This window comes from Equus caballus, chromosome 22, assembly GCF_041296265.1.
Source record: "Equus caballus isolate H_3958 breed thoroughbred chromosome 22, TB-T2T, whole genome shotgun sequence".
Classification (NCBI taxonomy): Eukaryota; Metazoa; Chordata; class Mammalia; order Perissodactyla; family Equidae; genus Equus; species Equus caballus.
The window spans coordinates 45,087,020-45,142,159 of NC_091705.1; the positions used below are offsets into that span (position 1 = coordinate 45,087,020).

A 55,140-nucleotide genomic window follows, 5' to 3' on the forward strand; every position below is an offset into this window, starting at 1 on the left:
GCGGGTCTGGATCTGCTCTGACGCGACTTTGTGCAGGTGCCGCCCCGGCATGTGAGCCCCGGGCTTCCTCCCAGAAACCTCACATCCTAAGTTCTGAGAAGTGTCTGAAGACACGCTTTCGGGACCAGGCTCAAGGCAGGTTGAACCACCTCCTGGGGTCAGCTGACCTCCCCTGGGGTCAGCCAGGTGGAAACTGCACTCGGAGTCGGAGGCCCTCATTCTGATCCTTTGTCTGCCACTGACAGGCTGCTTGACCCTGGGACCCTGAGCAAATCATCCTGCTTCCATCCCTCTGAGCCTCAGTTTCCCCATCTGTAAAATGAGCCAGATGGTTGGCTTTCAAACTTTTGTGTATGTAGGTGCACGTCCGTATGTACGTGCGGTACTCATGCACCCCTCTCCCTGCAAAACGTCTTGAGAGGAGCTGGATGTGCGCTTTGCAGACTGCCCCTTCTTACTTGTGAGAGGAAACCCGGGAAGTGACTGGCCGAGGGAAGTGCAACTTCGCAGCCAACTCAGCGTTCCTGGCCCGTCGGAAGCTGGTGTTCTCACCTCCAAAATAGCCAGGCCGACGAGATGGCGCTCCCACAGCCCTCCCTTGCTCGCTCATGCCTGGCACACGCGAAGGGCACAGTAGTGGGTTGAATGGTGGCCCCGAAAAAGGTATGTCCACCTGGGAACTGTGAACGTAAACTTACTTGGGAAAAGGGTCTTTGTGGGTGTAATTAAGGGTCTTGAAATGAAACCATCCTGGATTAGCCTGGGCCCCAAATCCGCTGACAAGTGTCCTGAGAAGAGAAGGGAAGGGAGAGGACGCACACAGGAGGAGGCCACGTGAAGACAGAGGCGGAGACTGGAGTGATGTGGCCACAAGCCCAGGACACTTGGGGCCACCAGAAGATGGAAGAGGCAAGAAACGGATCCTGCTGTGGACTTCCAGCCTCCAGAACGGAGAGAAGAAATTTGTGTTGTTTTAAGCGGCCCAGGGCACAGGGACACTCTTCCAGCAGACACGGGAAACTTGTGCAGACGTCACAAACAGCCGTGATGATCATTATTACTCCACCTGTCGCCCAACCAAAATTCACATCCCCATGTGGACTGAGGGCAGCCCACTTAGGTTGTGTGCAGATTCCGTGTGGCTGTAGATGCACGACAGAGAGCAACTTCTTGCATTTATGGTCATCTTCTCCCTGAGGCCTTCAGGGTGCCACACCCCTGGAGGGTGTGATGCCCTCTTTTCTCCCTCCCTCACTGCCTGATTTTTGAGGAACCTTCTCTGACATACTGCAATCTGACTTGGCCAATTTCCTTGCTGCAATCAGCAAGGGCCAGACTTTGTCATGGCTGTCCTGACTTCCCGGAGGCTGCACCTCCCCCACAGACCCTTTGGAAAGACGACAGGTGCAGGTGGACACACGGGCAGAACACTTGGGTGCCTTGTCCTGGGGGAAGCAGTTTCTTCAGATTCCAAGAAACTCTCAGTCCTGAGGACTTCCCTAGGGATAGCCTCCAGTTCCCATAGACAGAGAAATTGGAGGGTACAGGAGAATATTTAGTGTCTTTTGAGGGGAATTTGGCTAAAAGTGAGTCCTTAAGGGAGACGCCAGTGAGGAAGAAAGCATTTCTTCTAGAACGGGACAGAGCAGGGCATGAACCACCCCCCCCCCCCCCACCGTGCACTAGCTGTTGACCACTGTGCAAGTTACATCACCTCTCCGAGCCTCGCTCTTGCTCATCCGCAAGAGGGGGTGGTAATGTCCTGACAACACAGGTCAAGGAGACAAAGCTGGCGTTCCACGGCACTCTGTGTGTTGGTGCCCCCAGGGTGGCACACCCCATCGCTCTGGGCATGAAGCGAAGGCACCCCAAGTTAGTGCATCCTAGGACACGCCTACTCTGTGACCTGCTAGGGGTGCCTCCTGGGACCGCCTTTGGGGGAGTTTGGGGGACAATCACCCAGACCAGTCTCTGCCTCTCCTGGAGGGCCCTGCTGCTTTCCAGTCCCGAGAACCACTTGGCGGAGCCCGTCTCCATCCTGCTGACCGCCAGAGCCCGATGGGGTCCCCGTGGTTCTTGAAACTTAGCACATCAGAAGCTGAAGTTTCCAAGGTGGGCCGCCACTGGCCCTTGTCTCCCCAACACCCAACGCCAAATCCTCTGCTTTACATCCGCAATTTGGTTTCCTGCCTCCAGGCCTCCCTGGTCCTGCGCGGGGTCAGTTGCAAAGGAGATTGTGCGCACAAGTCCCTCCCTGCTTGCTGAGGGCCTGGCACACAGGAAGGTTGCTTCTGGCCTGGTGACAGCTCTCCGCCGCTGTCCACACCAGGCTGGGACACAGCGAGAACGGACCTCTGAAGCTGACTGCAGACACACAGCTCCCCGGCCAGGTGTGAGTGTTCCTGGCCTCATTCACGGGGGGACACTAGGGCCCCCAGAGCCGCCTCCCAAAGCTGCACAGCCAGGAGTGGACAGAGTGGAGTGTGGATGCAGGGCAGTGTCATTTCTGAGCCGGCCTCTGTTCCACTTGGCCACACGGAGCCCTTCCTGGCGCGCTTCCGGCAGGGTGGGGCTGGGCAGAGGCAAGTGAGGATCTCCCACAGGCACAGAAAATGCCGTCAGCAAGATACATGCTGTTTTAGTGCTATATTTTTTAAAAATCAAAATTAGAGCAAAACAATCCACGCTGTACAAAATTTGAAAATGTCAACACAGAGTGACCGCGGCCTTGCTCTCCGGCCCTGAATCCACCCGGGGTGACAAAAGTTCTTCCCAAAAGCACACGGCTTGAATTTTCAAACCCACAGCTTCATGTGTGTGCTGCTTCCCTCTTGGCCCCTAATTTTTATTATGTAAACATCTCAGCATGCAGAAAAGGTGAAAGGATGTAGCCAATAAAACCTGTGGTGTATCCTTTTTATCTCTTGCTCTGGACCACAAGCAGCTGGAGGGCCGGGCAGCCCAGGTGACCGCTGAGTGCAAGGGGACACACACTCTGTAGGAGGGCCACACCCCAGGCCCACCCCCGCCCTGTTACATCAGATTTGCCCTTCAGCAGGACCCCTGGGTGTCCGTGGGCACGGTTAGGCTTAGAAGTGCTGGCGTGACCCAGGCTTTGCGGCCAGATGGTCATGAGTTCAGATCCTCGTCCCGGCACTTTTGGGCTGTTCATTTTGATGGTGATTATGAAGTGCTGGGGGTTCTGCTAAGTCCTTCGCAGACATAGTCCCATTGCTCTTCCTAACAACCCAGAGGTCTCAACCAGCAATTTGTCCCCTAGGGGGTCACTGGGCAATGTCTGGAGATGTTTTGATTGTCACAACTGGGAGGGGGTGCAGGTAGAGACCAGGGATGCGGCTAAACGCCCTAAATGTAGGACAGTCCCACAGCAAAGAATTATCCAGCCGCAAGGGCAGCAGCGCTGAGTCTGAGAACCCTGCCCGGGGAGCCAGTCACCACCATTAGCTCCATTTTGCATCAAAGGAAACTGAGCCTTAATGGGGGAGGCTCCCAAAGCCAACTCCCAAGGGGTGTGTGGTGGGTCCGCTCCAGCCCCTGGGCAGGGTGACTGCATCAACGGAATAGCTCATTCCGTCAGCTAATTGTTTACAAAGCATCTCCTCTGGGCTTCGTGCTGGAATCACATACACAGGTGCTCGCACGCAGTCGACATTTAACAAGTGCTGCTGCTGATCATAGGGAAGCACATGATATTTGCTGGGCACTCAGGAAACCTGTGGCGGCGGTTATCCGTGAGGCTCCAGCGACGTCATGCCAGCTCCCGTGTCGTTCCCATTTTGTGTTTTCGTCTGGACCCAGGGAAGTCCCGTGGGCAATTTGCTGGTGTTCTCTTGCTCCCTGACTCCAAGTTCCAGGTCTTGGTGCAGAGCTGGGCTGCCCCAGGGGGTCTCCAGATCCCTGGGGCTCACGGCTTGGGCAGCACCCCAATATGGCCCCTCTGGGGAGCAGCTGCTTGCGAACCTCTACCTGCGGGCCATGAGATGGGATGGATGGAGCCCAGTCCCTGTGACTTCGGCTCCCAGTGACACACCTGGTGGGTTGGCAATATTCAGGACACACTTATGCTAAGAAGAGATTCATGTTTATCTGAAATTCAAATTGAACCTGGTGTCCTGCTTTTTATCTGCAACCCTACTTCCTGGACCACTTCCCCTCCTCTCCCCTCTCTCTACTTTATTATTTATGCAAACTTTCTATTAGGGTGTAAAATATACGTACAGAAAAGGGCACAAATGAGTGATCAGATGCTTGCATGTTCAGTGTGAACACACCGGGTAACCCGCATCCAGATCGAGAAAGAGAATGTGACCCTGGAAGCTCCCTCGTGCCCCTCCGGCCCCGACTCCCCCACCCAAGGGGGGCCACTGTCCTTATCTCCTTCTCCGCACATTGGCGTTCCTGCTTTTGAGCCGTCTGTGCACGGAAGTACACAGTGTGTTCTTGTGGTCTGGCTTCTTTCTCTCGACACTGTGTATGGAGATGCATCCGTGTGGCTGGTGCCTCATCTGTTCTCAGAGATCTGGAATATTCCGCCATTGGATATGCCACCATTTGTTTCCCCATCCCCTGTTGATGGGCATTAGGTTGTTTCTAGTCTGGAGCTGTTACAAACCAAGCTGCTAAGAACATTCTTGCCCCTGCTTTAACTTTCGCCCTGGCCCTTACATTGGCGGTGATCACGTCAGCAGCTAACCGCTCTGATTGCCATCTCCCCCATGAGCCCGGAAGCCCCACGGGGCCCAGGCTGTCCTGTTCTCCCTGGTACCCCAGCCCCTAGCACACTGCTGCACACCGTAGGTGCTTAGGATGCCTTTGGGGTTCAAAGCACCCCAGCCCCCTCTCTCCCTCGGCATCCTGGTGCAGGGCTCTCCCGGGAGCCCCGCCCATCCAGGGTGAACTCTGGGGCACAGAACGGGGATTTGCATACATTTTGACTGAGGACCATGGAACAGCCATGCAAATGTCAGGGAAATGGGCCCCTCAGGCTCTGGGAGAGGCGAGGAGGAGGGGTGTGCCTGGAGCAGAGGCCTGCTCTCCCCCTGCAGCCGCCTGCTGGCTGGGGTCCCACCTGCAGGAGATGTTTTACTTGTAGTCACCAAGGGCCACTGGCTCTCCCCAGGCAGTCCCAGTGGGAATGCTCCTGGGCTGCCTGAATGCCTCCAGCCACCCCGAGTCCAAGGGCTCCATGCCAGATGATTAAGGAGGATAAGGGGTCCCAACCTGGCTGGCTCCTCAGACCTCTGCCATCACAGTCCTGTAAAGATAGCCTGCTTCCAGCTATTTTGGGTCCTGGAAAGCCACCGGGACCATCCTGAGGGAGGGCAAGAGGGAACCCAGAGCAGCTGAGAGGGGAGATGGAGGCAAATCCAGCTGCAGACGGCATTTTCCGGGAAATGGAAATGTTTCTAAAAATTGCAAATTAGCAGCCAATACAGAAGAATAATGGGGAATGTTCACTTGAAAATGTGTCCCCACCTCTCCCTCTTGCCCACCCTCTGAGAAACTTGCCCATTTTCGTTGCCTGCCTGGCCCAGAAGGCACTTGATCTTGTGGCCCTGGGAGGACTTGATCCCTTCTGGGAGCCTAGTTGCTGGAGGAGGGTCTTTCCCCTCCAATTATCTTAGTCTCTCAAAGTCTCTCTTTTTCTCCATTAAAATATAATGTGAGAAGCAAATTCAAGGGCGTTTTTGTAAACGGAGTGCTGTAACCAGGCCACAACCGCTCAGCTGTGCTCCGTTTTGCATGGCCCTTCCTGCCTCACCTGAGTTTAATATGCAGCTGTCGTGTGGCCTGGAAGAATCAGGAGGAACAACCAGTCTGTCAACGCAGACGTCATCCGGCTGCCGCCCCTGCCTTGCGAGGCACGAGCTGGCAGCAGCAGTTTTCCAAGGGGTTCTCTGCTTTGCTGGCCGGGCGTGCAGAGGCTGTGGTATCCACCTCCTGGGTTCGCCTTCTTCGTTCTAGTGAGCCTCAGTTTCCCCATCTGTAAAATGGGGGTGGTGACCCAGCTCACAGTGGCTGTGTGGATTCCAGCAGGTTTTCCCCGGGGCGGGTTGAGCGCAGAGCTGGGTTAAAGGAGCTGATGTCCCGGCTGCACCCTCGGCTTGGCAGCCCTCCTGCACACCGTTTGGGTTGTTTTATTATTATTTTGCTCTCCCGAAGAGCAATGCAATCCTGCAGCCACGACCTCCTTTCCTTCCTTCCTTCCTTCCTTCCCCTCCCTCCCTCCCTCTTCTGCCTTCTCTCCTCGGTTAGGTTCTCTGAAGCCAAGTAGGATGAGTGTTTTTGGCAGGCCGGGCTTCAAGGCCAAGCAGCCTCATCAGGGCCGGGCGAGAGTGAGGACAAATGCTCAGTGGGGGTGGGGGTGGGGGGGGTGCTCTCTGGGGGAGGGGTGGGGTCTGGGGATCCCTGAAACCGCTCCTCTGACATCTGCCAGACCCTAGCCTGCCCCGCCCCCATCTGTACACGGAGCCTCTTTGCATATGCAAAGGAGCTGCTCAGCCTCCCAGGGCCCCACGCGGCAGCACCATTCCTGCCACCTGCTCTGGAAGGGAGGCTGCAGCCACTGGGGTCCTTCCAGGGGGCTGGGTTAGGGGCCCCCCATCAAGGGCAGGAGGGGAGCCGCACCCCCTGGAGAGGTGGAGAGAGATGTGCTGGCTTTCCCTCCCTCCCTGTCTCTCTCCCTCCCTCCTTCCTTCCTCCCCTTCTCTCTCATTTCTCTCCCTCTCCATCCTCCTCCCTCCCCCCTCCAATCCCTTTCCCATCCCCCCTCCTCATCTCCAGGGCAGTCCCAGCTGGCCAGGCACCCAGTGCAGGGTTTGGAGTGGCTGTCATTTAGCTCTTCTGACCCTGGAGTCTGACCTGCAGGTGGGGCGAGCTGGTTACGGGGACTCACATTTCTGGGCTGATCTCACTCACCATTTCCTTTAACAAATGAGTCAGAGGCAGCAGGGCTGCCAGTGAAGATGGGGCTGCGAAGACGGGGCTGTGCGGGCCACACGGCAGGGTCTCCGCTCCATCTCCAGAGGGATGCTTGCGTGGCGGGTGGATGGGGGGTGGGCTCCGGGCATTCTCGGGCCGCTGCACTGAAGCTGTCTGTCCAGGATTCTGAGGCAGGAAGAGCCCCCCATCAGGAGTCTGCCTTCCTAGCTAGAGGCCCTGGACCAGACATGCCCGTTCCCAGCAGCCCGCAGAGGTGGGACTGCTGCCAGCATCATGGGACACCCAGCCTGGGGGGCTTGGGAGTGGGGGCTGGTTCCTGAGGGCCAGTGATGCATTTTATGCTGACCCCCGAGCCCTGTGTGGAGGCATCTGGGATCAGCTGGGGTCTTGCACTCCTGGATAGTTCTCGCTGAATCTGAAAGTGTGGACTCGCCCGAGAGCCTGGGTTTACTGGGACAACCCTGATTTCAACGTTTGTCTCTGTCTAGGAGGTTCCCCACCCTGTGTTTGGGGAGATGCAGCCCTCTGCCTGTAGGACAAGAAGGAGGTTTGCTTATCGAATTCATTTTTACCCGGTAGCCCGCAAGTCCCCATGTGGCAAGATCTCTTAGGTGTCCCCCAACATCCTTTCTCCCCACAGTAACAGACCCCCCATTGTGAGCAGAGGGCTGCCTGGAACAATCTTCCTGGTGGTTTGATGTGGTCACGTGATGGGCGAAGACCCAGGGAAGGTGCTTTTGGAGGCGAGGGGTGGGCTGAGCTGGGGCTAAGCCATCCTGGACCATGTGGACAGGGTACCTCCTCAGGCAAGGGGAGCAGTGGCTGGGTGGGAATTTAGAAGGGTCAGCAATAGGCTTGGGAGGGTGTGGGAGGCCTTTCCCAAAGCTGTCTTTGAAACATCGTGTTTTCCTCTCCCGGAAAGCCTGCTAGTTGCATTTTTCCCCTTATGAGTAAATTAGATTGGGCTAGAAAGTCTTCACTAAGGCTGCAGGGTCTCAGGACCCTTCTAAGTTATGGCTCTGTCACTCTCATGGTCAAAATTGTTGCTTGAGCTCCAGCCATCACTTCTTTCCAGCCAGAAGGCAGAAGGAAGGAGCAGAGATGGGAGTCCCCTGCTCCTTTTAAGGACATTTTTCACACCCCTGTGTCACATGGCCACACCTCACTGCAAGGGAAATGTAATCTTTGTCCTGGGTGGACGTGCAGCTGGCCATAAAGTGTGGATCCTATAACTGAGGTGAAAGAAGAGAAGGGATATTGGGGGACAAGCGACAGCCTCTGCTTGGACTCGGATCCCTGACGCTGGGTGGGAGCTTGAGGTAACAGCATCGTTCCATTTAAGCCGATTGGCTGTGTGGCCTTGAACAAGCCACGTAACCTCTGGGCCTCTTTTTGCTCGTCTTCAAAATAACTAAAGTGGGATAAAATGGGCTGTGGTGTCTCTTCCAGCAGAATCCTTCTCTGGGTCTGAGAATTGTCTCATTTTTAGGCAAAGACTATGTCAGGATATGCACAGAAAGTGCAGACACTGCCAGGAGTGGTCAGCCTGACCAGGCTTCGGGTCTTGAGGGGCCGTGGAACCGTCCTCACCTGCCGAGAGCTGGGTACCCCGCCTGGCCAGACTCAGGTGCAGGTTTTGGACCAAAGGCCTTTAAAGCACCCAGCACACCATTTGCCGACGCCAGCTCCACCAGCAAATTATTAACTTTTTGTCAACAAAATCAAATAGGAATTGCGTTTGTTCCCCATTGCCGCCGTAGCAATGGCCACGAACTGAGTGGCTCAAACCACAGAAACGTGCTCTCTCACGGTTCTGGAGGTCAGAAGTCCGGTCAGGCCCCCCCGGGCTAAAGTCCGGGTGTCGGTGGGACTGGGTACCTCCTGGAGACTCGCCGGGGGAGCCCCTTTCCTGCTCATTTGGGCTGGGCGCAGAATTCAGTTCCACGTGGCTGCAGGACTGAAACGTTCGGAGGGTGATATTCTGCCCACCGCAGGAATGACTCCCTGGGTGAATATTAGGCAACATTTGGGTTTGTTTCTAGAAACAGAATCCTTGTTTAGGAATTATGCTCCAAGCTGAGTTAGGTCTGAATGTTTTAAGTTGCCAGTGTAGATCGAGCAGCTCAGCTGGGCAGCAAGGGATCCCGGGGGGAGCCACGGACCACAGCGCCAATCCCCCACTGCCCCAGTGGGAACCCTCCCAGTTGTCCTGGATGCGGCCCTGTTACTTCAGGCCTCGGGGGTCCCTGACTCCCTGGCTTGCTCCTGCCTGTCCACCCAGCTCGCCAAGGCCAGCAGCTCACTCTTTCTGACACACCTTCTGAGACACCTTCCCTCGCACCCAACACACCCCCTTAAATGTGTCCCCAAGGCAGTTTGTCTCACTCTGGTCCCCATCCCACCAGTGGACAGCTTGGGATCTGGGGTTAATAACCAAATGACCAAGGTGGTCCTCCACTGAGGCGTGGAGCCGAGGGGTGCCCACATCAGCACCCCAGCTCTGAAGGTGGCTGGGGAAGCAGGTCACAGGGGTTGAGCACATGCGTTCCAGAGTCACACTGCCTGGGTTCAAATCTTGGCTCCACCTTTGAGCTGTGTGGCCCGGGGCATGTTTCTTAACCTCTGTGTCACGCTTGCCTCTTTTGTAAAAGGTGAAAAATGATGGCAAGTCCCCCAAGGGATGATTGTGAAGATTAAAAGAGAGAATCAGTGCAAACCGCTTGTACCAGGGAGAGCCTGAACAGACCGCGGGCTCTGGGTCCTCTCATTGCTGTCAGCACTCGGGGCCCTGCGCTCACACTCCAGCTGTGGGCTCGGGGGCATCCTGCCTAAGCCGTGGGCTCCATTCAGGCCACATGTGTGTGCAGCGGTGGGGATGGGAGGTGGGGGGCAGGGAGGGGGGCACTGGTTTCTCCTAGGTTTGCACTTCCTGTGAAGACAAGTTCTGAAAAGCAGCAACCTCGACTCTCTTCTCTTCGGACTCTCTCTCCCTTTCTCAGTCCCTGTGAGATGACGCTGCCCTGGAGTTCACCGCCCTCGTAGCCCTGTGGGTGCCTGGTGGTGCGTGGCTCAATTTGAATTTCTAGAGCTGCTTCTGAATGGCAGATGCCGTCCCGTGTTATCCCTGGTAATCCTCACCCCGCTGCTGCTGTGCCGGGATTATCCACGGTCCACCAGCAGTAATAATAGCAGAAAACACCCGCTTGGCACTTACTGAGTCCCAGGGTCTGTACCAAGCAGATTTCTCTGTATTGCCTCATTTCACGATCTCAAAAGTCCAAGAGGTGGCCTGTCTTACAGAGAGGGAAACTGAGGCACAGAGAGGTTAAGTAACCCACCTCTCAGATGAGGAAATGAAGGTCAGAGGCGGGGACTAGTTTGGCATCTTTCACAAATGGGACGTGGTAGCCAGAATCTGAGGCCGGGTTGGTCTCACTCACAGGCCACGCTCTTTCTTCTGTCATCCTGTTAAACAGTTCCAGGTCTTTAATTTCACCCCAAACACCAGCTTCCTCACTGACACGGCACTGAACACGTTTGGAGGAGGGGAGAGATGAGGAGAAATGCCATTTCTCCCAGCGGAGGCTCCGTTACCACCTCGTTTGCAGAGAGAAACTTCGGGGAAAGATGAGGCGTCTGCCCGTCTAAACCAGCTTTAGGAAGCCCCCTGCCGCGAGTTGTGCTACTTAGAAATATTGCTCATTATTAGGCTGCTTTCACCATTTGGTGAGGAATTGAATCTCCCATCAAGGAAATGAATTGCTATCAGTTTAAAGGAAGCGTCTTGGATTTCCCCTTCTTTCTAAATAAAGCCTGGGCGAGACAGAGGGGACACACAGTAGTGACAGGCTCATTTTGTGCGTGTGCTTGTAAAATTCTGGGACATTTGCAAATGAGGACAAACGTGATAATATGGATGTGAACTTAACCTCTCTGTAAACACGCCCCTTTTTAATTCACTTTTAAGATCAAACAGGGGTGAAGGGGAGCACTTGTCTGGTGACAGACAAGAACTGTGTACAACAACTGGGGCCTGCCTGGTGGCACAGTGGTTAAGATTGCATATTCCGCTTCAGAGGCCCCGGGTTCACTGGTTTGGATCCTGGGTGTGGACGTGGTACTGCTTGTCTGTGGCAGGCGTCCCACATATAAAGTAGAGGAAGGTGGGCACGGACGTTAATTCAGGGCTGGTCTTCCTCAGCTAAAAGAGGAAGATTGGCAGGGAATGTTAGCTCAGGGCCAATCTCCCTCAAGAAAAAAAAAAAGAAATATGTACAACTGAAATTTCACAATGATGTAAACTAATATGAACTCAATTTAAAAAAAAAAGGTGAAATAAATTTTTAAAAACCCTGCTATAGTAAATGGAAAACACTGTCACTTGCTCAAAACAGTAATCACCATCACCGTTATTATTAGTGACATTTTGAGCATTTACTCTGTGGCAGGAACTACCGGAATGCTTTACGAACTGTGTGACACCCTCATCCTCATGGATGTCACTCTGTGAGGATGTTACTGTAGGTACCATTATTCCCATTTTCCGGATGAGGAAGCTGAGAGGAAATCCTTCTTTCAGTGCGTTAACAATAGGAGCGTCAGATGAAGACAGGAAACTTACGTTAGTCCGTCTTTTTAATGCACCTGACGTGCCCTCTCCTCCTCCTGCGGTCCCTTATCTCACCTAGCTTCTATTCACCCTTAGAAGTTTAGGCAGTAGGTCCAGCATCACCCCCCACCCCGACCCCCGGCCTAGGCCGGTGAACACCTCTTTTCTCCCCACCATTGTAGCTCTGAAGCCCCCACCATGTGCGTGTCCACAGGCACCCTTCTCCATGACCAGACGGAGCACCTCCACGGCTGGACTGAACGCCACCCGCTCCGCCTCCCCAGAGTGGGGCACGCACTGGCGCTCAGGGAACACTTGTTGGATAAGTGAATGAGTGAACAAATGATGCACACGCAGAAAGCACAGTCAGATTCCAAGTCCAGGGCGGCCTGAGCTTCCCCGCCCACGGGAGCCGGGAGGGAGGAGGGGCCCCTGTCTTTGGTTTTAGTAGTGACGTGTTTGTGTCAAGGAGCCGCTGTCCCGAGAGACTCTCCTCCTCTATGAAACAGGGCCCACAGCAGGAAGGGGGCACCGCGCTCGGGGGGCTGCTGCAGGAATTAAATGAGTTAACACCGTAGAAGATCAGAAGAGTGTCTGGCACAGAGCAAACACTCAAAAATGTGAATAACAGCAATAATAATATCACTTACCGGCATGATATATATTATCCATTCATCTATGTATCATTGCTACTATGACAAGCGACATTGGTTTTCCATTTACTGTAGTGTTCTGAAATTTTATTTAAAAATAAATGTATTTGATTTTTAAAAGTGAGTTGGAAATAAGTAAACAGCAGTGCAGTGGGACCCAGATATGGCCCAGATTCTGAGTGATACGAACGACCATGAACACAGGCGGCAGGGAACTCAATTAGGGGCGGCTTCTGTAACAGAACCGTGGTCACCTGGAGACTGGCACCCCTCCGCACGGGGCCTGGGGTGGGGGCACGAGTGTAGACGCCGAGGCTCTCTGGAGGAGATTGAAGAGGCTTTCTCGAGGACGCCGGTGCACTGCCAGTCCTGGTTCCGCATCTTGCCTGCTCTGTGCGTGCAGCTTCCAGCCAGACCCGGGCTGGTATTTTTAGCACACGGGCACCCTGCACAGCCCTGTCCACTCTGCCCAAATTTAGAAATCTCAAGAGGTCTTTGCACTTCCACGTCCTCGGTAGGAGCTGTGAATGAAAAGGCCCCCAGTGGCCAGTCTAGCCAGAGCCAACCCTGAGGTTTGCAGGACTGTCCGCTGACCGGTAGGGAAGCCCAAGACTTACTGAGCAGTGAGAAAAAGCAAGCTGCAGAATCACGTGTACGGGTCTCCTTCTACAAAAGCCAAGCAAACCTCTTCACACGCGAGCGTCCGGGCCTGCAGAGCCGGGGCAGGGGCGTGGGAGGGCCGCGACAGGCTGCTCACAATGCTAATGGGGGTCAGGGCGGGTTAGGGGGTGGGGTTGAAGGCTGGGGAGATGAGTAGCTCCGCCCTGATCAAAGCTTTATATTTACTGTTTAAAACAAGGGTGTATTACTTCTGAAATTTGAAAACCTTGAGCACTAAAACGTTTAAATATATCTCAAGATCGAAAAGCCTCAAATCGAACGCTTATATGGGATTTCACGTAGCCAAGCCCTTCTGAGGTTGTGTATAGGGGACCCTCCCTGTGTCTGACAACCGGACCCCAACCCCATCTCTTCCCTAATGCCGCTCAGATGTTCCTGGGGACGCTGTTGCTCTCCACTCTGGTCCTCTGGATGCTGACTCCTCCTCCAACCCCAGGGAGGGGCGTGGCCAGGGCTGGCCAATCGGAGCACTCCATGCCCCTGGTTTGTCAGGCTGGGTTTGGCCACCAGCAGGGAGGTGACTGTGGACATTGTGGGAAATGGAGAGCCCAGGAGCCTGACGAGCTGCTGCGGAAGCTTCCGTCACAAGAACCGATTCACTCCCTGTTGGCTGAGCTGGTGTGAGGTTCATCTGAGCCGGGAATGGATCTCTGCAGGCAGAGGAGGCAGCCCATCGACAGACCACAAAAACTGACGGCTGAATTGTCAGGAATTTTGCATATGGGTTGTTAAACACAGCCAACACTAAAATTAAATTATATAAACTTAAATGAATTATATTTTTAAAAAGGTGAGAAGTGCTCAGAACATATCACTGCCTCATGATTTCACTACGCTTTGCTGTTATCCGTGCTTTGGGGTTACCTGCCCCTATTGCCTCTGTGCAGCGAAAACGCTGTTCGGTGGCGTGCATTGTGGTCTCCTCCCAGCTCCACACACACTGAATCCTGCTGGCTCTTTGAAACCGGCCACGGTGGGAAGATCTATGCCATGGAAACCGGCAAATGCTGTAAATCGGGCTCCCCCCCAAAGCTGTTGTTAAACATTTACGAGCACGCCTCTGAAAGGAGGCCTGGGAACACACGCAGGGGTGCGTCTGCTCCTCAGGAACCCCAAGTAACGGGGAGGAGAGAGCAGAAGCGTCTTCAGGGCAAGAAGCACACTCTCTCTCTCCTGGTTCCCCAGCATCTAGCAGGGCATTCAAGTATTGTGCACTGATTGACTCCAGGAAAGCAGGGTCCAAGAAGTCAAGGGCTTTGCCTGAGGTCGCCTAGAGGTGGGCTAGGGACCTGAGCACAGCTTTTATTTTACTGCAGATCCTGTGGCCCATGTTGGGGCCAGCTCTTTTGGCAGTGGTCTCTGACAGCTCCCTGACTTCAAGGCCTGTGGGTAGCTGGGCCAAGACGCTCCGCCGCCTGCAGTGAAGGAGAGGCTGCCCCTCCAGCGCTCCTGAGGTTCAAGGCCTCTGTTTCCAGCATGAATTTCTTAGCAGCTTGCAACTTTGCAAGATGATTCTGGCAAGTGCATGGGCACAGCACTTAAAAACACGGGGTCCCAAGTCGAGGTAAGTGTGCCTTTTCAAAATACATGAAACAAAAAGTGAAAGGATAAACAGACAAATCCACAATTATAGTTGAAGACCTCAATACTCTTCTCTAAGTAATTGAGAGAACAAATAGAAAGTTAGGAAGGATATAAACAACCTGGACAGCATTATCGACGACTTAACTGACATTTTGGAACACTCCACCCAACAACAGGATACACGTTTTTCTCAAGTCCCATGGAACATTCCCCAAGACAGACCATACTCTGGGCAGTAAAACAAACCCTAACAAATTTAAGAGAAATGATATCAGACAAAGTCCCTTTTCTGACCAAAATGTAATACATCTAGAAATCACTAACAGAAAGGTACCTGGAAAATTCCCAAATATTTGAAAGTTAAACACACTTCTAAATAACCCACTGGTCAAAGTGGAAATCTCAAGGGAAGGTAGAAAATATTTTGAACTAAGTAAAAATAAAAATACAACATCTCAAGATGTGTAAAATGCAACTAAAGCAGAGCTAAAAGGGAATTTACAACATCAAGTGCTCATGTCAGAAAATAAGAAAGGTCTCATATAAATTACCCAAGCTTCTACCTTAAGAAACTAGAAAAAGAATGGCAAATTTAACCTGAAACAATGAAATTATAAAGATAAGAGCAGAAAACAATGAAATTAAAATCAGGAAAATGAGAGAGAAAACTAGTGAAACAAAAAGCTGGTTATTTGAAAAGATCAACAAAACTGATAAACTTCTAGCCAGACTGACTATGACATAAAAAGAGAAGACAAAAATTAACAGTATTAGAAATGAAAGAGGGAGCATTGCTAGAGACTCTATGGACGTGAAAAGGATAATAAAAGAATACTACGAACAACTTTATGTTCTAAAATTAGACAACTTAGATGAAATGGATAAATGCCTGAAGGACATGAGCCACTCGAGAATGAACAGTTAATCTGAAGAATCCCACGGTTATTAAAGACGTGGAGTTCACAGTTGAAACCTTTCTGACAAAAAAACCCTCCAGATCAGGTGGCTTCACCGGTAAATATTACCATTCAAGGAAGAAATAATCCTAATTCTACACAAACTCTTAGAAAAAACAAGAGGTGGGACGCTTCACAACTCATTTTATGAGGCTAGCATTACCCTAATACCGAAGACATTACAAGAAAAGAAAACACAGACCAGTATTCTGGTGAACACAAATGAAAGAAACCTCAATAAAATATTGTCAAATCAAATCCAGCAAAATATAAAAAGGATAATACATGTTGACGAAGGGAGGTTTATCCTGGAATGCAAGGCTGGTTCAACACCAGAAAACCAGTCAATGTAATCCATCACATCAGCAGATACAGAAAAAGCGTATAATCATCTTAATTAATGTAGAAAAAGCATTTGACAAAATTCAACATCCATTCATGATGAATTCTCAGCAAACTGGTAATAGAAAGAAATGCCCTCAATGCAATAAAGCGTATCTACAAAAAACCTACAGCTAACATCACACTAGATGCCAAAGGACTCAATGCTCTTCCCCTAAACTGGGAACAAGGCAAAGATGTCCACTCTCCACTCCTATTCAATATCACACTGGAGGCCCCAGCTAGTGCAACGTGTCAAGAAAATCAAAACGTACAGATTGAAGAGGAAAAAAATAAAGTTGTCTCTATTTGCAGACAGCACGATTGTCTACATAGAAAACACCAAGGAATCTACAAACTACTGGAACTAGTAATGAGGGAGTTGAGCAAGCACGCGGGATACAAGGTCACTACACAAAACTCCACTGTGTTTCTCTACACTGGCAGTGAACAACAGGAAATCAAAATTTTAGAAACAGTACAATTTACTGTAGTACGAAAAAAAATCCCATAAAAACTTTGGTAAAAAACCAACATCTGTGCAAGATCTATGTGCTGAAAACTACAAAACGATGAAGGGAATCAAAGAAGTTGTAAGTAAATGGAGAGATACACCGTATTCACGGATGGAAGACTCAGTATTGTTAAAATGATAAATTCTTCCCCAAACTGATCTGAAAATTCATCCCCGACCCCAAGGACTCGCATTTCCGGTGTTGATGCTGACAGTGAAGCTACAGTAACCGAGACAGCGTGGGGCTGAGGAAACCCTGCATCACGGAACAGAACGGAGTCCAGAAATGCATCCCCGCATGTGTGGCCAATTTACTTTCAACACAACTTCAAAGGGAATGGATGGACAGAGAATAGTTTTTCCAATAAATGGTCCTGGAACAACTGGCCTTCTGTATGCGAAAAAATGAACCGCAAACCACACCTGCAGCACAAGCAAAATTTGACTCAAAATGGATCACAGATTTAAATGCAAAACAGAAAATTGTAAAACTTCTACAAGTCAACCTAGGAAAAGAACTGGGTGACCTTGAATTATGCAAAGATTTCTTAGATATGACAAGAAAAAAATGATTCATTAAAGAAAAGATAAATTAGGCTTCATCAAAACTTTAAAAAAAATCTGTTCTTTGGAAGACACTGTTAAGAGAATGAAAAGAGAAGATAGAGTGGGAGAAAATCTTTGCAAAACGTATGTCTGATAAAGAACTTGTGTTCAGAATATATGAAAATTTCTCAAACAACCCAATTTAAAAAATACTTAAAAGATTTGACCAGACATTTCACCAAAGAAAATATGCGGGTGGCAAATAAGCCCATGGAAAGATTTTCAAAATCACTAGCTATTAGTGAAATGCAAATTAAAACTACAATGAGCTATCACTACGTACCTTCTAGGATGGCTAAAAACAAACTCTGACAATGCCAAGGGATGGTGAGAGGTAGGGCAAGTGGGATGCTCATTCCTGGCTGGCGGGAGTGGAGACTGCTACAGCCACTTTGGGAAATGGTTTGGTAGTTTCTTATAAAGTTAAACACACATCTATCTTATGACCCAAAAATCTCACCTTAAGAGAAATGAAAACGTATTTTGCACAAAACCTGTATACAAGTTTATGACAGCTTTATTCATAATCCTCCCAAAGTGGGAACAACTCCAACGTCCTTGAATGGGAAGACAGAAAAACAAATTGTGGAATATCCGTACAATGGAATATTACTTTACGATGAAAAGAAATGAACAAGTGATCTATGAAACAGCAGGAATGAGTCTCAAAGTCATTACGCTGAATGAAAGAAGCCAGACTCAGATCCATACGTACGTAGAGTGTGGTTCCATCTGTAGGACCCTCTGGAAATGACAACCACGGGGACCTAAAGACGTCAGTGGTTGCTAGGGGCCAGGAGCAGGGTGGCAGTGCTGGCTACAAAGAATGGCAATGAGATTTGGGGGATGATGGAGACGCTCTGTGTCTTGATTGTGGGGATGGCTACACGACCATTCATTTGTCAAAACGTGTAGAATTGGACACTCAAAAGCAGGAATTTTACTGTAAGTTACACCTCAAAAAAATTAAAAATATGTAAGAAAAAGAAAAAAGATGCGTTGTTGGAAAATAGCACTAAGAAGAAGTCTAATACCTGTTTCACTTAGATAAGAAGCTGTGATTAGTAATTTCCATTTGGCCAACATTTGAAGACCCCACATTCCCATGACCAACGTCTGGTTCTTCACGGAAGTTTTTAAAACAAAATTTTATAAAAATATGAGCAAGTATCTATCTGTATGCACCCATCCACGCTGAGATACCTACCCATCATAATAAACGGGAAGAACCAGCTGTTCTGATTCTGAAATGGGTCTATGTCACTCCAAGTGGCTATCACCCTGACGTAGGACACAACAAGTTTGCAAGGTCAGGCAGATGCATTTTCAAACTGCGAATTAACCCTGTCCGTGCTCTACGTGACACGTCCACCGTCAGCCTGAATAGCACTTCCTGCACAGCGGGCAGATCCGAATCTTCTCGCTGCCCCTCCTTCCCTCGGGTTATGCTCTCCCACTGTAAATCAGCTGTCGCGTTCACTCCCAGTTCACCTGAGTATGGGATCTCAGTGCCAAACCAGGGAGGGGGCCCAGCAAATTCCGGAACACAGGTCACATGTCGCTTCCAGAGGCTCTGCTTCTTCCATTCCCTCTGAACAAAAAGGCCCCCAGAGAGATGCTGAGTCGCTCTTTCCGGTAGAACCACCAGGATGAAATGCTTAGGGCCTGGCTGCTGAAAGCATCTTCGGTTTTTCCAACATCTGTGAAAGGCAGGAAGAAACCCAGCCTGGAGAGCGGGTGGTCCCCAGAACAGGTTTTGCAACAACACTGGCTGTGGAACTGCAGAGTCTGGGGTGCCCCCCATGGGCCTGCAGGCTCCAGTCCAGAAATCTGCTTTTCACAAGCCGCCTAGATCATCATAACGCCCAGAGAGACTTCTGAACCGTCACTGTTGAGGGCCTCAGAGAAGCTGGAATTCCCCCCCGGGATGAGGGGATGGGAGGAAGGTCAGGTGCATGGTAGGGCGGGACGTTCGCAGAGCCAGGCTGCAGGAGGAATCGTGCTGGCCGGGGCAGATGGAGTGACCAGGTGGCTGGCACAGTGAGAAGTGTGCGCCCAAGTGACAGAACCTGGGTGCTCTGCACAGGCTGCCACGGGAGCAGGAAGCACCCCCAGGGGACTGGGCTGTCGCCGGTGGACACGTAGAAATGCCGCCCACCGGCTGTGGCTGCAGGTTGGACCATCCCTCTGTCCACACCGCCTGACAGCAGGTCTAGCAACCAGGTCCTGTCACTGCAGACTTTCCGCCCCACGCTCCCCTCCTCCGGCAACGGCCCCGCACCTCAGCCGGCAGCTGCCAAGCACGAGTGCTGTCCGCACAACTTCTTAAAAATTACTTACATTGAGTTTTGGCGCTTCCGAGCGAATTCGACATCCGGTATCAGGTATAACACGGTTCCCTCATAGGGTATTGAACTCAACATCTTTGGGAGCATGCTCTAAAACCCAGGCACACAAAGTCAAAGAAGCGTGAGGTCAGCAGTTGCGGCCGCTTCTAGGGGGACAGACGGCTCAGCTTTGAAGTCACTCGGGTGATGCTGCGGCCCCAGCATCTGTCCTGGCGGGAAATCTTCAAGGACCTCACCGCTAAGTTAGGCACATCCATCGTTGAAGTCCAACGTTCCCACCCCTCTGAAAGACGCCTACTTTCACACATTAGCTTTTCGCTAGGGCATTGGCATGAGGACAGCAGGCTAGTTAACAACACGCTGTGACGGGGACAGAAAAAGCATATTTGCTCCTGTCTTCCATTTACAACCGAGTTCTGAACTCCCAGGGGGCAGTTGTATGTAAATCCTCTGCCAGTAGCCAACCGGGGCCTGCTGTGTAATGAAACCTTTTTTTTTTCCTGCTGAAGACAAATTATTTAACTGACAAAACGGCTGTTTTTATCCAATAGAGAAATCTTAGAATCCGTTTAAAAATTGTTTCGTCAGTATTCACAGAGAATGTCAATGCTACGAGCACGTGACTCGTTTTTAGAGGGGAAAGCGGTTCTCAGGCTTTGAAATGCCACACGAGCTTCTGTCCACAAAAAAGTAGGTGTTTAAAGTTTCTGAACGGTGATTAAGGGACAGGGCACCCTCGGAAGAGGTTAAACACAGCTTTCTCTGTCAATGTAGTGATTGATTTCAAGTAACATAATTCATGGTCTGGCTCGCTGTTTTCCATTATTGCTTTCCTGATTCTGATAGCTCTGGCCTTGGGCTGTGATTACAATAATGATCAGGATGAGTCTTTTAATCGGCAACCTTTGGACTCAGACACAAGCGCTCACACTTCACTCACAGGAGACGGCAGCCACGAGGTGCTGCAGCTCCCTCGGCTGCCCCTAAGAGGAACGTCCACCCCCAGAGCTGCCCACAGTCTTCCTACAGGTCCCTGTGGCCGGCATCCAGCCACGGTGGCTCAATCGGGAGGTTTTTTTTTTTTTTTAAGTGCATTTTTTGTCTCCACAAGCACGGTGAGTGTCCTGTGTGGCACTCTATCCGAAACTGTTCATAAAAATGAGCATCTGTGTCTTCGGAAGTCCCCACCTGCGCGTACCACAAAAGACAATGGTTTATAGAGATGCGGTTCGTGATCACAACTATGCTTTGGAAAGGATACAGAAGCTGCTGAGGGAGCATCGCAAGTGAGGCTGCCACCCAAAATCTGTGTTTTATCTGATACACTCAGCTGACAGTAAACTGCGATAAAAAGATGGGGAATGTAGAAATAGTCGGTAAGTTAAGCCAAATGGGCTAAGGCTTTAATTGAACATGTTTAAGCATCAATAACACCGCCCGTCAATGCCTGACAGTCACAAAGAATACATGCACAGGGATAAATGTATTCCTATTCAGTAAGGTTATCAACAGGTATCAAAAATATAACATTTATACCAGAAATAATATCTGGAAAAGAAGACACTCTTGCCATCCTCAAAGGTAGGCAGAGCCCGCCCACGTGTCCTCAGGACCACGGCCCCCGCAGCAGCCGACCCTCTCAGTGGCTGACCTCCAACAACGGCCTCTGCCCAGTCGTGGGCTTGTTTAAAAAGCATCCTTTACATAGTAAAACTGTTGTCAAACAATGCTGTAGTTTAAACACCCTTCCCCCAAAACAAAGACGTTAGGTTGTGCAAGAGGTGTGCATTCCAGAACGGTTTCCTGCTGGATCTCAGAACTGTTTTGAGCTAAAGTGACCCAAGGCGGCGCCCGCCCCCGGCAGCAAACCCCGGAGCCAGGCAGCGTCCTCACCGCCAGGTTTGCAAAGGCCTCCTTCTTACTCAGCAGCCTCAAGGGCGAGAAATCCTCCTGCTGCTCTTAAAGACAAACCACTTTTTATTTACCGTTCTGCACGGTTCAAACTGATTAAATGAATCGCCAAGACTGCTGTAGCTTCCTTCTCATCAGTCTCGAGGAGCTGAAGGCTGTCTCCCTGTTGGAAAAGACAGAGACGACTGCCCCCTCCTGGTGACTAGCGTCACTGCTACCACAGGAATCAAACGCGCTCTGGGAACAGCCGAGGCTCCCCTGCGGTCCAGGCGTCTGGGCTCATAATTGAATCAAAGCCGACCAGCTCAACGTAGCTCTACACGATATCTCACCCGACACGGTACATGCAAAACGCTGCAAATTACTTAAACAAGACTTTCTGAGGAGTTTTTGATGGTGTTTAGATACCAACTGGGCTTGCATTTTCAAACACGTTTTTTTCAATTTTTTTTTTCTTTTTGGTGAGGAAGATTGTTCCTGAGCTAACATCTGTGCCAATCTTCCTCTATTTTGTATGTGGGATGCCGCCACAGCATGGTTTGACAGGCCACATCTTGGATCTGAACCCTCAAACCCTGGGCCACCGAAGCGGAGTACAAGAACCCAACCACCACACCACTGTGCCGGCTCCTTAATTTTTTTTTTTTTGAGGAAGATTAGCCCTGAGCTAACATCCATGCCCATCTTCCTCTACTTTATATGTGGGACACCTGCCACAGCCTGGCATGTCAAGCAGTGCATATGTCCACGCCTGGGATCTGAACCGGTGAACTCCGGGCCACCAAAGAGAAGTACGGGAACTTAACCACTGTGCCACTGGGCCACCCCCCCCTTAATTTTTTTTTAAACTATTTTTTTCTTCTTCTCCCCAAAGCCCCCCAGTATATAGTTGCGTATTCTAGTTGTGAGTGCCTCTGGCTCTGCCATGTGGGACGCTGCCTCAGCCTGGCCTGATGAGCGGTGCCACGTCTGTACCCAGGATCCAAACCAGCGAAACCCTGGGCCACTGAAGCAGAGTGTGAGAACTCAACCACTCGGCCATGGGGCTGACCCCTCCACTTTAATTTTTAATCGTAGGAAAATGCATAATATAAAATTTGCCATCTTAACCATTTTGAAGTATACAAATCAGCAGTGTGAAGTATATTCTCCAGAACTCTTTTCATCTTCCCAAACTGAAACTCAGTCCCCATTAAACACTAACTCTCCATTCGCTCCCTCATCCAACCCCCCTTCTGCTCTCTGGCTCTAGGAATCTGACTGCTCTCGGGACCTGGTATCAGTGGGATCATACAGAATCTGTCCTTTTGTGACTGGCTTATTTCACTTAGCGTAATACCCTTGAAGTTCATCCATGTTGTAGCATGTGTCAGAATTTCCTTCCTTTTTTAAGGCTGAATAATATTCCCGTGTAGGTCTAAACACATTTTGTTTACCCACTCATCCATCAGTGGACACTTGGGTTGCTTCCATTTTGGCCACTGTGAACAATGCTGATATGAACATGGATATAAGCTCTCTCTTTGAGACCTGCTTTCAGTTCTTTGGGGTATATAACCAGACCAAACAGTCAGTCTATTTGTAATTGTTTGAAGCACCGCCATACTGTTGTCCGCAGCAGCTGCACCGTTTTCCATTCCCACCCACAGGCACAAGGGTTCCAGTTTCCCCACACGCTCACAGGCGAAGAGGACGTTTTTCAGAACCATATTCACGTCTAACAAAGAGAGCCATTTTAAGTCATTTCATTTTATTGAGGTAAACATCTTTAAACAAGTCAAAGAATAAGAAACTATTACAAAAATGCAAATAGTCACAATGACAGCAGACCAGAGACCACAGAATTTAAGTCTTATCATGTGAATTCAATTAATTTGCTCTCACGAAAAGCACAGAACGCCCTGCCTGCTGGGAAGCGGCTTGCACACGTTTACCTAACACAGGGCTTCTGGACTTGGGTTATCTTAACAACACATCAGCACTTTAAGAGTTTGAAATCAGTTAACTAGATGGAGGAATCCTTTCACAACATATATGTGAAGTCATCACAATGGACGCTTCAAATATCTTACAATGTTATTTGTCCACTATACCTCAATGAAGCTGGAAAAAAAGAATTTGGATTTAGGACCTATGAATGATTTTAAAATATGGGGAGAAAAGTTCACAGCAAAAGCAGCTGCTGAGCTAAGAAAAAAATTGGACTCATTACAAAGACAGGCACTAATTCATTTTCAGTACCAAAGGGACATTTCATGTGCTTCTCGAAGGCAGGAAAATGCTCTCCAACTGGAAAAGGGAAATACTCATTATAGGGTGTTATAAAAAAGCACAAATTCTTTACACTTTCATTATCAGGTTTTTATGTTTTTCTCACTCTGCCAATTATTTAAAATCTATAAACAAAGCAGTTTGAGCAAAGCAACAGGTGATGGACTGACTGCAGCAATAATGCAATGCAAGCGGGGGCTCACGCCTGCCGAGGGACAGCGAAGACAGAAGGTGAAATCTCAAAGTGGACCTTGCGCGTATACCAAAGTAAAATATATTGGGTGACATTTTCTAGTCTAATCTAGAGTTTTTCATTTTTCTACTCAGTTTTTTAAAATAGCATTAATTTCTTTTTTTGTTGAATTTAGAACCACTGTAATTAAAAGTATTATGATAGCTTTAAATTTTATGGAAAATTCATTTGTATACAAAAGGATACGAAATTAGTCTTTAATGTTTTAAAATCACAATATTAGAAAAATCATGGGTGTGTACAATTCACTAAAAAGGTTCCTGGCTTTGCCTGTTTGCTGAAGCACTAAATAGTCTACACCGCAATCGAGATAATTATGATCCAAAAATCACTGCTGGTTATTGGGGGCCATCTTGCCAACAGCAGGGGAACAAATTCATAGGTTTGAGGTTTTATCCTCCAATTCAAGATTTGGGCCTTTTGTAAAATACTTGCAATGTTTTTTGAAATATTCAGTCAAAAAATAGGTAAATAATTCTAGGCATTCCCTCGAACTTTGGAAAAATTGTGACCATCCCTTGTCATGAACCTAATTGTTTCAAAGAAACAATTCAAAGAATATGCTGAAACTTCTAACCTGCATTAAGAGTTAAGCGCCATCAAAACGAAACTTGCATCTCTACAGCTTGTCCATCATGTCCAGGATCATCTCGCAGGTCACGTCTTCGTCCAGGTCCTCGGTTCCCGCCGTGGTTTCTCCGGGCTCGACGGGAGCCGCCTCTCCTGGGGACTGTCCTCCCTGCGCAGCGGAAGCCTCCTCAGCAGCAGCTTCTTGGGGGAAAGGCACAGGGTTGGCAGATTTAAAACAAAGCCAAGAAGTCAGTGCAAAGATATTTCGGAAACAACCACAATTTTTAACACAGCAGCGAACATTTTAAAAAACGACCTTTCCATTTATAGGACAAATACGCTGCTCTCGACTCTCTGCTCTAAGTCAGAGTTTCCCGAGCTCAGCTCTGCAGACTTAGGGCTGCACGCTCTGTGGCTGGGCCGTCTCGAGCACTGGAGGATGTTCAGCCTCGGCCTCCACCCGCCGGATGCCAGTAGAAGCTCCTCCTCAGCTGTGACGACAAAAAATGTCTCCAGACATCGCCACATGTCCCTGGGGGGCCAAACTGCCCCCGGGTTTAGAACCACAGCTGTAGAGCGAATGTGGGTCCTACAGACTGTAGAGAGTGGGGATGCTCACACAAGTCTTGTTTCAGAGCCCACGGAATGACCCCGATGAAATGAAAACAGCTGCTCGCAGAGGATCTGTCCCTTGGGCCGATCCACATACATGGAGTCAGTTCGGGTCAAGCCTTGTCCTGGGTCCCGTGAGCCACACCCAGATCCAAAAGCATCCGTGCCCACGGCCCCAGCAGCTTTGAAACAGTCAGCCCAACTCCGGGAGGTTAAAAACAGAAGATCACGGGAGATCTACCCACATTCAACGCCCTGCCCATTTTCCAAATTACCTCCCAAGCCCAGCACGGAACTTGACTGCCTGCCCACTGGGATGGGAGACGACGGGCCCACTTAAGGATGCTTTTTACCCCTCGTTAGTTCAAAGTTGCCTGAAGATATTTCTGCTGGTGGTTCCTTGAGGCATGTTTTGCGGGGGAGAGGGGACGGCACTAAGACCCAGTTCTCAGGGATGAAAAGGAAACGAGCTGGATGGGAAGTGCAGGGCTGTATCTGCCAGTGAACGGGCAGGGCACATGCGCTGACCCCCCAGCACGGCACAAGCAGAAGTGAGACAACTATCTGGATAATACAGCTTTAAAAAAACCCTGAAAGGCAAATTAAGTTGTATTTTTCGCTAACATAAGCCGGTTACTTGTCTCAGTTCACACTTCGCTTAGGGTGCAAGAGCCGACCATGTAAAATATGGGAAATGTTTTAATACGTCCAGCTTCATCATCACTGACTTTTAAACCTACAAGAGCTTTCATGTCTGTGCCCTTCTGGAACGTGGACTTCATGCCGGCAGCTCTGCCAGGGGCCCCTTGAGGCCAGAGGAGAAAGCAGCGATGCCTGCAGTGGGTTGAACAGTGGCCCCTAAAAAGATATGTCCATATCCTAACGCCCCGAGCCTGTGACTGTGACCTCATTTGACACAAGGGTCTTTGAAGCCATAGTTAAGTTAAGGATCTCGAGATGAGATCACCCTGGATTTTCCAGGCAGGCCCTAACTCCAATGACAAGTGTCTGTCTAAGAGACAGAAGAGGAGAGACACAGACACCACGGAGAAGCCATGTGACCATGGACACACAGACTGGGGTGACGCAGCCACAAGCCAAGGGACGCATGGAGCCACCAGAAACTGGGAGAGGCCAGGAAGGACACTCCCTTAGAGCCAGCAGAGAGGGCCGATGCCTTGATTTAGGAATTCCAGCCTCCAGAGCTGTGAGAGAATAAACCCACGTTGTCCTAAACCACTCAGTTTGTGCTCGTCTGCTGCAGCAGCCCTAGGACACGAACTCGGCGCCCAGCGTCCCACCAGGCTCCCGCCACAGCCCACCAGCACGACTGATGAGCGCCTTGAGGGCAAGGGGGGCAGGAGCATGCATGTCGGTCACTCCGCCCCGCCAAACCCGTGTGATGGGGGGGGGGGGTGCTCTGAGCGGTGGGTGAGTCACCACCCACGTCACTGATAACCAAACCGGGCGAAAGGAAGCTCGAGACCTGCCCACAGTGGCAGGAAGCGCAGCAGAGCTGTGGGGATCAGGCACCTTTGGGGTCTGGCACTTAGGGGCTCTGGGCGCGTCCCCTGCACAGTAACGCTCAGCACCCCGGCAAAGTCATACCAAGAAAATCACTGTCAAATTAAAACCCAGTTCGTTTAAAAAGAGGTACCGTCTTCCTTTCCCGCCTCCTTCGGGCCGGCCGGCTTCCTCCTTCTCATTCTTCGTCCTTCTCCCGAGGTGGCCAACTTTTCTTGCCCCGGTTCACACTTCTCCGAGTGTTTTCGCATGTTAGTCTGTCGAGGAGAGGAGAGAGCACATGGTGAAAATCCAAGTTGGCATCGCCGGAGGAACGCGATTTAAAGCGCACGGAGCGGAGGCGGGTGCCGGGACACGGGCAGCGCTGACCTTTACCATCCCGTACAACAAAGAGAACTGTTTAAAGGTGAGCCCCTCTGTTGTGTTTGGGTCTAGCCAAAAGCTAGTTTATTTTTAACCCTGTTTTATAATAATAGAAGTCAACGAGAAGACCAAAGCTATTTTCCTAGAATGCATCTACTCCCTAAAGTGAGAATTGATGTTAAAACAGAAATACGGAAATCAGTAACATACCACACAGATTTTACTGCCAGGCCGGTTTCTCTGCTGACCTACTATGCACAGTTATTAAAACTGCACACAACATTCAGAATTCAAAGAGAAGCTCGCGATTTCCCAGGCAAGCCTACCAGCGATACATTCCCATGGAAGAACACAGCATCTTGGCTGTGGGGTCTGTTAAAGTCTTGGCCTATTTTTTAAACTTATTAAAATAAGTTAGAACATTTTCACTAATCGAAAAGTTCATAGGCAAAAGTAAGATGCTGTGACATGTCATTAAATTGGCTGATTATGTAAAACATGCCATCCAGTTTCCGTTTCGACGCGAGTGTGGCGTCAGCAGGACCGTCCTGCTTACGGAGAAAGGGGGAAGGATTCACGTTTAAGTGGAGGGGAAATCTCTCAGGTTATTTAAATTTCTTCCATTTTATGCTCATCCACAAGGGCTGGCGGACTGTGGCCTGAGGGCCAGAGCTGGCCTGCCCATTGTTTTTGTAAAGCAAGTTTTTGGGAACACGGCCACATCATGCACGAATTCTGCGTCTAAGTCAGTTTTTGAGACGGACTTGAGCAGCTCGGGCAGAAACTCTCCGGCCAGTGAAGCTGAAATACTATCTGGCCCTTTATAGGACAAGTTTGCCAGCCCCTGGTTTATATGATGGTTGTGGATGAACGAAGCCTTTTGGGGTCAAGAATTCCTTTGTAAATATGATAAAAGCAACGGTTCCTTCCCCAGCAAATTGCGTATATGTCTACACACACACACATCTACCTATAACTTCACGAGCCTCACGGTTGACGACAATGGATGACAGTTTTGGAACTAACCAAACCAAACCATGTCCAGCCTATAAAAGAGGATTAAGGTTTTAAGAAAACTTACAGGACATTTCAGCTATTTAGGACTCACAGGGCAAAGTAATACGACAAACTTTTGTGTCAGAGAAACGTTTCTCAAGAGAGGAGGAAGCCAACATTCTGAACAGGGAGCAGGGTCCTTCCCGGAGCGAACGGGGCCTGACTTGTGACATTCCCATACGGAGACACACTGTGACGACCGAGTGTTAAAGAGCAGAAGTTTGCGAATAATCTACTTTTTAAAAGTTAAACTGGATTCAAATATCCAGATATGCTTTCATCTATTTCTTTCTTTATTTATTTTTAAAGACTTTTTAAGACAAGTTTTAGGTTCACGGCAAAATTGAGAGGGAGGTAGAGATTTCCCACAAGCCCCTGCCCCCACAGGCGCAGCCTCCCCCACTATCAACATCCCCACCACAGCCTAGTCATCCTTCTCCCCACCCCAGCCCCTGGCAACCACTGACCTTTTTACCGTCCCCTTAGTTTTGCTTTTCCCAGAATGCCATTCAGTTGGAACCATACAGCACGTGGCCTTTCAGATCCGTGTCTTCCACTTAGTGATATGCATTTAAGGTTCCTCCACGTCTTTTCGTGACTTGACAGCTCCTTTCTTTTCAGTGCTGAATAATACTCCATTGTCTAGGTGTATCACAATCTCCACCCATCTACTGAAGGACATCTTGCTTGCTTCCAAGTTTTGGCAGTTATGAATAAAGCTGCCATAAGTATCCGTGGGCAGGTTTCTGTGTGGACGTGAGCTTTCAGCTCCTTTGGGTAAACACCAAAGAGCTTGATCGCTACACTGGATGCTAAGAGTCTATTCAGCTTAATAAGAAACTGCCAAACTGTGTTTTAGAGCGGCTGCGCCATTTCGCATCCCCAGCAGCATGGAACGAGAGCGCCTGTTGCTCCACATCCCCGCCAGCACGTAGCGGCGTCAGCGTGCTGCATTTTGACCATCCCAATAGGAGTGTGGTGGTACCGCACTGTTGTTTCAGTTTGCGTTTCCCTGGCGACAGACAATATGGAACAATTTTTCATGTTTATTTGCCATCTATATATCTTGTTGGCTGAGGTGTCTGGTAAAGTCTTTGGCCCATGTTTTAATCCGGCTGTCTTCTTATTGTTGCGTTTTAACAGTTCTTTGTATTTTTTTGGATAACAGTTCTTTATCAGATGTGACTTTTGCAAATATTTTCTCCCAGTCTGTGGTTTTTCTTCTCATTCTGTTGACACTGTCTTTCACAGAGCAGAAGCCCGTAATTTTAATGAGGCCCAGCTTATCAATTATTTCTTCCATGGATCCCGTCTTTGATGTTTTATCTAAAAAGGCACCACCATGCCCAAGGCCATCTACGTTTCCTCCTGTTTAGCTTGTAGGAGTTCTACGGCTTTGAATTTTACCCTTAGGTCTGTGATCCATTTTGAGCTAGGTTTTTTGAAGGGTGTAAGGTCTGTGTCTAGCTCCTTTTTTTTCTTTTTCTTTGGATGTCCAATGGTTCCAGCGCCAGCTGTTAAAAAGAGTCTCTTTTTTCCATTGTGTTGCCTTTGCTGCTTTGTCAAAGATCAGCTGACTATATTGACGGGGGTTACCTCTGGGCTTTCTATCCTGTTCTACTGAACTATTCGTTCTTTCACCAATAGCACTCCGTCTTGATCACTAGAGGCTTACAGTAAGCCTTGACACTGAGTGCTGTCAGTTCTCCAACTTTGTTCTCCTTCCACGTCGTGTCGGCTACTCTGGGTCTTCTGCCTCTCTATACGAACTTCAGAATCAGTGTGTCGATCGACGTCCCCAAAACAGCTTGCTGAAATCTGACAGGGACCGCGCTGAATCTACAGATCAAGCTGGGGAGAGCTGACATCGTGACGGTATTGAGTATTCTCACCCACGAACGCGGAACCTCTCTCCGTTTATTTAGATCTTCTTTGATTTTGTTCATCAGAGCACTCTTCACTTCCGTCACAGTGTTTTTTATCTCTAGCATTTCTTTTGGTTCTTTCTTAAGATCTCCATCTCTCCTGACATTGCCCGTCTGCTCTCGCGTCTTTATCTGTCTTTATCTGTCTGCTTTACCCATTAGGGCCCTTAGCACACTAATCATGGCCATTTTAAATTCCAGGTCTGATAATTCCAACATCCCTGCCGTGTCTGGTTCTGAGGCTTGCTCTGTCTCTTCCGATTGTGGTTTTCGCCTTTTGGGTTGCCTTGTTATTTTTTCCTGCTACCTGGGCACGATGGACGAGGTAAAAGGAACTGGTGCGGGGGGCCTCTAGTGACGCGGTGGTGAGGTGGGGGAGGGGAGCATCTGCAGCCCTGTGAGAAGGTCTCAGGGTTGTAATCAGTCTGCGCCTCTGCACTATGAGCTTCACCATGTTCCTCAGTTTCTTTTTCCTCCCCCCTTAGGTGGGACAGGAAGGCTGGAGTGGGCTGGAGTCGGCTATTTCCCTTCCCGGCTCAGCTAGGCTCTGATGATCAGCGTAGGCTCTGGTTAAGGAGTGTGCAGCCTTGTTCAGAATAGAGGGCTCCGGGGGGGGGGTCTCAGAACGGTTCTCTTCCCCCTCCCCACGCGGAAGGGGATTTTTTTAGACATTCACTGTGGGAACCTGGTTGAACTCCTGGTAGTAAAACATAACATTGTCGGGGGGCCCCCTACGCAGATCCCTCTCTAGTTTTCAACTCTCTGTAGGTGTCCACTCTGAGCCTCCAGCAATTCATCAATTACAGGCCAGGTTTTCCCACCGGCGCAGTTTTTCTGCTTGTGAGTGCCTGCCCAGGCAAGCCGTGACGCCCTGTATTCACCTGTCTGTCTCTCCAACCCTGGGGGCATGGTTTGCCCTGTACCCTCCCCTCTCTTACAGATCCTAGAAGAGCAATCGATTTCTCAGTCTGTCCAGCTTTTTACTTGTTAGGATGGAGCGAGGACTTCCGGGCTCCTTACACGCAGAACCGGAACCGGGGAGTTCCTTTCATTTATTTTTTAGACAGCTTTATTGAGATACAATTCACACACCATGTGATTTGTCCATTTAAGTTTATAATTTAGTGGTTTCTAGTTTCTTCAAAGAATTATGCAACCATCATCACAATCAATTTTAGAATATTTCAAAGAGAAATCCTATACCCTTAACAGTCACTCTGCATGCCCCCCTCCTCTGGCTCCTGGCAACCCCTGTCTACTCTCGGTCTCCCTGAATTGCCTGCTCTGGACATTTCACACAAATGGAGTCAGATGCTATGCGGCCGCCCGGCTCCCTCAAGGTTCGCCCACGGTGCGGCACGTGCCCGCACTTCACTCCCTTTTCTGGCTAACATCCCACTGAAGGGATTTCCCATATCTGATCTGTTCATCAGTTGATGGACACTGGGTGGTTTCCACTTTTTGGCTGTTAGAAGGATGCTGCTGTGAATGTTTGTGTATAAGTTTTTGTGTGGTTCTATGTTTTCAGTCCTTTGGGGTACGTGCCTCGGAGCAGAACCGCTGGGTCATATGGTAACTTTATGCTGAACTTTTTGAGGACCTGCCAGATTGTCTTCCAAGGCGGCTTCACTATTTTAACATACCACCAGCAAAGGCGGAGGGTGCTAATTTTTCCACATCTTTTATTATCTGTCTTCTTGAATTGCAGCCGTCCTCATGGCTGGTCCCACAGGCAGCTCACTGTGATTTTTTTTTTTTGAAGAAAGGCAGACTGCCCCATGCAGCGCCCCATCTGGACGCGTCTGGAGTCTTGGAAGTTTGTCCCCTACGTTCTCCTACTAATGGACCCTGAGAGCTTGTTCGGAGGTTCTAGCAGGGCAGCGCAGCGACTTATACCCTTGAGCGAAGAACGGTCCTCCTGTCGGGGAAGGTCGTCCTCTTGGACCAAGCGTGCAGCTTCTGGAAGGAAGCACACAGGGTGGTGGAAAGGACACCCGCCTGGCCAGACAGATCAGCCAAACCAGCCCGGGCGATCAACGGGGAGACAGCTGTTGCAGCCAGATGCCCTCACGTCCTATCTCTCTGTGGTTTTTATGCCGACGTCCCTAGTGACTGATGACGCCGAGCATCCTTTCACAAGCCTCTTGGCCACTGGTTTATCTTCTTTGGAGAAATGCCTACTCAGATCCTTTGCCTGTCTTTAATTGGGTCTATGTCTTTTCACTATTGAGTTGTAGGAGTTCTTTATATATTCTAGGTGCAAGTCCAAATATGCTTTCTTGAATGGAAGAAAAAGTTTCAAAACTTCTGATTTTACGCTCCGAGGGAATCTCTGAGCTGACCCGCTCTTTCCTCTGCTTTCTTGTTTCTCACGCCGAAGAGCAGTTTCTTCACAACTTTAACTCAGCGTGACTGACACTGTTTCTGGAGTGTTGCCACCACTCCTATTTGGTATTTTGAACTAATAGCATTAATACTCCAGAATTATTCCACTCTGCTACCCAGAAAAACACAATTACCCTACTATTTCCTTTTCAGAGAAAAGGTAGTTTTTTCCACAAAAGTACTCAACCTCAGATCATTCAAAACTCTTATCAAGTCAGACCGGAGCCCACACTGTCCAGGATCTGGCTGACCATCTGTGGGGGTTGGAAAACGTCCATAAATTCTCTGACACTCTTCCTTTCAAAAGAAAGCCCTTGAGTGTGGGCTGGACTTTGGGATTCGTTTCTAATGGATAGAAGTAATGTTGTGTCACTTTTAAGATGAGGTGACAAAAGGCACCGTGGCTTGCTCCTTGCTCTCTCTTACTTGCTCTGGGTTATGAGGACACGGGAGTAACCCAATGGAGAGGTCCATGTGGTGAGGAACTGGGGCCCCTGCCCACTGCCATGTGAGGGCGCCATCTTGGAAATGGGTCCTCCTGCCCTAGTCGAGCCCTCAGTGATGCAGCCGCGGCGATGCCCTGCCTGCACCTCAGGAGAGACGCTGAGCCAGGGCTGCCCAGCCGAGCCACAGCCACGTTCCTGACCCACAGAAAATGTGAGACAATAAGTGTTGGTTGTTTTAAGCCACTAAGTTTTGAGGTAATTTGTTACGCAGCAATCGGTAACTAACACCCCAAAAAGAACAAAATTGAAGAGGAAACGTATTTCTCAGCACAGTACCAACAGCACTTTCTAAAAATGTCCAGAAAATGTTCTGACAATTGCGTTCTCTCTGTGAAGGAGCCTCAATCTAACTCACGGGGACAATTTTGAAATGTTACACTGAAAGCAGGGGTTCTCTAGAATTCGGGGAGTCTGAGACATCCCAAAACTATCGACAAGATTTTGGTTGTAGGATTGTCTTTTTGCACAGAAGGGGAGACCACACTTTTACAAGATTCTCAAGAGTTTTGTGACTCCAAAAAACTAATAACCACTTTCCCTTCCCTCCGGCACGTGAAGTCCTGGCGAGCTCCTATCATCAGGTTTAGACTCCCGAGGGCGACACCGGGAGACAGAGGGACCTCCTCCAGGAGCCATCACATGACAGAAGTGAGCTTACCCAGCGAGAAAAGCCTCTGCCACACTTGGGGCATTCGTAGACAGTTGGGATGAAATCTGTGTCATGGTGCTTCTTGAAGTGAACGTTTAGAAGCTGCTTCTGTCGGAAACACTTATTGCAGGAAAGGCAGGCAAACGGCTTCTCTCCAGTGTGGGTGCGCGTGTGAACCGTCAGGTGCCGTTCCTAGGAGGGAAGAGGAAGAAAACAAACAGCTTAGCTATTTACGGGAAGTTTTCAGTATTAGACATTATTTTTGTATGCTTTTTTTTTCTCCCTCTCCAAAGATGAGCATGCAATTAAGAAAAATCATAGCAAACACCCACTGCTAGGGCAGCAGCACGGACTGGCCGTCTACAGACAAACTTGTACACGGCTGGGTTCTCATCCCAGCTTCTGCCTTCAGTCTGCTGGGGATGTCGCTGTGGTTGAAACAGATGAAGAAAATCTTCTCTCAAAGATATGTGGTTGGAAAAGGGAGCAGAATTTTAATGATTTTTTCAAATAATTGTGGACATTCTTCTCTGATATTACACCAAAACTCAACAAGTGGTAATTTCTTAAAAATTGGTTAAAATATAAATCTGAAACCACAACAATGAACTTTTTGTACTCTGTTACATTAAAATCTGTTCATTTATCTTTTCCTTTGAATGGGTCTTTTACCCAAGCATGATTTTGTAAAATAATCAATTGATCATTTGGAAACCATCAGTTTACTGAGTTACAGAGTTTCTAAGTGTTGACACATTTCATCATTCTTCAGAAAAAACCAGTCTTAGAATCACTCCAATCTCGTTAGAAAAGTCTTCAAGTACCAGGAAGCCGCCAAGCTCGCAGTGGGAGACAGAAGTTTTCCAAAATTCTAATTCTCACCTCCTCTTGAAAGCTGAAATTGTACCCACAGCAACACATGTTTTCCTGGAAGTGACAGGGTCACTTCACTTACTTTCAGGAAAAGGTCTGCCACATACACAACAACTGAAAGGCAGAGGTTGTCTGTCTCTTGTTCTTTCAAGTAAAGATGGTGGTTCATGAGAAAGCAGCTAGTTGAGCTGGTAACTCAAACCCCCACTTTCCTCCAGAGAACCGGGGGGCTGGCAGACTGCAGCGGGCTCGATGCCAGCTTCCCAGCTCATCACGCAGAATCTTAGAAAGGCGAGTTTTCAGGGACAAGACTGAATAAATTTAATAACTTTTGATGCTTCGTGAGGGACATTTTGTGTGTGTGTGTGAGGAAGACTGGCCCTGAGCTAACATCCGTGCCCAGCTTCCTCTACTTTATGTGGGATGTCGCCACAGCACAGCCTGACGAGTGGTGCTAGGTCCGTGCCCAGGATCTGAACCCATGAACCTCGGGCTGCTGAAGCAGAGCGCGTGAACCTACAAACTATGCTACTGGGCTGGCCTCATCAAGGACATCCTAAAGCAAAACTGCCCCTTATTTTTGCTGCCAGTGCACTAAGGTGACATGGTGACCATCCTGTTTGGTGTCACTGCTTTGACTGCACTGAGGCATCCCTGCGGCCTCTGCACCGTCGGTGCCAACGCTAACAGCACAAAGAACAAGTGATGCCTCAGCCTTATTATGACAGCTGTTCTGACCCTATCGCCCTGACTGGTCTCGAGGGCTCTGTGAACCATCCTTTAGGAAGGGTGGTTGTAAACCATTGGCTCACACTGCCTTCTGGCTCTTCCGAACAGTCTCTTTTATTAAAGCATGGCTTCTTCCCAGTGTTTTCAAAGCAACAGAAAATCCCGCCACCACCCTCCCTTCTTCCGTATTCCGCCGCCTCCCGCCTCCCCACATGGACCCAGCACGGCACCTGCTTGCAGGAGTAACTGCAGTGCTTGCACTGGAACCTCTTCTCGTTCTTGTGGGTCTTCTGGTGCTGAATGAGGGCGTAGCGTTCGTGGAAGACGGCAGAACAGTGGCGGCACTTCATCTCCGTGGCTTTGTAAGTGTGCAGGTTGCGCAGGTGGACCCCTGAAACAGCCACAGCACGTCACATGCGGGAAGAGGGTGATTTCCTGTGAAGCCGAGGCCCCCGCCCTCTAGGTCAGCGTTTCTGAACCTCGGCACTGTTAACACGGGCCGGCTGACTCCTTCTTGGGCAGAGCGGGGTGGGCTCTCCCGTGCACTGGGGGAGGTTTAGCGCATCTCTGGCCTCCACCCGCCAGCGGCCAATAGCGCCCTTTCCTCCCTAGTTCTGACAACCAAATGCCTCCAGAAATGGCCACACGTCTCCGGGGGTAACGCCATTCCTAGTTGAGAACCACTGCTCCAAACGAACAGCACACTGACCCCCATTCTAACGCCCTTGCCATATGGAGTTAACTGTTACGTAAGGCAGGGCCGATTGGACCTGACACGGTCACTTAACAAAGCACTTTGAGAACCTTATCATGGTGTGGGTGGATTTTTAGGATATTGTTAAGCTGGTTTTACATAAAAAGATATAACTTCTGTATTTTAACTTTTAAAAAAGTCCAGATGTTAGAAGTCAATGCCCTGTTTTTTCCTACATCATAACTGACCTGAGACATGCAGTAAGGTCTGACTGGATCTGCTCTAGGATAATTTCTGCTCAACTGAGTGTAAAGCATGGCAGGGTTTTTTTTTTTTTTTTTTTTTTTTTTTTTGGTGAGGAAGATTGTCCCTGAGCTAACATCTGTGCCAATCTTCCTCTATTTTGTATGTGGGATGCCTCCACAGCATGGCTTGATGAGGTGGAGGTCTGCACCAGGGATCTGAACCTGCGAACCCCAGGCTGCCAAAGTGGAGCACGTGGACTTACCCACTATGCCATGGGGCCGGGCTCTGCATGGCAGTTTTGAGATCCTCTGTGTTAAGAGGCTAAATGAAAACTGACAACTGCTGGTGGGGGTGGGGCCTGGACACGCTGCCTCGGTCATTTACAGAGCCTGACTTCTCACCTGGTGACGACAGGCTTGTTCACAAAGCACCAGACTGGGGCACACGCAGTGCCACGCACTGGGTGGGAGATGACCTGTATCTCTTCGCTACAGTGTCACAAAAGTCTCGTTTCCCTCCTGAGCCACAGGCTCTGCCCCTCGTGCCCTACAGACGCTGTGTGTGCGGCACGCTCGTAGCTATAGTAACACTGACAGAATGCTCCAGATGAAAAATAAAGCTCAGGCTTCATCTTTACCCTTTCAGAGATGTTTTCAAAACAGAGCATCTCATCTCCAGAATTTCTCTGGGCAAACTGGTCACTCTGTATTTTTGCTAACATGTTTTGAGCAATACAGGGTTATGTATTTTGAAGAGAAAAAAAGATCATGGGAAACAGGAGGCCAGGGACCCTGAAACAAAGGAGAGAGGCCGGTTCACTCACTTCCCCCCTTGCTGCCCACGGCTAAATCCCGGCTGCTTTCGCTGCAGGCGGACGGAGCCCAGGCTCCAGCGTCTGGCATCAGAGTCGCACACAGTGAGGCCCGCTCCTGCTCCACTAGGAGGGCGGACACGTCACAGCGTGGATCTCGTGTCACAGGCATGACACAAAGTGAGTTTTACGGAGAGAACTGTCCAGGCTCTTACTTTCAGACCCTCAGCTTCCAGCGCCACTTAGGATCCCAGCAAGGGCTGGAGAGCACTTTGCTGAATGTCACGGAGAACAGAACCCGCAGCCAGGCCACCCCCTGGCACCCTGTCACAGGACTCCGGTGCAGTTCAGCCCGGGTCTCTGAGCCCCAGCTCCATCATCTGTAAAAACAGGCTCAAGATAGGACTAAAATAACAGCCCTGGAAGTGCTCTATGAGCTGAAATGCCACGAGAACTCATCGCGTGTCCTGCGCATGCCCCTGAGAACAAGCTGTGACAGTGCACTGATGACATCCCGCCACCAGATGGCACCACAGGACCTGCGGAAGAAAAGTCTTCCCGGCGCAGATCCCCAGGCTGGGCTGCAGGTCCTCGAGGTCCCCGGAATCTGGCCCAGGGCGGGACCCCAAGGAGCCCACAGACGCTGGAGTCAGAGGCAGTGTGCTAAGCCGACACTCACGCAGGTCGCTCTTCCTCGCAATGATGGTGGCACAGTGCGGACACTGGTATTTGGGGACGTTCTCGCTGTGCTTCTGCAGGACGTGTGTCTTCATGGTGCCACTCTGGGTGAAGCGTGCGTGGCAGACGTGGCATTCGTAGGGCTTCTCGCCTGTGATGTGGATGACAAAGGTGACCCCTGCAGAGTGGCTTCACCCCACAAGCCCAGATCCTGGCCAAAGGACACCGGAGCCCAAAGCTTTTCTTTCTGTCCCAAGCCCCCTTTTCAGCCCCTTTGTTATATGTTTAACCCCCCAATTAGTAATATTCCTATAAGATTCCTAAATCCAGCCCAAACAACGGTATGTTGAGTACAGCCGTGTGACAGCAGTCCAGACGGGCGACTCCCCTAACAGCTGGTGGCTACTTGTGGGTTCAAGACAGCCAGCCAGTTCCTCCCCGTGGGGTTACATAAGGAAGAGAGACGCACACGTAATGCTCTACACAACAAAATGCAGAGGAAGCCTATTCTGAAACCAGCACATTTGGCTTTATATTTTGCCTTAGAGTTGAAGGATGAACTAAGGAGCTGACTTTTAATCCCCTGCAACACGTGTGGAAGCAAGTACTTGAAGTTCTACTCCTCACGGTGGGTCAGCACAGGATTTACGGGGCTCCCTTGACGCAAAATAAACGCAAAGGTACAGATCAAAAGCCCCACGTCCCAAAGGCAGCGGGAAATTCACTTTGACTCGTGAGCTTTAATTCTGCCACCAAAGGGTAACTTCCACGCGCCCACTTTGACAGCGGACCACACGCTCCCCAGAGGGCTGCAAGCCCCGGGCCGGTACCTGAGTGCGTCCGCACGTGCCGCTTCAGCTTGTAGGTGTCCTTGCTGGCGTAGCTGCAGAGGCCGCACTGGAAGGGCCGCTCCCCCGTGTGCGAGCGGATGTGCCGTGTCAGCTTGCTCGCCTGGAGGACAAACGAGAGGGATTTACCACGACGGAAGCTCCACGCTTGCCGAGTCTTCAAACAACCAGCATCGTACAAGACGTCCAAACTCATCCCATTTTAAAATCAATGCCTATTTCACACACGAGAACTTGAACCAGCCGCGACTTTTTATTTTCTGCTGCAGAGGATTCTCTTCCTGTGACGCGTGTGTGAGACCCTCGGGGGATCCAGAGGGGTCGTTTCAAGAGACTCAGCTCAACTGCACTTTACCAGGGAGAAACTGAAACCTAGCCACTCAGGGCCATCCGTGGTTTTATTTTCATTCCTAAGGAACATACGCTCAAGAGCTGGAAAGTTTAGATCACGCGGACTGTGCAGAGCCAGAAGATTTCTGTTTGCACATAAAGTGGGAACCTTGGAACATCAGCTCGTCAGTGGACCGTCACGGCTCCGAGTTCCGTGGACCCTAAAGGGCACGTGAATGGAGGACGGCCTTCCTCCCCACTAGGGATGGCTGCCACGTGTCAGGAGTTTCTCATAAGAAGCAATTTTTAAGTTGAAGAAAATTAACTCTAATTTGATTAGTTAATATCCCAGGCAATTAGTTAAAAGGCAAACAAATTACCTCCCATTTGACTACTTTTTGCCTGACTGTTCCATCACCTCCTGGACTGTCTTACTCTGAATTCGCCTGAATTCTGCGGGCCCTTCTCTGCCTCGGGGCTCAGTGGACCAGCAGCCACACCCAGGCTACGGATGTAGGAAGGCCCGCGCCAGCCCTGCTCGTGACCCCGGGAAGGCTACTCCGTCTGGCTCCCCCAAATCGACAGGCACACACAAGCCTGAGGAACGTTCAAGAACAAAAGAAGACTTAGAATGGAAACCAAGATCCAAACGGAAAAATTTAGATTTTCAGAAGAAAAGTAGATGGCTTCAAGTACATCAGAAAGCGAAATAAAAAGAATTTTTAAAATGATAGCATGAAGGGTTTGATAGGATGAGCGGTGTGAAGGATCAAAGAAGGCTGTGGATGCACCTTCTCTGGACAGCTTCAAAAGGGAGGCTTTCGGAGCTGGTGCAGCCGACCCCACAGCTCCCGTACAGTCCTGCTGGCGTACGTGGAAGGGTGGTGTGGTGCAGAGAGGGGCTCAGGCTACGCTCCCTTAAAGCAGACCAGCCTGGCAAGACTTGGAAACTGCAAAAACGGGGGTCAAGGCAGCAGCAGAGGGTGTACAGGCCGAGGCCGACCACTCCGCGGGCTGCGTGCAGACCACCCACCCGGGAAGGGTGTCAGGGGGCCTGGGCATCTGCACTGAGAACAGGACACCAGCAAGAAGTCCACCCCGGGCTCAGGATCTCAGATGGTTTCGTTCTTTGACACCCTCATTTCATGCTTTCATACTACAGGCATAACCTTTAACTCAGAGGAAAAGTAGTTCTTAAAAACCATAATAGCAGAAAAAGATTCTTGGAATCGAAGTGTGACCCTGTGCATGGAATTTCCTAGTTTATGAAACACAGTTGCCTCATTCCTATATTTAAACTCGAGCTGTCCCCTTTCACTCAGTTCTGTTCGAGTGTATCACCGTTTCCCGACGGGCTGGGCCCCAGGAGCCGGCAGGCGCCCTCCCAGACAGGGCGGCCCTTAACATCAATCGCGGGAAACTGAGACGGGAAAGCAGGCATCGTGTTCTGCTACTGTTTCACCCAGAGACCCGCTAAATCTGCGAGAAGGTACAAATAAGACAGTCTGTTGAAGTGACCACAACACGTGACTGAAGTCTGAAACGGGTGGTCTCTGTGACAAGCAGTGGAAATGGCTGGTTAGATCTTCAGGCAAGTTGCTCTGTATCTGCCCACGTGCCGTGGAGGTAAAGTGAAAACTTCCAGCAAAGCTTCAGACTGACCTGCTTTCTAGGTCGGAGCACACACCTTGCTCTTGTGGAACCGAGAATTACAGAAGATACTGGGGGGAACTTTGTGACAAATTTGAGAGTTAGCTCTCAAGCATCACAAGTCACTTTAATTGTAATTTGCACCCCTTTACCTATTGCTTTCACTTTTCGATAATCAAAGAAAAAAAGAAACCCAATTTTCTATTTTAAATTTAGAAGATGGAACGCCTATTATTTCCTGCCTAGATTTGGTGTGAATGACATCTTTAGGAAAAACTATTTTGTAAGAGATTCTGCCGTGAGTTTAACTGAACGACCTTCACGGCTGCTTCTGAGAAGACGCCACAAAGCTTCAGGGACAAGAGTGCACTTACTTCCACGCTGGCGTACTTGCACATGGAGCATTTAAAGGGTTTCTCGTGAGTGTGTTTATAACGTCTGTGTCGGACAAGTTCTCCACTGGTGACAAACGCCATGTCACAGTCGCCACACTTGTAGGGCTTGGTTCCTGTAAAATCACACAGTTTTTCCTATTAAAACAAGATTTAACCATAGATTTTCATAGGAGTTTATAACATAAATTATACTCAGTCGCAAATGTTTTAAAAATTAAGAGGCTCTTTAAACCATAAATAACCCAGACAGATGTGAGAAAATCTCTGTGACTTTCAACATTTTTAACCAAAATTGAAGAAGAAAAGACAAAACGAAAGTCTAAAACAACACATTATTTTAAAGTAGAAATGGGTGGACCAGCCACGGGGAATCGCTTCTCGGTGGTCTTACCCGTGTGGGTGTTGACGTGGTTCCGCAGAAGGGTCACACTGCGGAAGGCCTTCAGGCACAGGTGGCACGTGTGGGGCTTCTCATTGCTGTGAGTTTTCTTGTGACGGTTAAAACTCGAGATTCTAGAAGAGGTGAACCCACAGACGTCACACTGGAAGGTTCGTTCTCCTCCTGCAAGAAGAAGACACAGCGTTTATACATTTGTAAAAATCTTTCTTTAGATGTCCCAATTCCATTAAACACATCAAAGGAAGCTCAGACCAGTAACCTAACTTTACATCTTGAAGAACCAGACAAAAGAGAGAAACCCTGCACCCCTAGCGAGCAGAGGAAGGAAATAATCAAGAGTTATGAGGAGATACATGAGACAGGGAACAGAAAACGACAGAGGACCACTGGACCAAAAGTGGGTTTTTTTAAAAGATCAACACTGACAAACCTTTATCTGGACTTGTAAACAAGAAAAAACAGAGAAAATTCAAATAACTAAAATCAGAAAGAAAAGTGGATATGTTACTACCAACCACACAGAAACAAAAAGGATAATAAGCGAATACAGTGGACAGGTGTGTGCCAACCGACTAGATAACCTAGACGGAATGGAGAAATTCCTAGAAACGCACAAACTACAAAAACCAACTGGAGAAGAACATCCCAACAGGCCTGTAACAAATCTAAACAGACCTGTAACAAATAAAGAGATCGAGTCATTAATCAAAGCCTCTTGACAAAGAAAGCCACAGGACCAGGCGGCTTCACTGCAGAATTCTATCAAATGCTAAAAGAAAAATGAACATCAATCTTTCTCGAACTTAGAAGAACAGGAAACACTTCCGAACTCATTCTGTGAGGCCAGTGTTACTCTGACACCAAAAGAAAAAACAACAGACCCATATCCCTTACGAACACAGATGTGAAAACTTCAACACAACAGCAACAAACCAAATCCAGGAGGGCGGCAAAGGATTGTGCACCACGACCAAGTGGCATTTATCGCAGGAATGCAAGAGTGGTTCCATATGAAATACGAAAATCAATCCAGGTAACGCACCATATTAACAAAAACGATCGTCTCCACAGATGCAGAAAAAGCATTTCACAAATTCCAACATCCTTCCACGATGAAACACTCAACAAACTTGGAACAAAGGTTTATGGATTGAATTATGTTCCCAAGAGATATGCTGAGGTCCTAACGGCAAATATCTGTGAATGTGACCTTATTTGCAAGTAGGGGCTTTGCAGATGTGCTCAAGTTCAGGTGGTCCTACTGGGTGAGGGTGGGTCCTAATCCAATGGCTGGTGTCCTGATAAGAAAAGGAAGACACACAGGGACAGTTTATGTGACAACAGAGGCAGAGGCTGGACTGACACATCTACAAGCCGGGGACTGCCAGGATTGCTGGCAACTCCAGAAGCTAACGGAAAAGCTCAGAACAGATTTGCTCCCACAGCCTTCCAAGAGGGGGTGGCTGTGCCAACACCGTGACTCCAGACTTCCAGCCTCCAGAACCGTGAGAGAACACACTTCTGTTGTTGTAAGTCACTCGTTTGCGGTGTTTTGTTCCAGCAGCCACCGGGAAACGAATACAGGCACCAATTAAAAAATGGGCAAAGGACTTGAACAGACATTTCTCCAAAGAAGACCCAAGAACGGCCAACATGCATACGCAAAGCCGCTCAACATCATTAGTCATTTGAGAAACGCAAATCAAAACCACAGAGAGATCCCTCTTCACACTCACTAGGATGGCTGTAATTTTTTAAAAATGGAGAATGTGTTGGTGAGAGTGTGGAGAAACTGGAACCCTCATGCACTGTGGCGGGAATGTAAACCGGCGCAGCTGCCGTGGGAAGCAGCTTGGCAGCTCCTCAAAAAGGGAAACGGAGTAACCAGAAGACCCAGCAGTTCCGCTCCCAGGTACACACCCCAAAGAAGTGAAAACAGGTGTTCCAACGCACACTTGTACGTGAATGCTCACAGCGGCGTCACCCCCAACAGCCGAAAGGCAGAAAGAGCCTAAAAGTTGCTCGGTGGATGAACGGATGAACAAAACACGGTGGATACACACAACGGGACACTGTTCAGCAACGACGAGTGAAGCGCTGACACGACACAGAAGAACCTTGAAAACACGTGCTACGCGAAAGAATCCAGACACGAAAGGCCATATATTGTATGTGCCTGATTCCAAGTAGAAGAAACGTCCAGAACAGGCAAAGCCACAGAGACAAAAAGTAGAATGGTGGTGGCCAGTGGCTGGGGAGCGGGTGGGGTGGGAAGTGACTGCTTAATAGTTGAGGTTTCTTTTGGGGGTGATGAAGGTGTTTTGGAATTAGTGGCAATGGTTGTAAAAAATTGTGAATATACTAAAAAGCTGAAAATGAGGTAGGAATTGGGGATTTGGGGGTATAATCTCTTGGTTTAAAAATCTGAGAAGCTAATGTATAGCAAAGGTTGCAAACTCTGCCACCTACTGAAGCAGAGGCAATACACCGAACTAAACGACTCTAACCACAGGTAGGAAGGAGGGACGGCGGTGGCAATGCGGCTTTCTAAACCAAGTCACTTCCCAGCCCCGCCACCTGTTCCTGGAGGAAGGAAACAGAGCTGAGTGTTGCCAGAAATGACTTTTTAAAAATGAGCTAGAAATGGAGATTTTAGGGGTGAACTCTCTTCACTTAAATAAGTGAGAGACTAGGGTTTTTTTGTTTTTTTTTTTGGTGAGGAAGAGTGGCTCTGAGCTAACATCTGCTGCCAATCTTCCTCTTTTTGCTCGAGGAAGATTGTCCCCGAGCAAACATCTGTGGCAATCTTCCTCCATTTTGTGTGTGGGATGCCGCCACAGCATGGCATGATGAGCAGTGGGTAGGTCCACACCTGGGATATCCGAAGCCGCAAACCCCAGGCGGATGAAGTGGAGTGTGTGAACTTAACCACTACACCACTGGGCCGGCCCCAAGAAACTAGTATTTTTTTTAAAAGCCAAACAAATAATTTTTGAGGGTCAAATTCACCCTGTGGGCTGTCGTGATGCGGTCTCAGTTTTAATGATGTAATTTCCTCACCTCGCCCGATCTTCCTCTCCGAGCACCCGTCTGTGTGGCTCTCCCGGCACAATAGAGCCGTCCACCCTCATCAGAAGCCACACACTCTGCAGCCACACCCACAGGCCACTCCTGCTGCCAGGAACGCTGATCCCAGTCTTAATGGTTTCCGAGTCCCCCCTCCTGGCCTCACCCAGACATCCTCTTCCCTGGATGGCACCTCTGCTGCCTTCGGACATCACTCCCAGCCCTGCAGCACCGGCTCTCCTCTCCACCAGCCCCACCCCCACGGGGCTGAAAACTAGGGCGCAGGTCAGGGCCCCCCCTTCTCTCTACGTGCACAGTGCTTCGCTGGAACGTCTTTACCGTGTTTTTAAAACGTTTGTGTGCAAAACACAAAACTCTTTTGGATTTGATTCACAATACAGAACATTAGTTTAAAATTTCTCCCATTTCCTGACATTCTGAAAGCAACCGAGAGTCAACCACTTAAAACGTCAACTACCACCTCCTTCCACGGAAGGAAGAGCCGCCCCGTTCCCGGCAGCCTCTCCTACCCCAGGAACTGGCCTACCCTTTGCCTTTTTGTGATCTTTTGGAGAGGTGGCTTTTTCAACACACGCTGGATCAGATGCAGGTTTATCTTCTTGTTCCTCCACGTTTAAGCGTGACATCGTCAGAATAATTTCTTCTCTTCCTTCATTGCCCGGCCCAGCTTCCAAGAGAAAGAGCTGCTCTTCTGTTCCGCCGCTGAACCCTCCTTCAGCCACCAGCTGGGCTTCCTCCAGACCTTTCTCAAGCTAACGAGCAAGAATAAGTATTCAAACAAATACGATACTATTAATTACAATCTGATTAAACTCCTTGCCTTGATGTAACCACAGAATACATAAAGAAAAACAAAAACAAAAGCAGCGCAAAAGACTGTCCATTGCAACTGAAATGCTTAAGCTGTAATTATTAAGCATCAAGAGCTTTGAGGGTGAAACATAAGCTTTTTTCTTTTTTAAACACAATGTACCTTATAGTATTCTAATTAGTGCAACTTTTTTAACTCTTAAAAAAGAACAGGAGGTCTCCCAGGATTTTCCTGGGCATTATTTTCACTGTGTTTAACTTTAAACTGCTTCTCCACACATAACACTGCACAAAGAGCAACTTAAAAAAGTAGTTTTCTGGGTTTCTTTCCCTGCGTAAGGGGTTCGTTTGTTGAAACCAGCCCTACCTTAATCAGGCCAGTGTTTTCAGCCAGGCTCACCACAAACTCACTGTCCCCGCCGACTGCGGCCGCGTTCCCCTCCAGAACGTGCACCTGCACCGCCTGCATCTCTTGCAGGGCGTACACCTCTTCTTGGCCACTGACGGCCAGGCACTGGTGCAGGCTCTGCAGGGACCCCTCTTCAAGCCACAGCAGCGGCTGGAGCCCGCTGCCGGCCTGCTGCACCACCACCTGCACCCCTTCTTGGTGCTCAGGGGCCAGCCAGCTGATGTCCTGCAGCTCCACATCTTCAGAGACGAAGTGCACCGTCTGCAGGGTCAGAATTTGCTTCTGGCTCTCCTCTGTGGGGACCAGCACCAGCTCCTGCCCTCCCTCCAGCATCTTCGCCTGGAGGGCCTCATAGGTGCACTGGGCCTCCAACTCGCCAGGTCTCGGGCCCTCCATCACTGTGCACACGCCATCTTCCTCGGCCTTCTCCTCCAGGACTTCTGGCATTAACTCCAGTTCTTTGATTTTGGTGAACTGCTCAGAAGGGACTGAGATCTCAGTCTCTGCCATGGTGGCTGGGCCTGTTTGAGAAAGCAGCGAGTGGTCTTGGTAAGGCACAGTGGGGTCTGGACCTAGCAGGCTTCGGGGACATCCAGGCCTGATGAGGTTCTCGCCTCAAAACGCTTTGGGCCTTGTAGGGGCCAGGATTAAGTTGGCTCAGCCTAGGCCTAGGAGGGGCTGAGCCTAAGCAGGGTTTAGGCTTAAGCAGGTGTCTGTCCAGAAGATTCTAAAACCAAAAGATCTGGCCCTGAGCAGGCTTCCAGCAAATGCACGTTCCAGGCCTAGCAAGGAGGGGCGTGAGCAGGGTTTGGGTTAGTGCACATTCTAGGCCTAGAAAGCTCGGGCCTGAGCAGGCTTCCAGCAAATGCACATTCCAGGCCTAGCAAGGAGGGGCCTGAGCAGGGTTTGGGTTAGTGCACATTCTAGGCCTAGAAAGCTTGGGCCTGAGCAGGCTTCCAGCAAATGCACGTTCCAGGCCTAGCAAGGAGGGGCCTGAGCAGGGTTTGGGTTAGTGCACATTCTAGGCCTAGAAAGCTTGGGCCTGAGCAGGCTTCCAGCAAATGCACGTTCCAGGCCTAGCAAGCAGGGGCCTGAGCAGGGTTTGGGTTAGTGCACATTCTAAGCCTAGCCAGGTGAGGCCTGAGCAAGCTTTCCACCATTGCATAATTCAGACCGAGCACCATCTGTGGCCCGCAGGTTTTGAGCCTAGAACCTCTAGCCCGCCAGCCTTGGCCAAGCAGGCCTCACGCGCACGCACGCGCACCCACCGGGCCTGGGGCGCCCCCACCCTCCCGGCAGCGCAGCCTGGGCCTCCCGCCCACGCGGCCGCCAGCCGGGCCCTCCCCCGCCGCCCACACCCACGCCCGAGCAGCCTGTGCTCTGAGCCACCGCAGGCTGGCCCCCCGGGCAGCCCCTCACCCTGGAGGCGGAGCCTGAGCGCCTGGCCCGCCCCAGCCAGCTGGGCTCCGCCTTGAGCCTCCGCGTGCTGCAAGCCGCTGCTCGCCGCCAGCCGCCCGGGCGCGAGGGTCGAGGATGGCAGTGCGCAGCCGCAGGGCGGGAAAGGGACAGTGAGCAAGGGGCGGGGCCAGGGGGGAGGGGGAGATGGACGACGACCCCGGGGGAGGCGGGGTTGGGGGGACCTGCAGGGGGTGCTGAGACCTGATGGGGAGGGGATAGATGTGGGGAAATAGAGGGAGACGCGCAGGGGGCACTGAGACCTGGGGGAGATGGATGAAGAGGGGAGTGAGGGTGGACCCACAGGGGGCGCTGAGACGGGGGAGGAGGAGATAGACATGGGGAAATAGATGGGGACCCACAGGGGGCGCTGAGACCTGGGGGAGATGGATGAGGAGGCCAGTGGGGGAACCTGCAGGGGGCGTTGAGATGGGGGCGGGGGGAGGGGATAGATGTGGGGAAATAGAGGGGGACCAACAGGGGGCGCTGAGACCTGGGGGAGATGGATGAGGAGGGGAGTGAGGGTGGACCCACAGGGGGCACTGAGACGGGGGAGGAGGAGATAGACGTGGGGAAATAGAGGGGGACCCACAGGGGGCGCTGAGACCTGGGGGAGATGGATGAGGAGGCCAGTGGGGGAACCTGCAGGGGGCGTTGAGATGGGGGCGGGGATAGACATGGGGAAATAGAGGGGGACCCACAGGGGGCGCTGAGACCCTGGGGAGATGGATGAGGAGGCCAGTGGGGGAACCTGCAGGGGGCGTTGAGATGGGGGCGGGGATAGACATGGGGAAATAGAGGGGGACCCACAGGGGGCGCTGAGACCCAGGGGAGATGGATGAGGAGGGCAGTGGGGGAACCTGCAGGGGGCGTTGAGATGGGGGCGGGGGGGGGGATAGACATGGGGAAATAGAGGGGGACCAACAGGGGGCGCTGAGACCTGGGGGAGATGGATGAGGAGGGGAGTGAGGGTGGACCCACAGGGGGTGCTGAGACGGGGGAGGAGGAGATAGACGTGGGGAAATAGATGGGGACCCACAGGGGGCGCTGAGACCTGGGGGAGACGGATGAGGAGGCCAGTGGGGGAACCTGCAGGGGGCGGTGAGATGGGGGTGGGGGGGGATAGACATGGGGAAATAGAGGGGGACCCACAGGGGGCGCTGAGACCCAGGGAAGATGGATGAGGAGGGAAGTGGGGGAACCTGCAGGGGGCACGAAACCTCGGGAGGGGATGGATGAGGAAGGGAGTGGAGGGGGAAGCAGGGACCTGGGGGGGGCGGGCGCTGAGACCTGAGGGAGGATGGATATGGAGGGAAGTGGAGGTGGACCTGCAGGGGGCGCTGAGAGACGTGGAGGGAGATGGATGAGGAGGGAAACAGAGGGGGAAGGAAGGACCTACAGGGGGCGCCCCCAGAGACTTGGGGTGGGACGGTGGACAAGGTGGGGGAGTGAAGGGGAGAGAACTGAAGGAGTTTCAAAAGATGGAGTGGGGCAGGTGGACGGAAAGTGGAAGGGGGAGGAGGGAACCTGTAGAAAGCTCCGGAGACCTGAGCAGGAGGCAGATGGGAGAGGAGACATGGCGGGAGAGGGGAAATATGGTGGGCATGATGGAGAATGGGAGGGACCAAGACTAGGGGCGGGGGGTGGGGGTGGGGGTGGGGCCGAGTGGAAGTCGATAGAATAATAGAATTTGGGTGGTAGGAAGGGCGCCTTGTGGAGGAGAAGTGGGGAGGCTAGGAGGAAGAAATGGGGCAGATAGAAGCAGAGAGGGAGGAAGGAGCCGGAGGCAGTTGGCTGGAGGGGCTGGACCACTCACACAGCTGTCAGTCTTTCCCAGCTCTTTAGATCTTAGAAAATTCTTTGCAAAACATCTCCTCTAAGGTAGGTGGGAAGGCGAGAGACAGGGAAATGAAGGAGAAACAGAGAAGGTGGGGAGAGAGCTAAAACTCAGCGGAGCCACAGCGTTGCAAATGCAGTCACCGAATTGTTCGCTTTGAAGAGGTTACTTTTCTCTTGTGTGAATGACACCTCAATGCATTCTTTTTAACAGACATTAATAATTTTGGTGGTCTCCAGAAGAAGTAAGGTTCACATCTCCAACTAGATACAAAAAGTGCAAGTTTGGAGCCAACCGAGGATTAAAATCATTTGCACTTCACTGATACTTTTTCCAAGGTGTGGTTTGCAACATTCCAGGAAATCATTTCATTTTGTTTTTACTTTTTAATTTTTTTCAGAAATTTAATAAAATTTTAATGGAATTTTCTTGTTTGCTGATTGGGAATAAATATATTTGGAGGCTGGAGAACAAAACCCTAAACAACTCAGAGGACAAAGTGGGGTTTTGGGGAAGAGGTTGGGAGGGGCCTCCCAAACCTCGATGGAGAAATCGCTTTCTCGTGGCCTGCGTTTATTTGAGAGTCTCTTCGGAAAGCCTGTGGCTGATGTTCCTCCCATTCCTAACCAGAGGCCTCTCATATCCATAAAAGTCCTTTCTATACGTTTGCCCATTCATTCTCCATAGACCCTTCTTGTAACTTTCTGTATTTTATTTCACATTCATATGCTTAATACACACTCAAATTCTTTTTCATTTTCTATAGTACAGAGGATAGAACTAAATTCACTGTTAAAAGAAACTCACGCACCAGCAGTAACGCGTGTGTTAGATTCTGGGCTCACTAGTTATAACACTGTCTGGGGTTTCTGTTACAGTATGTGTACTCTACAGAGAAGATACATATTTGAAGGTCACTGGGAAAATAGTCTTATAATAACCTCTTTTAAATCATTTAAATGAGGTTTTTTGTTTGAATAACCACCACTTATTTAGTGCATCTTGGGTAGTTTTGCATTATTGCACTAACATTCACGCAGCTAGAGAGTTTTGCCAGTATTTATATTATAAATTCGTGTTTAGAAATTTCCACTACTGATTAAAACCACATTTTTTAAGGAGATTTAAGGCTGGTGGGGGGAGGAACATGGAAAGGGGAAACCGAGGTGTTCTTGGAGGGTAAAAAGTAGGGGCTTGGAGAGGAGAGAGGGAGAGATGGGGGCAGTGAGCAGGAGAGCCGCCTTGAGGGGGAGAGAAGGTGACATGGATGAAGGAACGAGAAGGAGACAGAACAGGGAAGACGAGCCTGAAGTCTTCGAGACTTTGCTGCCGAAGTGGGAAGTTGCAGCAAAGATTGGACTTGTTTTCTTTGCTTTTCGCAGACATCCCTGGGGGTCATTGAGGGGCCGCCATCTTGGAACCCACTGGGGAGCCTCCCATTGAAGGAGGTGTCACTTTGGAGCCTCGGAAGGGACCCTATTTCATAAAGTGGAGGTGGGGGGGGGGACAATATTATGAGGGAGCAGTATCATAGTCCCGTTTTCATGGTGAAAGAAGTAGAAAGGTTAAGAAACTTGCTCGAGTGGTGGGAACAGTGATTCACAGCATCTCTATCTGGAATACTGTATACTTGGCTATTGGTTTATTGGTTTATTGTTTAGTGACCAATGGGGGAATGACCTGTCATCTGTCTGTCTATCTATGTATCCATCTGTGTATCTATCTATGGCAAGAAAGCACAAGGGCGGGGACCTTTGTCAGTTTTGCTGACCATTGTATCCAAAGTGCCCGGGACAGAGAAGGCCCTCGACAACTCTTGGTGGGAGAGCTGGACGGTGGAGTCCATTAGCCCTTACACCATTCTGTTTTGCCGCCCCTCTAGCATATAGGAGTGCGCATTGGATTTTGATATCCTAGAGCCTTACGTCAACAAATGTCGTGGTAGTTTTCTCTTGCTGCACTGAGGTCACATTTACCTGAACAACTGAATGACGTCTCTGACCTCTTCGTTTTAAGAGACCTTTCCGGAACTTTTTACTTCATTCAACAGTTGTTCATTCCCGTAGGTATTTACAATTAAGTTGGAGATCTCCATTACTGGGAAGTGGGGCACTCGGAGGGCCTTTCCGAACGGTGATCTGGTGCCCAGAATTTCTAACTTTGATACCGGATGTGCCATTTCCCAGCGTAATAGGCTAGGAGGCAGCCCTCGTACTAAGATCTATGAGTACTGCCCCCACTGCGGGTGTTACTATAATCAGCTCAATTCTAAGGAAAGAGAGCCAGAAAGCGAGTTCCTACTTTGTGGAATTGAGAATTAGAGAGTAGACGCCAGGTTCTCCTTCTGCATGCCTGGTGGTTTCTGCGTTTGTTTATCATTGCTCTGAAGCCTGACTCTTTGCTCTTACCCACTGTTTGGCTCTTCTAAGTGTCATAAAGACACTCCATACCAAAAAAGTACGTAAACAGCCTCGCTCTTTTGCCTAAAATGTTAATTGCTGTCACTCTGATTTCAACCAATGGGCTACAAAGGAGTGTCCATTTTCCAACACACCAGTTAACCGGTTGGGCAAACATTGTTTTTATACAGATCATTATACTTTGAACTTTGGTACGAACACGGAGATCGTACTGTTATTTAACACGCAATTCAGCATTGCTCCTGGAGGTGGCCACGCGGTGAGGAGCTTGAGGACAGATGAGGCACAGGAGAGAGTTCTTGAGTCCACTTGGAATGACCGTGGGAAGGGAAGAGGCGGAGTGCAAGCATGGAACCTGGACTGTTATGCAAAAGTGTTGCAGGTGTTCCAGAACTCTCTGGAACTTTATTGTCATAACCTCTCCCTTGTCCTGCTTATACATAAAGAAGCATTTGGTAAATAAATAGATAAATAAATAATAAAAGCTTTATTACATTTAGTCTGATTAAATAGAATCTGAAAACAAATATGTTGGGGGAAAAATCTGGAAATGTGTGCTCCAACCCATTAATGGTAGTTAATTTGGGGACTGGGGTGCAGCAGGGGCCGTAAGAAGGGCTACTTTATCTCCCTCTGCATAATTTCATTAAATAGTACACAAAACTAGTGCAAAAAAAGAGTGATCTACTTTTTTGTTGTTGGAAAAAAATCTTGGAGGATCAAAAGTCTAAAATGCATTTCAAGGGTTCATGGGCTCTGTGCCATTCGTCTCTCCATCCTGAGCTTCAGCTGCCGTTCAGCACCAGGAGGCAGCGTGTCGTGGCAGTAAAAGTGGCACACAGCTTCCCAGCTGTGTGGCCTTCAAGGGGTTTCTCACCCTCTCTGAGTCTCTACTTTCTCATCTCTAACTTGAGCCTAACAGTAGTACCTTCCTAATTTTATTATTGTGAAGAATAAGTGAAATAACCCACGTCAAGTGCTTAAAAATAACAGTGCTTGGGATATAGCAGATGCAAAATAAATGTTAGCCATTTTATTAGTATTTTCACTCATTTATCCAACAATTGTTACATATAATAAAATTATTTAATGTCATTGGAATTCTGCAAGTTTTCTGAACTTCACTTTTGCTAGTTTTAAAATTAAATCTTCTTTTTAAAAAATGACATCCCTAAATCCTCTGGCATAAAACAGATAAAGAGATATAATTTTACATTTTTATATTTCTCAAGTAGGGTTAGCGTTAGAAAAAGATCTAAATTTGGTGGCATGGTTACATCATACCTAATTAGGTGCTGATAATTCTGCTCTAAAAACCTAAGAGAGGTGACACTCAATACTGTCCGGTACTGAGAACACTTTGGGGACATCCTGCTTTTTGCAGAGCTCCGTTCTTGCTCTTGTCAAGGTCAACGGTAACCCCACATTGATGGGTCCGTGCCCAGTTCTCAGTGTGCACCTTATTTGACGTTTCAGGGGCATTTGACGCTGTTGGTCGCTCATTCCTCTTCATTTACTCTCTTCACTTGTGCAGTAGGCCGAATAACGGCCCCCAAAGAAGTCTGCATTCTGACCCCTGGAACCTGCAAACGTGTTAGGTTCCATGGCAAAGGGGACTTTGCAGATGTGATTAAGGTAAGGATGTTGAGATGGGGCGATGTTCCTGGATGATCCAGGTGGGTCCAATGTGATCACAAGGATCTTTATAAGAGGTGGGCAGGAGAGGCAGAGTCAGAAGAGGGTAATGTGGTGACCGAAGCAGAGAGAGAGATTGGAAGTTGCTACACTGCTAGCTTTGGAGATGGAGGATGGGACCACAAGCCAAGGAATGCAGGCAGCCTCTAGAAGCTGGAAACTGCAAAGGAATGGATTCTCCCCAGAGCCTTAAGAAAGAATGCAGCTCTGCTAAGTCGTTTTAGACTTCTGACTTCTGGAACCATAAGGAAATAAGTACATTGTTGCTTTAAGCCACTCTGCTTGTGGCAATTTGTTACAGTAGTAACAAGGAACTGATACAACTTGCACCCAGGACACCCCCCACCTCTGGTCCTCTCCTCTTACACTAGGATGCAGTCTCCTGGGCTGCTTCTTTCTCCTCCTCCTGACCTCTCAGCAAGAGTTGGCGGTCCCAGGGCACGGTCCTTGGACTTTTCCTCTCTCTACATCTGCTCCCTTGTGGGTCTCATCCAGTCTTGATGTTTTCAGTGCGCCACGTGATGGCTCCCACATGTCCATCTCCAGACGAGAGACTCCTTTACCCGTCTGCCTACTCTCTGTCTCTGTCAGACACCTGATGGGCAAACATAACTTGTCCAAAGCAGAACTCTTGATCCCCTTCACCCCAAATCCTGTTTCACCTAGTCTTTCCACTGCAGTTAATGACGGTCCTTCTAGATGCTCCAGCCAAGAGCTTCCCCTTTCCCACACTGCATCCATTCATCGGCAAATCCTGTTGGCTCTACCTCAAAATATACTCAGAATCCAACCAACCGTCCTCTCCCCTGCTCCCCTTCAATCCAGGCCACCATCATATCACACCTGCACTGGAAACACCCCCATGCCTGGCACAGAGCCCTCCAGGCACCACGAGAGGCGGTGTCCCCACCCCCCTTCTCTTCCCAGACTTCACACAGATCTCTTCCACCCTGTGCCTGCCACGCGGCCCCCTGCTGCTGCTCACACACCCGAACAGGCTGCTGCCTCGGAGACTTTGCACTTTGAAGGGTGGCTGAATGTTCCACTTTGGCAGAAGGATTATTTTGAGCTTTTCAACTGAAAGGGAAAAAAAGCCAATTTGCCTGTTATTTTACCCTCAAAATGAGTTTATTCAGGAATAGCCAAAAGAATTGCAATTTGGGATGTGCCTGCTACGGGGAACCATAGGCAAATCCAGGGAACAAAGCAGGGAGCTGCTTTTACAGAGAAGAGGGAGTGGGAGGGACTGTTCTAAAGGAGAGTGTGTGTGCGGGGGGGAGTAACAGATCAAGGTGGCAAGGCTTCTCATTGGCTGGGCTGTGGTGTTTCTCATTGGCTGAGCTGTGGCTTTCTCATTGGCTGGGCTGCGGTGTTTCTCATTGGCTGAGCTGTTGCTTTCTCATTGGCTGAGCTATGGCGTTTCTCATTGGCTGGGCTGTGGCGTTTCTCATTGGCTGGGCTGCGGTGTTTCTCATTGGCTGAGCTGTTGCTTTCTCATTGGCTGAGCTATGGCTTTCTTATTGGCAGGGCTGTGGTGTTGCTCATTGGCTGAGCTGTGGTGTTTCTCATTGGCTGGGCTGTGGTGTTTTTCATTGGCTGGGGTGTTGCTGGGTGGGGAGAGAAATCTCCCTGCAGTAGTAAAGTAGTGGTACCTCCTGTGAATGTGCCAGCCTTGCCTCTTGCTTTGGTGTAACTGATGGTGTGCGATGGGGGTGAGAGCTCCCCCACAGGCCTTCCCAACTCCCGTTTAGTTGAGGCTTCTTTTATTAATTTCCACAAATGAAAGGCCCTTGAGAAACAGCAGGTGCAAGAAGGGCTCTGACCTCCCCTTTTCTTCCTGAAAGCAGAAGATGAGAGCCCCGCGTGAGTGATGCCCTCCCTGTGCCCAGAGGAGGGAGCATTCCTATCACCAGAGGTGGGGCATCCAGGCGGAGGGAAGTCTGTACGAACAGACCTTGTTAAAATAATTCTTATCTGCCTTTAGCCTCGGCATATATTTTAGTTACTTTTCCACGATTGTCTCTCTTTGTTCAACCTGGCATATGAACACTCAGGCCTGAGTGTTTACTCATTTTCCCGTGGGGGCCCTGTACATGTAGCAATCTGTATGCATTTCGCCTGTTAATCTGTTTTAGAGCAATTTAATTCTTGGGCCCAGCTGGAGACTCTAAGAGGGCACGGTAAAACTGTTGCCTCCCCTACAACTTGGTGTTGTCTCCCTCCAGAATGTTCTTGCCTCACACAGTAGAATGGCTGTTCTTTCACGGCCTGCAAATCTCTGTTCAAGGAAACTGAGGCCTTCCTGACCTCCCTAGTTAAAACTGAAACCCAGGGGCCGGCCCAGTGGTGCAGCGATTGAGTTTGCACGTTCCACTTCTCAGCGGCCTGGGGTTCGCCGGTTCAGATCTCGGGCGCGGACATGGCACTGCTTGGCACGCCATGCTGTGGTAGGC

The 55,140-nt window shown here is 49.8% G+C and overlaps 1 protein-coding gene across 3 annotated transcripts; it reads right to left on the bottom strand.

Annotated features, from left to right (window-relative positions):
- Window positions 1-22,935: 22,935 nt before the first annotated feature.
- On the bottom strand, window positions 22,936-47,089 carry CTCFL (CCCTC-binding factor like). 3 transcript variants are annotated; one of them, XM_070247245.1, is made up of 12 exons: window positions 46,700-47,089; window positions 45,239-45,801; window positions 44,588-44,813; window positions 40,966-41,136; window positions 40,554-40,687; window positions 38,182-38,302; window positions 37,353-37,502; window positions 35,153-35,313; window positions 33,330-33,512; window positions 26,570-26,693; window positions 24,308-24,501; window positions 22,940-23,495 (listed from the first exon to the last, which is right to left on the bottom strand). In XM_070247245.1, exons 1-11 carry the CDS (start codon window positions 47,073-47,075, stop codon window positions 24,350-24,352), a joined length of 2,361 nt encoding a protein of 786 aa, XP_070103346.1. In that variant the 5' UTR covers window positions 47,076-47,089; the 3' UTR covers window positions 22,940-23,495; window positions 24,308-24,349. The 3 variants fall into 3 exon arrangements, with proteins under 3 accessions (XP_023482562.2, XP_023482561.2, XP_070103346.1); XM_023626794.2 differs by having other exon boundaries at window positions 22,936-24,498; XM_023626793.2 differs by having other exon boundaries at window positions 22,936-24,501.
- Window positions 47,090-55,140: the final 8,051 nt, after the last annotated feature.

Coding starts and splice junctions, on each gene's coding strand:
- CTCFL (XM_023626793.2), bottom strand. CDS start 47,075: ATGTCTATCTCCTCCTCCCCCGTCTCAGCGCCCCCTGTGGGTCCACCC. Junction 40,688..40,965: donor CCACGTCAACACCCACACGG/GTAAGACCACCG, acceptor GTGATTTTACAG/GAACCAAGCCCTACAAGTGT. Junction 26,694..33,329: donor GCAGAGGCTTTTCTCGCTGG/GTAAGCTCACTT, acceptor TCTCCTCGACAG/ACTAACATGCGAAAACACTC.